This window comes from Tiliqua scincoides, chromosome 2 (genome assembly GCF_035046505.1).
Source record: "Tiliqua scincoides isolate rTilSci1 chromosome 2, rTilSci1.hap2, whole genome shotgun sequence".
Lineage (NCBI taxonomy): Eukaryota > Metazoa > Chordata > Lepidosauria > Squamata > Scincidae > Tiliqua > Tiliqua scincoides.
The window spans coordinates 149,251,971-149,323,876 of NC_089822.1; the positions used below are offsets into that span (position 1 = coordinate 149,251,971).

Sequence of the window (71,906 nt, forward strand, 5' to 3'; positions counted from 1 at the left end):
TTACACTTTGTGACATCTAGGCTGCTAGCTTCCAGTCGACTTTTGGCTTCTGCAGAGCCACTGCAGACCTCCAAGCACAGGAGGCTGGGAAGCTGCTTTAAAAGGGTGGCAGCTGCCATCTTGGCTGGCCTTATGGGGTACCCCTTCATGTGATGCTCCGGGGTGGTACCTGGGGTGGCCCACCCCCTGTCTCCTTCTAGCTATGCCACTGCTCCCTAGTGTTTTCAGTAGAGGTCAGATATTAAAGAATTGTCTGTATTAGTGTGTGGCAATCACCTAGGGCAAGCATAGGAAGTTGCCTTATACCGACTCAGACCTTTGGTGAAGCTCTGTATTGCCTACACAGTCTGGCAGTGGCTCTCCAGGACTTAAACTGTAAGCAGAAGGTCTCAGGTTCAATCGCTGATATCTCCACACAAGGAGATGTCAGGGATTGAACCTGAGACCTTCTGCTTGTAAAGTGGGTGCTCCACCACTGAGCTATAACCCCCCCCCCCGTGAGTTAATAATAATAGTAAGTGAATATAATAATAACAACAATGTATATAATATAACAACAATAAGAACAATGTTGTTCTTTTGGGTTGTTGTACAATGGCACTATTTAGGTTACAAGTGGCCTTACAATGCTTATCTCATAAATCCTCACTGCAAGCCCAAGGAAGAAAGAAATTGCTTTCTTTCCCATTCTGGGCCCCCAGGTGGGCTGGTTCCCTAGTTGCTAGAGGAAAGGGTCATGGCTCAGTGGTAGTAAACCCTGGCTGCAGAACACCCATTTTGCATGCAGAAGGTTCCAGCTTCAATTCCCTTCATTTCCAGATAGGGCTAAGAAAGACTCTCTGTCTTTCCTAGACAGCATCGGTTGCCAATGCAGGCAACACTGAGCTAGATGGGGGAAGTATAAGGGAGCTTCCAATGTTCCTGTTTTTGTGCATGAAAGCCTGTGTATAAAACTACTGTACTCTGTAAGGCTTGAGGGCCTTTATAAGGTTGAATGACAATTTCAGGCTTATAAAGCCTGAAAGCCCTACACAGGGCCACTGCACCAGCAATTGAGCTGGTCCAGCTCTTAGTTAGCCCCATTTGGTAGGCTGGGGCTTGACATGAGGTAAGAGAACTAATGTTCTTTTATCTTGAAGAGACCTCCAGCTGCCTCCCTGCCCCTGTAGGAAAACAGTGGCGGCCATTTTGGTGCCCCAGTCCTGCTATGCTGGCAGCCCTTTTAAGATTGGGCTGCCTGTCTTTTTCTTCAAGTGCGAGTCCTTCAAGTGCGAGTTCATTAGTGATTTTTTTTTAATGTAAAAAAAAATCCCTACACATAGAAAACTAGTATGTTTGGTAGAAGGCCAGGCTAGAAACCTTCTCCCTGACATGTTCATTTTCAATCAAACTACAGCTGACAGCTCTGGGGGCATCCCAGAAGCATCACCATTGACCTGAAATGGTCATGTGATGTGCCTGAGTGGGGTGCTGGGCAACACTAATGAACAATTATATTAATATTACAAATATATTCAACAAATATTAACTCAGCCATACTAACTGAACTATCCTTCAGGATGCATGCCTGTTACTCTGGACTAGTAGAAAATATGTGCATATTTTCATGTTAGCAGGAATGAAATCTGCCTCTTTATTTAACCCAGAAAAAAATTACTTGTTTGATGGTTTGCTAAAGCCTTATATTTCTCAGAGAGGCTAATGAAAAGCTGGAGAATTTGTTAGTGTGATGAGGTTTGCTGAGGGCAGAGCCCAGTTTCTTCATGAGAGCAGCTAAGAACAGACTTCAGGGAGTTTGAGCGGCTGAGTGCTAAGCAGGGCTGCCAGATGCTATTTACTTTATGGAAGCATCCCTCAGTTCACAATACTGTAGTTCCATAGAACAAAATGGATGTTTCTGACTCAGAGCCATGCTGCTCCATACAGGAGTGTGTAGAAATGTACCCCCCTCCCACCAAAAATGCACGGGAGTTGCAGCCCATTTCCCCCCAATGATGTGAGCTTCTTCCCCTGTTGGGAATCCAAACAACTAATTACTAACTGGCAAATTTGAACACAGATTTAATCATTCCCCTCCCTCTATAGATGAGGTTGCTTGTTTATTTTTTTTAAAGCAATGCATGTATGTTTATTAAATAAAGCATACATGCATCCACTTATGTATTTTTTTAAAGCACAATCAATTTTTAAATAACTGAAAAACTGCTCTAGGGAAGAGTAAATGGTCTTGTGATGGCATTGATTTTGGCCAGTCAGAGCTGTGCAAACCTGTCTCCTGCTGTGAACATGCAGAATCCTTTTCTCTTGACAGGGAGAGAAGATAGTCCGCTTGAACAAAATGGACTGAGTGCAATTCCACAGGAAACTTGCTGTATTGGGTGTGTTTGTATGCACCCTTTTTAGGGTTGTCAATCTGACTAAAGCTAATCCTGAAGATTTTTTTTTCTCCCAGTATACTTTAATTTGGAAACTCTTGGAGTCTCTATTAAAATCATAAGGATTGCTTTTAGTAGTTACCTGGAAACACCTGCTTTTAGTGGTCTTGCTGATTCCTGAAGACTTCAGGCTAATCTTGGGAAGCTGGCAACCCTGACCCTATCAGTTAAGGCTGAAGTGCCCATAGTGTCCTTTTTAGGGCACGAATTTGTACACATGCTGTTCAATAGTGCTTGCTTACTCCATCAGTGCTTTGCTACTCCCCACTGAGTTGGCAGTGCAGAGAATACAGAAGTGAGATACTTTTCTGTTGGTTGAAATAGATGAGTTTCCCTGAATAGTGCTAGCTCATGTAGAATTTGGCTAATTTCAGTTCAGTCCTTGTTATATAATTGCTATGTAAAAATGTCCACAAATGGTGGTCTGGGATGGAATGATCTATGCTTTATCTTTGAACCAACCAACTACAGGTCTGTCATTTCATGAAATTAGTGTGGCAGGGGTATGGCAAGCACAGGCAATGGTGCGGGGGGGGGGGGGAGAGTTGGTTGGAAAAATGCAAAAGAAAGAGGAAGGAGGGCCAGTTAAAGGATGCAAAGAGCAAAGGAAGCTCTTGTGGTCAGGCTGGCTGTTACATACAAACAAAAAGAGAGTGGGGCTGAAAGGATTGTTACAGGGCAAGATGAAAAATGAAGTCTATAGATGGTAATGGAGTCAAGGAGGTGTTATGAAGACTCCCATTATAGTGATTGGTGCAAAAAGGCCTCAAGTTGCACCAAGGTCTACTGGGGAGAGGGCAAAGTAGCATGTCCCTTTTGAAAAAATAAAAGCCCACAGCTATTTCAATCTCCCTCTGGAACTGATTGATAGGAACAAGAACATGCAGGTCTCTAGTGAGGCAAAGAGGAGTAAAGAAAGGCATGGTAGACCTTATACTTACAGAACTAGGAATTAGTTCTAGGTAGCACATTCAGAAAATCAGCAAAAGCCACTTTGGAAAGTCTTGCCTCATGACAGGAGGACATGTTGATTCCCCAGAAGGCAAAGTTCATCATTGGGTGGTAGAGAGTTACTTTCCTTCAGCCCCATGGTCCTTCTCTTGAATGGCTGCACTCTGTGTTCTCCAAAGCTGACAAAAATGACAAGGAGCCTGTGCATTTAAGAGTTGGGCAGAAGACTGCACCTCAGCAGGTGCAGCTGATCACAGACAAGTGCTGCTGGGGTTAAAAAAAACAACCCTCAACACCTAACAAAGGTCAATCTTCTACAACACTATTATAAAAGATATAAAGTATCTATTTCATCCTGCCACTTTTTAACCTGTCTTCTTTCTTGTTGGTATTTGTTCAGGGTGAACTCCATCCATTGCTGCTCCATGTGTGTCCTTGTAGATGTGATCCTCAAATTCCTCTGGAGTAGCTTCAGTGACTGGTGCAGTAGGACCACTCTGGACTGCAAGCCAGTCCATGTAACTGGGACTTTCTTCTCTACAGTGCCCTACGCCCAGCCACCTTTCCTCCTTCAGTACATTGATCTTGCTGAACAATTTTCGGAGAGTGTTTATTCTTACTAATGCAGGCAAATTGCTCTGTGTTGACAGAGAGGGACATGCAGGAATCCCTTTGGTTCTTCTTTTAGTCTACTGTTTACCTCACCAGGGAAAAGAAAATTGAAGCTGCCACTTTGATCTTTTGCCAGACGATTCCTTGCACCTGCATTGCCAAAAGCTGAGAATCTGTATAATTTAGTCAGGAGCTTTTGCCTCATCATGAATACCTGTAATAGAGGAAGTGTGACTCTACGAAAGTGAGGAGTTTCTCCATGTTAAGGGGAAGCTTAGAGGTGCGTTTTTCCATCCTTACAGTGCAGGGCAAGACAGAATTAGCCATACCCACAAAGGTTTCCCTGCCAATTTCCTGCATTGCTGGTCAACATGATCCCTCTGGAAAACAAAAAAGTCAGTTGAAGTATACCCACAGTAGCCATTTGCATGGAAATATCATTCACCCGCATAATTTGTCTGGGTAATTCCGACAGCAGAATGTCAAAAAATCCTTCCTTTTTCTAATGACACAAATAGGGAAATGGAACCAAAGAACCCAGATGCCTCTCTGTGGTAGGAAGCCACAAGAAAGAGATTGAGGAGGGGACTTCAGGGAGCAAGAAGGGAAATGCCATCTGTCCAGGGAAGTGATAACTGAAGGAGAGGGTAAGAAGGGAATTGCTTCTGGTTCTACCAGAGGACTGTGTGTAGGATGGGTATTGGTTTGGGTTTTATTTTCTTACAGCTGGAGATGCTCCTCCTCAGCCACCCATTCTCCCAACCACTACAAGGCAAACTACTCTTTTCAGAGTAAAGAGAACCAGGGTGGTGTAGTGGTTTGGGAGGTGGACTTAGACCTGGAAGATCCAGGTTCAAATCCGCCCTCAGCCATGAAGCTTCCTGGGTGACCTTGGGTCAGTCACTGTCTCTCAGCCTCACCTACCTCACAGGGTTGTTGTGAGGACAAAAGGAGGGGAGCAGCTGTGTATACCACCCAGTGAAAGCATATAAAATGTGCTGTTCCCTCCAGGGATGAGTCCAGCAGCAGAAAAGGACTAGGTGCTGCCCTTGTGGAGAATATGAGCCCATCCTCAGAGGATATCTCAGTTGTGACCCTATATCATCATCATTTCAGCTGATGAGATCAGTTTCAAGATTGTGAGCAGCTGGGGATCTTAACTGCTGCAGTTTGAGTGCAGCAAGAAATGGTGCCAAGTGGACTGCATTGCTTTATCGATTGCTCTCCCTCACTCATTCACATAGCCACACAAGCCCTCTTACAACTAATAGTTTTGAACCAGGAATGCATGTACATTTATGTTCATGTGGAGGGGAAGCTGTGGTGCAACATACAACACATATCCAATGGCCATTACACCAACTTAATCTAGATGTATTCTTTTGGGGGGGGGGGGTCCTTCCCCTCAACTCATCTGATCTGTTCTATTGCAGCAGTGCAGCTAGGCAAACCTGCCTGTGAATGTTTGGGGGGCTTCTGAAGAGTCAAACCTGTCCTGCAGTTCCTTCTGTTTCACAGTGATCAGTGAATGTTGACTTGAACTAATGTCTTCAGGGTAAACTAATAATAATGTGTTGTGCTTCAGGGCATTAGGATGTAAAAACAAATGGTGCAAAACTGCAGAAGGCTTGGATTATCTCCATGTATTGGGTGGAATGGGACTGGATCAGGCATGTGGATGGCTTTCTTAGATGAGACTTTCTGCCAGACTTGCAAAAGAAGCATCATGCCCGCCCAACTTTGTAATATGATGATGACATACCACCAAACCATCTGCAGCTAATTGGGTCAGGGAGGCATATAAAGTCATCCAGACTCCAGATTTCCTCTTGATTATTACTGGCTGAAGTATTTTTGCTATTTTTGAATTGGGGGAAGCTTGGCTATTCATCTTGGCTGAATTCACCTTTTTCCCCAGACCCAAGCTGGCTTCTCTGCCATGGAATGACATTTCCTCCCAGTGTTTGTATGATTTCATCTCTACAGGCCCTCCCTCTCATAAATTCTTATGCCTTCTTAGTTTGTATGACAGAGATAGAAGCAGTTATGTGTTAACCAAAAGGGAGAGAGTGGGCCTTGAAGAAACCCACAGACAGCAACGTCAGGAAGAGCGGCTGTGTCCTCAGAACAGGCTCAGCTGGCAGAGCCTAGAGCAAACGCAGGCATTGCTGCTAGGTTTTGTGCTTCCGCCTGCAAGGACTGGAATGGTTATGCAACCAAGTGACCTCTGCCTGACTAAGGGTGGGTGGGTAGTGGGTGGCATGTTCATTCCAGCCAGGCTGCACAAATCAGCATCTGGGAAGAAGAGAGTTCCAGAAGCACAACTCACTGGGTGCTCGGGAATCCATCTTGTTCCTAAATCTTAGTTCTCTCTTTGCTCATATCAATGGTAGAGAGGCATTGCCAGGGGAAAGCTGTCACTAGGCATTATGGAGAAACAAATACATCTCTGCATCTGGGTGTCTGATTTATAACTCAGCTCATTTCCTTGTCTGTGTAGTTTTCCAGCCTCTACACTGGAACTACAGAAATGGAAACCACCTTTTATACCAAAAGCTCAAAATATAGTATACAGGGGTCAGCAGATGAATCTGCTGAAAGCTTGTGCTAATTAATCAGGAGGGACTCATGTTAATTAGTGATGGTACATTTAAATCTGTGGGGCTGAGAATTAAGAGCACATTTATTTTTGAAGCTATTTTAGTTGAACTGACATGCTATGACGGGGAAAAAATAAAAATAGCTTTTTTATGTAACAATGGGTAATAGACTACAATCCTATGCATATTTACCTGTGAGTAAACTTCATTGAACTCAGTGGGATTTACTTCTGAGAAGACATGCATAGGATTGCCCTGTAAGTTTATTAGATTGCATGTTGTTTTGCTCATTCTTCATTCAGTATGTTAAAATGGCACAAATTTTGGAAACAAGTATACATGTAAATAAAGTAATTGATTAATGAATCTGTTAAAAGACATATGCTTAATTAGTGTAAAACCTCTTGAATTAATTTTATTTTTCACATTTTTCTACCACCCTTCCTCCAAGAAGTTCAGGGCAGTGTACTTATCTCCTCCCCTTTTTTTGTCCTCACAACAACCCTGTGAAGTAAGTGAGGCTGAGAGATAGTGACTGGCCGAAGGTCATCCAGGATGCTTCATGGTTGAGTGGGGATTTGAACCGGATTCTTCAAAATCTAAGTCCAACTTCTGAACAACTACACCATCAGTTTCTTGCTGTAGTTCAAATCATTCCCTAAGCTATTAAGTTCCCAGTGCGTGTCCCCCTCCTGTGCGTGTCACCCAGGGCGGGCCGCACCCCCTAGTGATGCCACTGACTCCATGAGACTTGTGCTCATTATAATCAAACAAACAAATAAGCCTGACTGCGTTGTATTGAGAATGAGAGAAATTCCAGGAAAAGAGACACTTTCGGTGGGCACTAGATGTATCATCCTGTGATGTTTTCCAGAACAGAAAAGAAATAGGTCTGAATCTGTCAGGAAACTGATTGTGGAGTATTCTGGGGCATATTCATATGCAGACGTGTGTGGGACAAGGTACTGTACACAAAAGGAAATGCTTTCAGTCCCACGATTTGCTTCTCCTCCTTGCCAAGGTGTCTGTGCCCTTTTTTTCAGCGCATAAAATGTTATGCAACACCGGGCTTGACATTTGGAAAGACAGAGAAACCCAGCATAGAAGTAGCCTACCTCCTCCAACTTTCACCTTTATCCTGTGGGTTTTATTATGTGTACTGAAACCAGTCCCAGATTGACCCTATATGGAGATATCCAAGGGCCAATTAGCAGAAGTGCAAAATCAGCAAAAATAAGATAAGTTGGTGATTGGATGTCGAAGACTGTGAGACAAAGTTTGTTCATGATTTAATCACAATGTGTTGCTCACTGGGTACACTGCAGACAGACAACTAACAGAGTTTGATTAACCTGCTGTTTGCCCAGGACTAACTTTTGTTTGTGAATTGCAAATCTCTGCAGTAACAGAGCCCACTGGACCTGGTCTGTGCAAACCTTTTTAAAGGCAACTGTTATTGTTACTATTATTAAGAATATTTATATACCACTCTTCAACAGAAGTAGTTCACAAAGCAGCTTACATAGCAAAATAAATCAATAAATGCTTCCCCAAAGGGCTCACAGTCTAAAAAGCCATGCAGTTACTCCTAAAACACCAGCTGTTTCAGAACACACCTCACTGCAGATCTTCTTGCCTCAACATCTAAGTGTCTTCCTCCCTTGTCTGTCCAAGGGCCTCTAGAGACTTAAAAAAAAAAATGCAGGAATGGCACAGGAATTGAAGTCACTCAACCATTCAGAGGATTTAGATCACATTCCCCCCCCCCCCCCAGTGCTGCAACTACAATATAGGGCAATTTTACCATCAATGGAAACCCAAGCTACTGGGAAAATGTGGTTTTCTTTCTCCCCATTCCCTGCAAGTACACCCATTATAACTGTGCCTATCTGGATTGTGATTGTCCCAGCTGCAAGTTCATTTTCCTTGCATTTTTGTTTTTTTTAACTGTCTTGGGATATGAGCGCTCCCCTGATGTAACATTGAAGCAATGTTCATGTACTCCTTTCAATGAAAAGTAAATTGGCAAGATTAGTATGATGACCTCTTCTCCTCTACCCCTCCCCTCATAGGATTGACCCTATCTACAGACCTTTCCCATTCTGCCCCCTCCTTTAAATGGAGGCTGTGTATTCATCCTTATTCATCCTTTCCAGAGCTGCAGTGCATGTCTTTGAACACACTGCTATCTTGCACAACCTCTCTACTCTCCAGCAATGACAACTATCTTTTACAGGAGAACAGGATATGGCACTAGAAATGGCAGATCAGGACTAGTGTGACTTTTAAAGAAGGTTTTTGTTGTTGTCTGAACAACCCTAAGACCCAAGCCACAGAACCATTTACACCCTCACCTCATTCTCCCCAAGCCTCAACCACCAGCTTTCTATGAGCTGAATCATATGTATACACACCTTCAAAATTCCTAAATATCTGTATCTATCTCCCTTTCATGATCTCAGTGGACCAGGTAAACTTAAGTAGGTGCAATGGAGGACCACTGCTTGGGGGAAGGCAATAAAAGCAGGAAGAAGGGCTACACTCATAAGCTGCACTACATGCAACGTTCCTATGCCTGATTGATGCTCCAATCCGTTGAAAATCTTAAACTATGTTATCACTGATATGGCTCCAAGTGATAGAGTATATCACTGAGAGCCCAATCCTATGCATGTCTACTCAGAAGTAAGCCACGTTATAGTCTATGAGGCTTACTGTGTGGTAAGTGGGGATAGCATTAGGCTCCTGGCCCTATGCAGTGAGAAAATTCCTCAAGGTCGCCAAACAATACCACATGCGTTTTTTTTAGATTGTGAGCCCTTTTGGGACAGGGAGCCATTATATTTGATTTTCCTTGGTAAACCACTTTGTGAACTTTTTTGTTGAAAAGCAGTATATAAATTCTGTTAATAATAATGATATGTACCTAAAAAACAGTGCATGAATAAACTATATGTACATACATGGTGAGTATGTGTAATCACCATGTAATCCATACATGTGTAATCACCACAGATGATGCTCTACATATCAGATACTTGCTAATTCCTACACAGAAATAGGATTTGTTTGTCTGTAACTTTTGAAATGACCCTCAGATGTCACTATGTTCAATTAAGGGTTTAGGGCCCAATCCCATCCAACTTACCAGCACCAGTGCAACCGCAATGCAGCCTCGAGGTTCCCATACATTGAGGTGGCCTCTGTGACTGCCTCCCCACAACAGGATGCAGTGCATTCTCCATTGGCATGGGCTGCCCTGGCACTGGAAAATTGGATAGGATTGGGCCCCTAGGCTGCAAATCCTATACACTTTTATCTGGGAGTAAGTGCCATTGAATTTGCTGAGACTTCTAAGTAGACATGCATAGGATTGGGCTGTTACTCCCCAGTAAACACATGTAGGACTGCAGCCATGCTAGCCACACACTGTAGGCATGCACGATATGCTGCACAGAGGAACACAGCAAGGCATCTTCGCTCACAGGGCACTGGAAGGAATACAAGGATGACTGAGGCAGGCAGTGGGCGTGGGAGGAGGAAACGGCGTGCCCGGAAAAAGAGGAGCACGTTGCCTTGGGGCTACCCGGAGACTGCAATATCGCCGGAGGGGACTCTCTCCTCTGCCCTCTCCCTCTGATTGCGATCGAAAGTGAAAGTCCGATGGTCCCCCGCCTGCCTGGCTGCGAGGAGCTAGGTGCGCAAGCCCTCCCAGGCAGCGCACAAGGGCGGTCCCGCGAGCCCGTAATCTCCAAATATAGGCATGCGAGAGGCCTTTGTTTCCCGTCCGCCGTGTGTCACCTGGGCTGCGGCACAGCACCACCTGGCTCCACCACGCACACAAGCACCCACGCCGGGCTGGCTGCTCCCTCCCCGTCATCAGGCTGGGGCTGGGCTGAATGACTGGCGCAGGAGGAGGACGGGCTCCCTGCCGCCCGGGGTCACGAGCACACTGAAAGAGGTGCTTCTCTCTGTTCCCTTTGCAGAGAGGGAGACGGGGCCGGCGTCTCACTGAGTGAGCGAAAGAAGGACCTGGGCGCTGCAGGGCTTCATTGCAGCCAGGACTGGGAACCGGTTTCACTCCTGAAAGAACTGTTCATAATCAAGGAGATCGTGCCTTTGGGCATGTGCAGAGTGCTCAGTCCTGGAAGAACTGTTCATACAGGCAATACAGGAGATAGTGCCTTTGGGCATGTGCAATGTGCAGAATGCTTACTCCTGGAAGAACTCTTCCTAATAGTGCCTTTGGGCATGTGCTGTCGCCCACAGGCCAGTTTAATTCTGCTCAATGCTGCATATATGCAACATGGATCAATCATGTACTTCTGTGGGCTGGGCAGAAATGGGTTAACACGTAAGGGGAGGGAGATCAAAGGTTTCTAGTGCAGCGGCAAAAAGCGAAGCCCCAACAGCTCTCACCTTGGAAAGGACACTGCCCTTTCCACCTCCCACTTCTGAGATGTGCTTTGGAAGCGGGGAAAGCGACACACCCTGCATCAGGCAGGCAGGGCGGGCAACCGGGAGCAGCTGTGTGTGTGTGACCCAGAATGAAGGCCCTGGTCGTTCTCAGAAAGGCACCTCATCCTGCAGGCCATGAGTCAGGTGCCAAACCCTGGAAGGCTGCCCTGCCGCCACCGCCAGCATGTCTGAGCAGCCGTGGGAGCCTCTCTCTTCTCTGCAGCCAGTGAGCAGCAGCAGCAGCCCCGCGACGTGTCCGCCTCCCTCTCGCTCCCCTCCTCCACGCGCACCGCCACACCCCTTCCCGGTGCTGCAGCTGAGTGACGCGAGAGAGCAGGCACATGCCAGCCAGTGAGAGGGGCAGGGCTCCGGAAGCTGACGCGGAGGGCGCCAGGCTCAGGCTTTGCAGGGCTTCGGCCTGCACTTGGCCACACAGCCCCCTTCTCCCCCCTCCGTGCGGGGAGCCTTCGCAGGGCGGCAGCTTCCACGCACCAGCAAGCATCCTTGCCCCGCGAGCGGCAGGCTCCCAGGCACTGAAGAGCATGCCCGATGCAGATTCCGGGGCCCCGCCCCGTGCTCGCAGCCATTGTCTGGGCCCCGCTTAGTCAGGACCGCTGCCTCCTCTGGAGGTGCTCGGTCCGGAGTATTTGAGGGACCGCCTCCTTCCCTACAATCCGGCCCGTGCTCTTAGATCTTCTGGGGGGGCCCTTTTGACTGTGCCGCCACTAAGAGATGTGAGAGGGGTGGCGGCCAGGAATAGGGCCTTCTCGGTGATGGCCCCCGAACTGTGGAATACCCTCCCCTTAGAACTGAGAACTGCTCCCTGGTTGCTAACGTTTCCGCGTGGACTGAAGACCTTTTTATTTCAAAAAGCTTTTAATTGTTGACAGGCTGGCTGGCGTTTCTTGCTTTTTATATGAATCCACGGGTTTGTTTTTGTTTTTTAGCTTTTTAATCATTGTAAATTGTTTTTAACTGTTTTATGTTGTATTTTTAATTGTTTGTTAGCCGCCTTGTGTGCCTGTTGGGTAAAAAGGCGGGGTACACATTAATAAAATAATAATAATAATAATAATTGGCAGGTCCGCGCACTCGTGCACGGGAGCGGGGCCAACGCGAAAGGCCCCTTTGGGGCTGGGCGTCTCTGCACCAGCCTGAGCGAGAACAGGGTCGCTGCTGCTGCTGCTCCCTCGCAGGGGAGACTCAGCAGCATGCTGCTGTCTTGTGAGAGCTGCCTTGAGGGAAGCACACCCTCCCCTTCAGCACAAAGGAATTGGCCAGGAATGCAAATGCCTGCAGGAGCCCCATGCTGTCCTGAGGCCTACTGCAGGCCCCTGCTTCCAGGCCCTCCCCTCCAGACCTTGTCAGTTCATTGAAAGAGCTTGGGCGAGGGGGGCAGAGACCCTCTTGTTTTGTAGCACTCTGGTTCTCCCTCCAGCATAGGAACAAGTCCCTGCCAAATCTCATAGACCTTGTGAATTGATCCACCACCATGTGTGGCATTTGGGCTTAGGAATGAGAGAAAACGGAATATTCAAATAAATAAATAACAATGACCTTTGAAGAATGGTGAGATATTGGTGAAGAAATGGGAAAAAATGTACCCCCAAGCTAGTAAAGAACTGGGACCAATTGACCCTGAGAAGGTCTAGACTGACTCCTCCTTTCTGACATTAGTCAGACAAAGAGATACCTTTTAAAAAAAAATAAGCTACCTGCCATCTGACTGAGCACCTGAATTTCCAGCTTAGTTGTAAAGCTGTAGCTGTACAGCCCCAAATTGTGCATCCTCTGAGATGTAATTTAGCTCCTCTTTTTCTCTGAAGTATTGCTAAATTCCTGGCCATTTGAGGCTTTTTCTTTTTTCTTTTTTTTGAATTGGCAAATAACATTGATGGGATGGGTACAGCTGAAATCTAGGGAACACAAACCCAATTAAGAAGAATTGGGGTGTCAGGGTCAGGCCTCTCAGAAGTTGTAGCACTCCCACCCCCCATTTCTTATTACCTCTAAACATTCCTTTTCTCAAATGTTTTATCAGAAGGAAGAAATCCTGATTTGAATACTAGTAAGGAAGTAGGAAGGACACAGTGCGGTGGATTAGTAATAAAGTTGAATCCCCACCCCCATCTTTTCACTGTGTGCTCATGCATGGAACTGTGATGTTAATTTAATCTGCTTCAATGATTCTCAGTACCAAGCTGGAGGTGGCCACTTCACAAAATCAAATAATCCAGAATAAAATATGACTATTTTGTGAATGTTCCTAAGGTGTGGAGCAGTAGATGCCAAATGCATTGTTATCCCCTCCTTTCAGTGTTATGATGTTTCTGATTACCATTGATTCAGCTGCTGTTACTCATATGCTAGCCTTCTCTTATTGGTAGTTTGGCTATTGGCTGAGCTGGCAGACAGCTTCCCAATTTAGGAAGACAAGGGTAACTTCCTTGGAAAGAAAGAGCTTAGTCACTTGCATGTAGGCGAGGTCTGCTTATTTTTCTAGGTGTGTGCACAGAACAGGGATGGGCTGGGACCAGCTGTTTTACCTGTGTTGAGTGGCAGAGCGCTAGGTTGCTTCTGCAACACTGCAGTTTTGTGTGGGTCAAAAGAGGCATTTATATTATAAGAATGGTTTCCCTTTTCCCTGCAACCTGTCTTGGCAGATTTTAATCAGCAGCTAAGCCCTTTGATTGGAAAAATGAATAACAGCTATGTTCTTATGTAGCTATGGGTTCATGATGAATCCATACCCCCTTTGCACAGAGCATAACCAGTGGAGGTGTATGTTCACTTCAGAGGATCAGAAATGAAAAGAGCTTTTTCTGTTGTTAGAGGAAACTCAGCAGGATAGTCAGTCATAGATGGTCAGGTTTGCAGTAGAACTTAAAAAGGACATTACAGCCAAGGGCACAGCTATGGTTTTCAAATCCTTGGCAGATTGTCAGCTACTCTTCCTCACATTTCATATTATTCTCTTGGGGGGATGGGACCCTGCCCTGGAGCCTTATGGACCACAAGAAGAAGCCCTCTTTTGTTCATGAAAGAGCTACAGTAATTCCATTTGTATCTTCAGGGTCCCAGTTGGATCTGTTTTGCCACTATTTCTTAAGCATATTGCACATCACATTCAGAAAAAAGGAAAATAGGTTTGGGGCATTTTAAGGCCCATGTTTCAATAGCAAATTAGTGGTTACCTCTGCAGCTTGGATTCTTTTGATTCCTGGAACCATAGATGCAAATCCTAGAGAGTAAAAAACATCACATCCTTCTGAGACCTGTAGATGTACCATATCTCAATCATTTACAGTGATCCAAACCATGTATCTCATGATTTTCAAAGAACTGGTCTCCTGCTTTGCATACAGTCTAAAGAAACATTGTACCTGATCCCCTTAGGCTGAACACTCCCTCTCTGCAACCTGCAGTACCAGTCTTCTCTCAAGGACTGGACATAATGCACAAGTATGATTTGTCTGGCTTTTGTTAATGTTTGTTTTCCACCACCTACCTATGCAAAACTATCCATTTCATATCCTTTGCTTTTCATCACATTGTAGCCTCTGTCTTCAATTTCTTGCAAACTGCTTCTCATACTTAAGACTGGAGCCAACATTGCATCTTTCGCCTTTGCTTTCTCCTGGAACAGCAAAACCACAAGAGTGATTGTGTCTCCTAGAGAAAACAAGTGAGTCCAGAATGTTGGTGAGAGTAGACCTATAGGAATGCAAAAGTCCCATTGCCCTTGTTTGAGTAAGTCAACCACTGAGGTGTGGCAGCTTTAGCTAGGGATGGGGTGACACAGATAAAATATAATGGTACAGCTAGCATTTGCAGTTTGGTGGCAAAAAAGGGGTGCTGTAGTTGGGCTGAAACAGTGGCAATTTTAACAAGAAAACCAGGACATGATGCTGCAAGGACAAGGTGGAATCACTACCAGAATCACTACAAAGGATTTTGAAGTGGTGAAAACATAGTGGGCACTTCTGTAAGCATGTCCTGGAAGTATTGTTGCAGTCTGTGGATGGTTCTATCTCTATGAAGAGCATACTGACAGCACAATCCTATGCATGTCTACTCAGAAGTGAGACCCACTGTGTTCAATGGGCTTACTCCCAAGAAAGAGTCTATAGGATTGCAGCCTTAAAAGGCTTTTGCCCTACAGGTGAAGGCCATAGCTATGTAGTTCGTGTGTTGGTGGATCACTATGCCAAAGGGTCACTCATTGCCTCTTTGCTAGGGACAAAGCAGTCACACTGTGCTTTGTGGCAGGATGTCCCATAGGTGTGTGGGCTCAGGGTGCTTTGGAAAGGCCAGGGCTGGTGTTACTGCAACACCCCCCTTTGCTGTGTGGCCAAGTCAAAGCCACAATAGTCAGGTTGTGGGGCTTACCTTACTCCGGCTAAGTAAGAGGTAAGCTCGGGTAAGAGTAGACAGGATTGCAGCCTTGGACTGCAGTCCTCTCCACACTATCCTGGGAGTAAGCCCCATTGACTCTAATGGAACCTACTTCTGAGTAGACAGGCGTAGGACTGGGCTGTTGGTGGAGACGCCTGGGTGCCCCAAAGTAATGTATGTGGGGGGGAGGGGTGAGCAATACACATCTTTCTGCTGGTGGTGGAGGGAGGGTGAAGCGATGGAGGGGGATTCTCTCCTGGTTTTGCTGGGCAAAGGCAGCACTTCCACCTTCCACCCCTCCCCCCTCTGGGCCTCGTTGCTCATACAGATTCCGGGGCCAAGACCGGGAGGCGGTGCTCAGCCGCCCTCGTCCACCCCACGTGGCCCGGCCCGCGCCTGCCAATGGAAGCACTTGTTTCTGAAAGATCTCCATATATGGCGATGTTCTCGGCCGGGGGGCGGGGGCCAGCGCCCCCTGGGTATAAAAGGGGCGGGGCTGGCGCTGGGACGGTCTCACTCAGCCGGCGGCAGCGGATCTAGCAGCAGCAGCTATTTCTAATCTTCCTCACACCGAAGACTCCCGTCTCCTTACAGGTAGGTACAGCGCAGCTGGCTCATTTTTCCTTTTACTGAGGGAGGGGGCAGAGTGGGCGGGTTATTTCTTTTTAAATTACCTTTGAAGCCCACCGCGTTCGGTTCCGTGCGTTGGCGTCCGTTAAGTGGAGCGCGCCGCCTACCTCTCTCCACCCCCACCCTTCCCGAGGCGTCCAGTACTTGCAACGGTTTTTTTTGAATGGGGTGACCGTTAGGGCGATAAGCCTCACGAGCGCCTCCTGATTGGCTGGTCTCGGTGGCCTGACGTCACAGGGCGGGAAAGGGTTATTTTTTCTCCCCCCAAGTGCATGTAAGCGAGGCTGCGGGGGGAGGGCGGGAAGGAGGGGAGCGGTTGACTCTTAAGCCCCACGTACTCGGCGGGGGCGGGAGGGGCTGGGGCCGGGGCCGTGGTGGCTGGAAGAAGGTTTGGCTGGATGGGGAGGAGGGTGTGGTCGCGTCTGCGGAGGGCTGCCAGTGGGGGGAGGGAGGAGTCCGGTGCATCCTATGGGTGGGGTGCGCTCCTTCCGAGTCCCCACAGTGGGGCTGGAGGGGTTGGCTCCTGCACTTGAGGCTGCAGTAGTGTGTGCCTTCGCTTCTAGTTCTGCTTTAAGTGTCTCAGGTTGGAACTGCACCTTAGGAGTGAAAACTGCCATTGTGCAGTTAATGGTGCAAGCCCAGAAGCAGGTTTTCCCATGTGGGAATATGGCTTTGTTGGAGGTGGCAAGACCAGCCCTGAGGGCTGCAGGCTAGCCCGGGTGCCCCTGTAAATGCTGCATCTTGTAATTTCATGAGTGTGTGAAGTGGGATTTGTGAGGGCCTGAGGCATAGTGGGAAGGAAGGGCTTCTTCAGAGCAGCATTTTATCAGTCTCCCTGCTGAATTTTTGGCAGTGGAAGATGGGTGCAGTTGTATCCCATGCTCTTTTAGCTTTGGGGGCCAGCTTAAAGACAAAGGGGTGTAAGTGATCTGCTGTACCTTGCTCTGCAGAGAAGTAGGGCAAGCTCTAGTCATGGTTAAAATAGTCAGGAGGGTGGGGCCCCAGTCTGGATGGCAAGCTGCCAGAGCAGCCTCTAGTGGCCGAAACCTTGTGGTGTCTGAAGGGGTTGTAATTATGGTGTTGCTGTACCTTATGACTTATTAAATTAAATTTTCTGATGGTGGTGAAGTACAGTACAAATGTTGTCTAACAAAGGCTATTTTGTCAAATGCAGATCTGCAAAATGGAAGAGGAAATTGCAGCGCTTGTCATTGACAATGGCTCTGGTATGTGCAAAGCTGGCTTTGCTGGAGATGATGCTCCTCGTGCTGTGTTCCCCTCAATTGTTGGGCGCCCACGCCATCAGGTTAGTACCCAAAGTGTTAGAACTTGTGTCACAAATGAGATTTCTGTTCTTTTTTCAAAGTTCTAAACTTGGTCTTAATTTTTTTCTTAGGGTGTCATGGTTGGCATGGGCCAAAAAGACAGCTATGTAGGAGATGAGGCTCAGAGCAAAAGAGGAATCTTGACCCTGAAGTATCCTATTGAACATGGCATTGTCACCAACTGGGATGATATGGAAAAAATCTGGCATCATACTTTCTACAACGAGCTTCGTGTTGCTCCTGAGGAACATCCTGTGCTGCTCACTGAAGCTCCTTTGAATCCCAAGGCCAACAGGGAGAAGATGACACAGGTATAGACATGGTGCAGTGGAGGCATCTGTCACTTTCACCCATTTCACTACCATTTTTCTTAAGTTACAACTTTTTTTCTCATTGTTTTCAGGGTTCTGTCCTCTCCTCTCCTGGCATTTCCTTCCTTGAAGTCTCAGGTTTCTGTTGTATTTCTGCCTGCTTTCTTTGGCATTCTTCCCTAACATCAAAAACTTTGCATGACAGCATGTGTGTGAAGTGACTTGATCCTGATACTTATACAACAATTATGTATTTTCTCCATAGATCATGTTTGAGACCTTCAACACTCCAGCCATGTATGTGGCTATCCAGGCTGTGCTATCCCTGTATGCCTCTGGTCGTACCACTGGTATTGTAATGGACTCTGGAGATGGTGTCACGCATACTGTGCCCATCTATGAGGGTTATGCCCTTCCTCATGCCATCCTCCGACTTGATTTGGCTGGCCGTGACCTCACAGACTACCTCATGAAGATCCTGACAGAAAGAGGCTACAGCTTCACCACTACAGCTGAAAGGGAAATTGTTCGTGACATCAAGGAGAAGTTGTGCTATGTTGCCTTGGACTTCGAGCAGGAGATGGCCACAGCTGCTTCCTCTTCCTCTCTGGAGAAGAGCTATGAATTGCCTGATGGTCAGGTGATCACTATTGGAAATGAGAGGTTTAGGTGTCCAGAGGCCCTCTTCCAGCCATCTTTTCTAGGTAAGCATTTAAGCCCAACATTGCATATATGCAATAGGGATCAAATGTATATACTTGTAGATTGGGCAGAAATGGGTTAGTAGTAATATTTGTCACATTCTTAATATGGACTGTATGATAGCCCACACACTGAATAGTTGTCTGTCACTTAAGCAGGGATCTTCAAGTGTATAATTGGGAATTTGTTTATCCTAGGTATGGAGTCATGTGGCATTCATGAGACCACTTTCAATTCTATCATGAAGTGTGATGTAGACATCAGAAAGGACCTATATGCCAACACAGTATTGTCTGGTGGTACCACAATGTATCCAGGAATTGCAGACAGAATGCAAAAGGAGATCACAGCTTTGGCTCCCAGCACAATGAAGATCAAGGTAAGAGCATTCCCTGTCCAAACTACTGATGGATCAAAGCCCCTTTTTTCCTTACAGAAGGTACAAGAGTAGAAATTTAATATCCTACTTTTTTTTTCAGATCATTGCTCCTCCTGAGCGCAAATACTCAGTCTGGATTGGGGGCTCCATCCTTGCATCTCTTTCTACCTTCCAGCAGATGTGGATCAGCAAGCAGGAATATGATGAGTCTGGCCCATCCATTGTCCATCGTAAATGCTTCTAAACAGACTGTTGGCAGATGCGCAGCATTTGCTGCATGAGTTTTCACCGGTATAAATTTGCGTGGGCAAATATATACACCTCATGCTAGCCTCATGAAACTGGAATAAGCCTTCTCTTCAAACATTGTCATTGGGAAGTCTGTCTCCAATAATCCTGTGAGGATGTCTACCTGTTGCTGATAGGATCCTGTACTCAAGTTAACTGTTCCCTTTGTACATAGTAGTATAACTGTACCCTGTACACATCTGGCCTAGGACGTAGTACAGGTGGCATTCATACAATACAAAGGTTTAACTTGTGTCTGAACTACCTGGGATAGTGGTCTTGGTGTAACCAGCAGTGTAATAATGGGGTTTGAGGCTAGATTTGTACAGGGTAACAAAGATCAGACTTCCACCATACAAAGCGCTAAGAATTCCAGATCACTTGTTGAGGCTGGCAAGAGTGTTGTGAAAAGGATGGCCATTTTGTCTTGCCACTGTTCCTAGCAGGGTTGGAAACATATCACATCCAAGCCTTATGAACCTGTTTTTCTTTTCTTGCCCACCTATATCCCAGCAAGACATCACAGGGCAAAGTTGCTCAACTTGAGTTGCTCCAATGTTCGTGTTGACACCTGTAAATTTAATCATCAGGTTTAATTTATGTAAGATTTTTGTACGTTGCCTTAATGTTGTCACATGACAGTAGAAAACCAAAATTTGTAAGTCATCCTAAAGTTGAGAATTGTACTGCCCAACATGTCATTGTGAAAGGAAAATAAAAAGCGCTGCAGTAAATGAAACTAGTCTATTGTGTACTACATAAATGATTAGAGTTGGCATGTTTCATCTTGTATTGTATAGTATAGTCATGATAAAGTGCATTTTGCCTACCAGGTCTTTGTTTCCTCACTTGGTAAGAGAGAGGTTAATGGGCTGCATAATACAAATATGTAATCATTAAGGTATAGTAAAAATATAACTGAAAAGATAGATGGCAACTGCCTTGGTTTACTTGTTCAGTTTATGTTGCCCATTCTAAGTCATTATATTTTGCAAGCTTTGTTGCTATCATGATGCCACTTTAGCTTCACATCACATGGTATTAATGTGATGGGTTGTAAGTAAAATAGTTAAGTGGCAGTAAACCTTTCCCCAAATGACGTGTTCTACCTATTTATGCAATGTGAATTACATGGTACTTAAATGTTAGCATAGCTCACTAAACTAGGCCAACCTGGTATTCCTTACTTCACCCAGTACACTTTATATTACTATGGACATTTGAGCAATGCCCTTAGTGAACACAGCTAGAAGCACTAGGCCTTCTTGGAGAAAATCAAAGATTACTCAAGAAATATAATATAGCTGTTTTTATGCAAAGATTGTAAGTAGTCTTCATAGGGTTAAATAGTTGCATGATTGTCCTGTGATGCTTAAGTGTTTTGCAAAAGTACTTGAGCAAGGGCTGAACTAGAGGGTGACTTTTTCAATTTGTGCTTTTCTACATAAAAAGCAAAAGGCCATGCTTAATATAAATAAGCTTGTATCGAGACACTCTTAAGCAGATTCCAATTTCTGTAGACATTGCTGTTGGAACACTGGCCACCTTATTCATTAGTGCCTGTAAGTTTCGACACTGCTAGCCATTAATGGGCATTGGATGAGGGCCTGATCTCAGCTATAATTTTTCTGCCCATGTGTGTACATATTTAATTGAATAAATTCTCCATGCATACTGTAAAAGAACATTGCATAAAGGGGTGTGGGAGGGGATAGGAAATGAGTTGCTACAGCATTCAAGAGTGTATCACATGGCAGTGTCAAAGTGTCTTTATGCCCTATAGAGGAGCTGGCCCTCTGGAGCTGTGGTGATATTCATGAAATATCAGACCTGAAAATAAATGTAGCCTAAATAAGACGAATATTACATTTATCTTGTCTTAGAAAATGGGGAAGGGGAAATGGGCAACTGTTTGCAGTAGATCTTTAAAAACTTTAAGTCTTGCATTCTAAAACTCGGGAGTGAACATCATGAAAACTGCCTGCAGAGTGCACATTGGTTTGTGCTAAGGACTGTTCCAATAGAAACATTCTGTTGATTGAGCTTTTCCCAGAAATAACAGTTCAATAATGAGAAGTTCTGTTCTAGGAACAGGTGGTGTGTGCGTGGGGGGGGGGAATACTTTTATTAGAACCAGTTAAAATATCACAAAGCAATGAGCAAGCTTTGAAGTTCTCCAGAACTTTACAGAGTATTAGGCAAAAGAAACTTCTCTCTTCCCTTTCCCCCTTTTGGGAATGTAAACTTGCAGTTATTGGCTCTGTCTCCAGCATGAATTGGAAAACATTGTCACTTGCATAGCAAAAGTAGAACCACAATGACGTGCTAGTTTTATATTAGCAAAACTGTGGAGTGACACTTTAAGTGATTTGGTACTTAACATGCACTGTTAACAAGGATTTAAGGGGAAGCCTTACTCCTAATATTGTTATACGTTAATTTGTGTGAAGGCGAAAAGAAAGTTATCCTACCAAGCCTGGAAGTTCCCATTGCAGTGGAGAGACAATCTGCTTTCCCAAGCATTTTTAGGTGATTTCCAATGTCAAAATAAGCAAGATCTGTTGGTTGGAGTAATTGAATTTGACAGCTGCTTGCTTGTGTGAGTATCCACAAAAGTCTTAGTGCTAAATCCCTCTTCAAGTGTTAGCATGCTACAGGATATGATGTGTTATTCCTAGCCTTCTTTGGAAAATTTTCACATGAATTACTGCAAGTAAAAAAATGTTCTGCTCAAGGGGAAGGACATTTTTGTCATGCATGTTCTGGCTGTATAGGGCTATGCTAGTGTCTCCCAAATAGACTTTTGGTTTGGAAGAGAAAACTTACTATTTGAGTTTCTAGTCAGAGAGAAACTCTTAACACCTTGAGTTAAAAATGTAGGCTGGTTTTTGGCAAAGCAAACCACAAAGGAAAGATGTGGATGTTCACGTTTTTAAAAAATTTATTTCCAAAAAAAAATATAAACACAGCACACGAAAAAAAGTTTTTTAACACGAAAAAAACAAAACACAACACACTTCACTACATACCCAAAAAGGTGCAGGAAATAATATATCATTATATATAACTAAAATTAATAATCTTTACATATCTCCTAATCAATTTCCTCTTCTAAATTTACCTCTTAATATCATTTTGCATTTGTCTATCATATATCAAATATTATATATATATATATATATATACACACACACACACACACACACACACACACACACACACACACACACACCCATACTACAATCATCTAATGCCCTGTCATATATTTCTAAAACTTCATTTTCAACCAAGCGTAAAAGGGTTGATTGATGGTGGTGTTGATGGTGCACTGAGGAAGTCCAAATTATCTTCAAGAAGGCAACCTGTAGATTCAACATCCCATTTTGGCACACGTTGCAAGATGCGCAACATGCAGATTTCATCACAGGGGAAAGGGTTTAGCTTGTCCCTTTGGGCTTAAGAGCATTGTTTTAGAGAAGTCTCTATTGGCCTTTTAGAGTCCTGACCCTTCACAGTTTTCTCTGTCATGTTTTTGTTCAGGCTGGAGGACAGACAATAAAGTACAAAGGGACAGTTTAGGTTTTTGCAGTTTCACATTGACCAAGTCCACTATGGTATTTCTTAGTATGGGTTCCTTTGTGGGGTGCTGGAGGATTTAGGAGTCTTCCACTATATTTGGATTTGGGGGTGAGCTCTTTCAGACCTTAGTACTGTAGCTGGTGGGGGCAAACAGTTAAGTACTCAAAATCAGGGCCATTCCAGGCAGTGTTAGCAATGTGCAGGTGCTCGCCAAGCAATATGGTGCCTCCTGTGCCTGGAATGACTCTGATGGCAAGTGAGAGAGGCCACATACACTGCATTGCAACACCTGCAGTACTTAACTGTTTTCCTCCTCCAGTGAAGCTACTGGACCTTACCTGGTTTCTCAATTGTCATAAAAATGTGCTTGAATGCTTTTGAGTTTTTCTCTCCCCCCCCCCCAAAGGAAGATGAGATTAGATTCATCTAATCAGAAATGTAAGGTAGCAGAAATATAAGTGGTGAGGAGCCATTGATCAGTGCTCATAGCTCAGCTGATACGCAAATATGGCTGGGAATGCCTCCAGTATAGTACCAAGAAAAGCTATTGCCAGTCAGTATAGACTGGAGTCCATAGGCAACAAGCCACATTCAGCTCAGCAAGACATTTTGACCAGCCAAGTGGCATTGTGTCTGATCCTTCCTCTTCTCCCCTTGCCCACTTCCACACACCTTCATTCTGCTGGGTGATGCAACTGCTGGGCTGGGTCACTTCATCTGAGAGCCCAAGGAGGGGAGGAAATAAACAGCTATGCAAATACAAATATAATTTTTTCTCCTACTGGTTGGCAACCTTCAGTCTCGAAAGACTATGGTATAAGCCTACAGCACCTGGTATTACCAAGCAGTCTCCCATCTAAGTACTAACCAGGCCTGACCCTGCTTAGCTTCCAAGATCAGGCATGTGCAGGGTAACAGTTGCTGCTTCTGCTGTGAACATTCTTAGAGTTCTATATTACTTTCTTTGACGTGCTCTGACCCAACAGAAAAGCAAGACTGATAGGACAAACCTATGCATATCTACTCAGAAGTAAGTCTCATACTTACTACTACTACTACTACTTACTAGTACTATTCCTCCTACTGTGAACATTCTTAGAGTTCTATATAAATACATTACTTTCTTTAATTGACTTGCTCTGACCCAACAGAAAAGCAAGACTGATAGGACAAACCTATGCATATCTACTCAGAAGTAAGTCTCATTGAGTTCAGTGTAGCTTACTTCCATGTAGTTGCACATTGGATTGCAGCCTGATGCAGCTGAAAGTTTGGAGGCACCTGGTGTAGACAGTACTGAGACAGATAATCCAACTCCATGTAATGCAGCTTCATTTGTTCATAATGAACCACAAACACCTGAATGGAGGATGTGAGATGGTTGTTGAGATTCATCCTCAATGTATGTCTATGTGCATCCCATGTATCTGATTTTCCCCCCCACATGTACGTATATATTACATGTTTTCCCACCGTTCTTCCAAGGAAAGCCCTCATTTTATCCTCTCAACAAGTCAATATTAGCTTCTTAATGCCTATGGAGAACTGAGATGGCAAGGCAGTGGCTTGTCTAAGGTTACCTCCTGAGCTCTTGGTTGAGGTAAGATTTGAACTGGGGATACCTTGATTTACACTCTTATCTGCTACCCTGCAGCATCACATAGGAACCTGGGGCACAAACTGGGGTGGGAGGGAACTGAGATGGGAGGCTGTGGGACTGGCAGAGCTCTGTTCCATCAGATTCTGAACTCCATGTTGTTCCAGAAGGCCCAACACAAAGCCTCTCAAGTCTGCACTGGCAAAATATCTGGCACAGACTTGAAAAGCCCCATTGTGGGGTTTGGGGCTTTCCCCAAGGGAAGGGGATGAAGATTCCCTTGACAATGCTGTTGGCTTCCTGGTACCCACTGGATACCGCAGTAGCTGCTTTGGCACTGCTGCTCCCAGCAGGTGTCAGGAAGCTCAGGATTGGGCTGCCTATCGCTCTGAACATTTTACTGAAATTTTAGTATTCTATCAGAGTTTGTTTACATTGACTTGATTATTCATTGAAATGTTCCAGAAGAATTAGTAGTATGAGATTAGATGCTGCTTCCAGATGTTTTGCTGTTATTCTGGTATCAACACTGGAGACTTTCCAGCTCTGAAACTGGCAGTTGCTCAGAGTGACTGTTAGGTGGTGAACTTAATTCCTCTTTTCACGTCAGTCTAAAGCTGAGGGCCTCAGGCCTTGTTCAATCAGAATGGAAAGGAAGTGATGATATGTGAGTGATGCCAAGTTCAACATTTGTATTTTGTCACCATTGCTTGCTCACAAGAATAACATGAAATAAGCCAGCCACACCCGGAGGGCTTGTGAAACAACTGATTCTATTCCGAAGAGTTTAATTTAAAATGGACCAATTTAACATGCTGTAATTGACCAAGAGGTCTTGTCTGTTAATTAATCCCACCCACTTCACTCTTCAAATGGAATAGTCTACATCCTGACAACACACTCAACATATTTTGTTCTAGCCCTTGCAGCTGATTAGCCAATGGAAGAGAAGGGGGGAAGGGATGAGCCGTGGTAGTTGGGAACAGAGGTCACAATAGGGGAAGCCAATATGCTAAACTGTGTGGTAAGCTGCTGAGTAATGTGATTAGTAGAGGGAGCATTGCTGCCAACGCTGTGTACTGCCCCCCCCCCACTGTTCTCTTGATTCAAGGCTCTTTCTCCACTTCTCTCCCTGCATTCCACACCCTTGGATTCTTTTGTCTGGGGATAAAGAGACCCTCATCCTAGAGGGATTTGGCAGCCAGATGTCACATACTAGGCATCAGAAGAGCCCAGCTAATAAATTCCACTCTCCCTGTGGCTATTGAAATCTTAGTTTGTCAATCTCCCTCTGCACTCCTGCAGTCAAGCAAACTATATTCCACTCCAGTCTTTCCTGAAGTGCTGCCTGTGTGAAGTTCTGATGGTATGCAGGTTCCTTCATGGCATACCTATGTTGCCTAAAGTTGTGGGTGCAGGCAAGTGCTCTCCCTTTGTATCTTTTCCAGCCCCCCTGGCTTTCTTGCTCCAAATGGAAACTGTGCTGTCAGAACACTGGGGGGATAGGGGGCGCTGTTGTTCTGCTCCACTATTCCAACTCAGTGCTCCCTCATCCTAAACCCCTCAGCTTTCCTGATGGGAAATTATTCTGGGTTGGTGTGGACTATATTCTGCCTCTGCAAATTGCAGCATGGAGAGATGAGAGTCATTCATCTTCCCAGGATGTGAGGTGATAGTGAAATTCCTTTTCTGCACTCTTGATGCACTTCATAGATGTGAATACACCATTGAAAAAAGGTCAAACCACTGCCTTTGTATATTTAAACATTAAAACAATGGGAAAAGGAGGATGCAAATCCTCCTCATTTGAATGTTCTTGCAAAACATCTTTGGTGAAAGAGTTCAAAACCAAATGTTCAAAATTCAGAATATCCAGTTCCAGTTCTGACATATAAGAATCTTGTAAAATTTTATTCCAGGTTGTTGTTGTTATTATTAATAGTATTTACATACCACTTTTAAATTAAAAGTTGACAAAGCGGTTTACAGAGAAGATCAAATAACTAATGGCTCCCTGTCCCTAAAGGGCTCACAATCACAAAGAGGATAACACCTCTTAAGTGGTTATAATTATTGTGGTTGGTGAAGGAACAGTAATGGACAAAACCAGCAGAAGTGGACAAAACCATAATCACAAAGGAATATGACATATACACACAGTCATATTCAGTGATGTGATCTCGGCACCTCCTATGTGAAGAGACACCTGCTATCCTTTTAAAATCTTTACAGTGTATCTGTTTCGACACTGTTGTCAGCTTGAGCTGTATCCTGCAATTGCCTTCCTGCCCATCTCTGAACTGTGTGCTCTTTCCCTTCTTCCTCTAAAGGCAAAGTGCTGCTAACACTCCTCAGCCCATAACTTTTTCAATCCTAATTTTTCTGTGCTACTTATCCATTGGTCTCAGTTCCTTTCCATTGCTCATCTTGATGCCTGTATGCCCTTGAACTTCTTCCCCACTGTACTTTATTTCACAATAGTCAACCCCACCCCAGCTGATGCAGAAATAATGTGTGAGGCTGAGACTCTGACTCACCTTTCCATTCATTTGTTTCCAGCCATACTTGTTCCTGGGGACTGATTCCAGGTTGTGGAGAATGCGTCAAAGAACTCCATGCTCTTCAATGGCGTAGGCCCTCACAATAGTGCTGCAAATCTAAAGGCTGCTTCACAGGTTACAAGATTAGTGGGAATCCTGAAGGTACATACACGTAGTGGGAAATCATGATTGGCTGTGGCTTCCTAGGGTGTGTATGTGTTTTATATCTTTCATTAGTGTGAAACAGGCACATAGCTTTATCAGCTAAGATTATCTACATGCATGTATCACATTAATTCTTTCCTCCTCTTTCCACTGTTGAAATGCATATTAAAAATGCAGTGGAAGAGACAGGATAATTGCACTTTCCATACACCTATGTGTGCAGTGCTTCAGGATTGCCAGCTCTAGTAAGTATTAAAAGAACTGTGCAACTAGTTTTACATGCTTTAATCATGTTTTTCTTGAGTAATAACTGCCTATGTCACAAGGCAAACTGCTTTTGAAACTGAGGAATCTTTCCAAGAGTGTGTGATAAGGTATTTTAGGAGAAAGGGTGTCTGCTGATAAAGGGGGAGGGGGAGTCTCATGGAGCAAGCTGAAGCCCTTAAGTGAACCTAAAGTTAGCTTTTTGGATCCCAGCCATTGGTTATGATTTATTAACAAAGAGAGGCTACAGCAAGTGTTAAAGAAAATGGCAACTTCCTCTTAGTCAACTCCAGTTTCTCTCTTTAGGCCTGATCACTGCTCACATTTGAGGTTTGACCCAGATTCTCGTACTATTAGTATTTTCTGGTTAAATGCCCACTCGCCTGCTGCTTGCTTGCTTATTTCATTTGATTTGTCTAAAATATTCATAGCCTGCTTTTTCACTTCAAGTTCTGCAAAGTGAGATATAATATAAAATTAAGTAATAAAAAGACCCTTACAAAAACACGAGCTAACAATAATCATATTGAAAACACACAATATGTTTTTTCCCCAGGAAAGACAATAATAAAATACATTGTATCACTCAGGAAAGACTTGGGAAAACAAAACCATGTTAACCTGTTCTTGCATGATAAGAGTGGGCACCAAGTGAGTTTTCTCAGAAGGATGTTTCAGAAGTAGGATCACCACCAAGAAGGCCCTATTCTCTGTTGTTATCTGCCTAACCTTGGGAGGAAGTTCCCAGACAATCTCAATGAATGGGCAGGCTCATATAGGAGAAACTTCCAATGCTTACTTAATATAGAAACTTCCGGCTCCATCCAGGGCCATAGCCAGTCTTCTTTGCTAGGTGGGGCAGCAACAGCGCTAGGTGTGGTTCCCATACACATAATGGAAATCAGTGATTTCCTCAGATCAAACATAAACTTACATAACAGGCTATGGTAAGATTGACAGGGCAAGTGGTGCAACTCTGGGCTGCCTGTTCTTCTGTGAAAAAGCGTGGGTGCCCAGCTGATTAGAACACACACAGAGTCCCTGTTCCTCTTCTGTTCCCCCCCCCCTGTTCCCTTAGTTAAGGGGTTGGAAAATGAGGGGTGCAATTTTCCAGCCCTGAAAAGAAAGGGGTGGAGCTGCTATGGCCTGCTGCATCAGTCTCCAACAAGGTTAGGGAAGGAAGGGCTATCTGGTTCCACTTGTATGGATGCTTGTGTGGACAGGAAGTGCCTACAGTTTTGTGGGACAGGTTGTGCATGTGTTTGGGCACTGTCCCCCTATGTGCTTTTCATTCTTCACTTTATGTACTCTAGGAGGAAAAAAAAACCCCAACAACCTTTCAGTCACAATCACTGTAAATATTGCAGAGTGTTTAAAAGATCATTGGGGAATTCAGGATTGACAAGTTTCAAGGTCACTTCTGTCACTCTCTTTAAGCACCCTGTTCTATTCACTATCATAATGGATAATTTTACACTCTAGAGCTGGGTAAGTCCAAGAAAATCCATTTTTTTCATCAAGAATAACCTCCACAATTCCACAGAGCCCCACACAGACCACTACCCTTTCTCAAGCCTTTATAGCACATCAGCCATTCACTTTGCTTTCCCCTTGTTTTCCCAGAGTTCCACTAGGTTTCTCTTAAAGAGCAAGAAACATACTACCATTAGAAACAAATCTTAAGGCAAACTCTAAATACAGTATATGTCACATGAACACAGGGCTTTCTGGGATCATTTAAGTAAGCAACAGGGCCAGCCTTGGCACAATCTGACCAATTTGGCCAAATTTGTCCCCATGTCTGGAAGGGCCCTGCACTGGGCGGTGAGCTTTGCTGCTACCGGCATCTCATTCTGTAGCTGATGTTCTGGCATGGAATCTTCTATGCCGAGGCATCACAAGGAGAGTGTGATGAGTGGAGCATTGCTGCTGCACAGCCCTCCTGCTCTCCTGCCCCAGGCCCAATGGCTTTAAATTTGTTTCCCTGGAAGCAATTGGCAATGATGCCACTATGGAGGGCCTTACCATTGCCTGGTCAGTAGGGTGGATTGGGGAGGGCCCTCAAAAATTTTTGCATTGGGCCCTGCTGCTCCTAAGGTTGTGATCAAAATTGTGATTAAAAAAAATGTGAACCAAGGAAATCTTGGCTGAGCAGGACAGGGGTGAGTAGAGGTACAGGTGGGTGGAGCTTGGAGTACTACTGCAGTTTGTGTGGAGCACCAGCTATCATATATTTGTTTTATAACTGCAATTGTTTCTGTACTTAAACTCATTCTTTCAGCGGAAGCTATCATGTCATAAGTTTAAAAAGTCAAATCACCACCCCCTAAAATCCTAGGTGGGGTAAAGGAATGCTCTAGGTGGGTAGTGCACCCATTTGCCCCACCCTGATTCCACATCATCTCCCCATCTGTGTGTCCTATATATGTCATGGGAGTTCTTCTAATACCAAAGGCGAGCCACCAATTTCAAATCTTTTCTACAACCAGTTCTCACGTCATATTTTTGCCTGTAAAGATTGAATTGTATCAGGAATAAGAAACATGACAGCTAGGCACTGTCATGAAAGGGGCAATGGACTTCTAGTGACCACCTGCTGATCCAGGGCAGTGATGCCTACTGCCAAGTGCTCACACCCTTCCCACCCTCCACTCTTCCAATTGGGTTAATGTGCAGCTTGGTAGGGCACGATTTGGTAGATCTAGTCCACTGTCACCAGCTCAAGAGATCTGGTTCCCAGAGGGTCCCTGTACAAAACCCCTCCCCAAGAATGCTATTTAGGGTTGTTTAAATGCTCTGCCAGTGGTACCTGCAGAGCAGGGAGGCTGACAAATCTAATGATCCCAGAACAGGGCAGAGGTTTTAAACAAAAAGGTTTACACATGAGAGGGGGAAAAATGTTAACAGGCTTGGTTTCTCACAGGTCAAAGTCCCCTGAATGGTGCTGGCTCTGTAGGGAAGCTTTTTCCCTGCAGGCCCTGCTGGACTAGGCTGAGTACCTGGATCCCAGCTTGGCCTAACCTGAGCTGAGGGGATGAGGGGGAAGACAGACCAACTTAAACAGAACCTTACGCTCCTGGCTGATCCTTGGTCCCTATCTATGCCCCTGGGGCTCTCTTCCCCAGCAGCCTTCTACTGCTCCCCAGAGAGTGGGCTCTCCCTGTCCTGCCCAGTCAGAAGCGCACAGAAGAGAGAGAGTGTCTCCTCAGGCCTGGTGACCTTCTCTCTCTGGCCCTGGCCCTCTAATTGGCTAGCTCCCCTTGGAACCCAAAGCATCTTAGAATTGGAAGGAAAATCCTCCACAATGAAATACAGCTGTGAACTATTTCATCAAGGCTCATTTTCCATTTTACAGTTGTGAAGCTTCTCCCCGCCACGAAAATGCATAAAAATCTGCCTATGGGTGGTGTCTGGAATATTCCTCTGAACTGGTGAATTGATCTCCCAGGACCACTTGGGAACAGTGCCCCCTTGTGGTAGTTTTATATCATTTTCCTGTGGGAAAATGGAACTCAAAAGGAGACAGAGGGTCTATGTGGGACCAGGTGTACAGCACCAAGGCCCTGTGGCATGGTTCTGACCCTCACACTGCCCCACTTTCATCTATGCCAAGATGGATCTGGCAGTTGCTAATATGAAGCGTGGGTTTTAGAACATGGTGTTGAACTAAACAATTTCAAGAAAGCTATTCCTTTGGGCATTTTGTATGATGCACAACAGTGACTGCCACGTGTGTCTTATGTGCAGCTATAATTTAGGACTACAGGAAGTGATGTCACTATCACAAGGACTACTTTCCTGTCTAGTGAGCATAACGAGCTCCGTTGTGAACAGTGTCAAGAGTTTATCCAGTGTGGAGCCCAACCCTAGGACCAAAGCTTATTTCTTAGCCTGGACTCAACTCTGGAATTTGTGTTTAACCCATTTTTGCCTGACCCACAGGTGTACACATTTGGTCCCTTTTGCGTATATGCAATGTTGGGCAGAAGTGACTTAAACCAAAGCTCACTTCTATAATATGTGATACTGTCATCATAGGGGGTCACTCTTATTCCATCAACTGAATAACCTCAAACACCTCTAGAATTAGGGGATTAGATAGCATGTGTGGGCCCAAAGCCAGCCAGATACTAACATCTCTTTTTGGAAATAAATTCCTCTCTAAAAGTGCCCTATGCTCTGTTCTTAATGGTATATTTCAGTGTCTCAGAGGCATTGCTATTATTTCATTGTATCAGGCTCTGAGTAGTAAAATAGAAGGTGCACAGTTCATTGTCAGCTATTTAAATTTCACACAGTGCTCTTTGTAATTAGCCTTCCTTGTCTGCTCCAGAAGGTCTTTCATTGCAAACATAATGGTAGGCCCGACTCTGTTTTGAGCTATTAATGTTTGCAGCATACATTATTACAGTACAAGCCCATGCATGTTTACTCAAAGTAAGATCCACTTTGCTAAATGGATCTTACTCTCAGTTGTGTGTGCATAGGATTTCAGCCTCAGTCAGTGGTATTTGGCATCTATTCTGTATGGGTTAAAAAACAAAGCTTAGGAGTGACTCCATCTGTTGCTGCTTTTCTGACTATGTTCTGCCTCTTCCCCCTTCAAAAGGACATTTTAAAAATGTATTTACACTTCTTTATGAAATCATTTTATACCCTACATGTTCCAAATAGGTAGGGTTACCAGATACAAAGTGGGTCAGAGTGTCTATACCTTTACCCCTTGTATAGAAGAGGGAATTTTGGCAGGTGCAGCTCAACATGGAAGGGTTTAAAAAGTTGCACCTGTCAAAATTCCCTCTTCTATACAAGGGTTAAAGGTATAGGCACTCTGTCCTACTTTGTATCTGGTAACCCTACAAATAGGGTGCTCATAGTAGCTTACAACAAATAGTATAAAACATTGGAAACAATCATCACAGCAGCCACAAACCAACCCAAATACACCAGTGAGTACTGTCAAATGCATTGCACATTCTGTATTATATGAATAATTTTTTTTACCAGCTTCTTGAGGCTCATATTGGCTGTTGAAATTGGGGTGTTTTTTGTTTTGCTTCCAAAGCTGCAATCCAGTGCACACTTACAGTCCTATGCATGTCTACTCAGAAGTAAGTTCCATTACTGTCAATGGGGCTTACTCCCAGGAAAGTGTGGATAGGATTGGCTGTTACTTGGGAATAAGCTCCATTAGACTTAGTGGGACTTATACATGCTTTATGCCTCCATGTGAATGAAAACACTTCCTCTGTCTGTTTCCAAGGATAGTCAAATTCAAATATGTAAATATTATTTCATAGCTATCACCTCCTTACTCCATGATATCAGCTGCCATGCCATCATGATATCAGATGTCATGTTAAAAGAGCACCCCTTTACCAGAATAGATTTGCTTGGAACATCCCCACCACCACCACACAACCAATGCACAGAAACGTCCAGACTCTGTCATGTTTCTTATATTTGAAAATGTGATTAGCAAACCCTGTTCCATATTTCAGCAACTGGGATAGGCAAACATTTGACTAATGGAAAGATCTGATATCATCACAATTTCAAAAGTCAGAGACAGTGCAAAGAGAGATAACCCTGATCCAGCCTGCCTTCTCCAGATTAAAATATTTGCCTAAAAGGAAATAACAGGTAGTTGACCAGATGTTAAGGAGGATGGGCCTCCTGTTTCTTTAATGGCTGTGCAGGGAGAGAGAGAGAGAGAGAGAGAGAATTTTGGGAGATGCAGCAGAGGTAAAAAATGCGAAGAATGACTGCATAGAGTAAATTCATCACAGATATCAAACCATGAAGCATTTTGAGCAAATTCACTCTTCACTGAGGTATGTTATATATGAGGTTTATTGTCCAATTAAAGAGTGTGTGGCAGCTTGTATTGCTGCTCTGTACCTACTGGAACACACTATGTGTGGAGCTACCCTTGAAACTTCAACTAGTCTAGCATTTTGCAGCCCTCTTATTTACAGGGTCAAGCCAAATGGGAGCATATAATGCTGTTGTCCTTTGTCTCCCAATCTATTCCAAGGCACAATTCAAAGTACTGGGTTTGACCTTTAAAGTCCTCTATGACCTAGGTCCAGAGTACCTTGAGGAATGTAATCTTCCATGAAGCACACTTGGGTTACGCAGACCTTGCTTTGAATATCTTCTTTATCTGATCTAATTAGGTAGGGGTGAGAAGCAGGGCCTTCTTAGCAGTGGTGTCTGTGCCAGGGGAATGCATTGATATTAATTCTGTTTTTATTCTGACAGGCTTTTGAGGTTTGGTAATTGAGTTTCTTAATTGTTGTGTTGGCTGAAGCTCACAGGTATGTTTATGTGCTCTTAAAATTGCATTTGTGTTGATTTATTTTTTAGGGTGATGAACCTCTGGTGTCTTTTACTGATGGTTGCTGGTTTGATGTACTGTAAGCCATCCTCCCTGAGGAAACTCGTCTTTACCTTTCTCTGTTAATTTTTCACCTTTGCTTAAAAACATTTATTCTGGCAGGCTTTTAAGCTGCATGATGGCAGATGTTTTATGTCTGCTCTTTTAACTGATGTTTTACAGTCTGCTCTTAAACTGTCTTTTAGGTAATTTTAATGGTGTGTTCTGTTTCTAATGACTTATGGTGGTTGGCAACCTTCAGTCTCGAAAGACTATGGTATAAGCCTACAGCACCTGGTATTCCCAGGCGGTCTCCCATCCAAGTACTAACCAGGCCTGACCCTGCTTAGCTTCTAAGATCAGACAAGATCAGGCATGCGCAAGGTAACAGTACTGTTTTAATTTTTTGTAAGCCGCCTTGTGCAATTATTTTCATAACAGGTGGTGCATAAGCTGCGAAGGTTTGTTAGTCATGGCTGAGGAAATGAATCACAACTAACTAAACTTAAGATACAACCTGATAAATATAAAAGACTCTTGAGACTTCTTTGGTGGCTTGCAGCTGGGTATGGGGGCAGAAGAAAGGAATGACTAAAGCAGCTCTTTGCGATGCAGAAGGCATCTGCTTCTTTGCTCTGATCTGATGTTCCCCTGGGCTAGTTTTGCTTGGGTGCTTTGAGTGGGGCAGGAGACAAAGTTTCTGCCTATCCTTTTGCAGAAGTGAAATACAGGTGGCTAGGTGGGCTCTGCTCATGAGGGCTGGTTCCAGCTTTATCGAGGAGGCCCTTGAGCAATTTGACTAAAGAGAGCCACTTTACTGTCTGGGTTGGGGAGAAAGTGAGGAACTGGGCAGTGGGAGGCAGAAAGCAGTGGGACACATGAGGTGCATTATTGCCCTAAAGTTCATTTGGGAACCCTGGAACGTGCTCTCTGTGGGTGCAAGGCTTGGGCAAGTCTGAGATAGTATACACTACTTCCAAATTGACAGAACCCTGGGAAGAGAGAGTCCAGATAGTGGCACTGGCTCTTTACTGGTGGGCCTATTAAAGGGTTGGGGCTCTGGCAGTTGCCAGGTTTTACCAGTCTCTCACAACAGTCATGCCACCCCTAGAATATAGAAGCCTGCCACCTTACAGTCAAAACCCAGACAAAACGCCATAAAATGTTGCTGCATTCCTCCCTTCCTTTCAGCTGCCTGTTCCCTGGAACCAGAGCAAGCGATGCTAGGCACGTCTTTTGTTTTAGCTTTTAATTGATGGGCTCCCTCCTCCCTAGCCTAAGGAGATTCACTGAGATAAAACTTCCAGAGCTCCTGATCTAGAGAGATGACTGAATGATGGATTGATAGAGAGAAAGGGACAGCGAGGTAGTCATGGATGCATGATACATTGTGTTGTGGGGCAAAGACCTGGAGAGAATGATGTTACCTGTACATGGCAAGTCCAGGAGGGGCTTGTGCAAGCTCGTCCCAAACAGATAACAATCCCTGCCTAGGTGACATGCAGACAGTGATTGATAGGTTGCATGTTGCATCCTTGGGCTCAGCTTCTTCTGGGCATGAACATCAGTTTGGCAGCTGCACACTTCTGCTGAATGAAGCAAGAAATGCTGCTAGACGTGTTGTATTTTATTTTTGAGTACAATTGGAAGAGCAATAAGTAGCTCTGGATGGCAGATTTTGATCCAGGGTATTCAAAAACAATGTCTAGCCAGTGACCTTGCTCTCCCACACCTGGAGGAAACCATTCCTGTAAAGAGCTGGATTCATTCCTTCAGTCTAGTAGAGCCATTGATTCAGGAGAACTATCAGTGCCTGGTTCTTTATTTGCAACCATGTAACATGGAGAATTAGAATATTTGCCCCACCCATAAGCAGGCAATGAAAGGGGAAGGAAAAATTAGCCAGAAAAATCATATCCTTCATTAGCCAATCTGCTACAACCAATACTGGAGGCTTCAGGGGCACTGCCCAGCCAGCTAGGCCCTGTAATGGGCATGGAGTGTCAACTGGTGCCCAATTTGACCAACCTCTTGACAATTCCTTATGTTAAGGGTGCTGTCTTGCACATATACCCTCAAAGGACCAGTTAGGGGGGTAGATTTAAAAGTTGGTAACAGGGATGTACTGGAGTCACTGTGCCTGAATTGCAAGTCGAGTTGTGAGTCTCCAGCCCTTGACTTGACTCATTTGTGAGTCATAATGGATGACAGTTGCAACTGGTCCTGAGCCTTTTTTAGAGTCATTTGGACTCAACTCTGAGTCTTTACAAGAAACTAGCCAAGACTTGAGTCGGGCACAACTCAGCAGAAAAAATGGAGGTGCTGGTGGGGGTGTGAAAGTGTTCTCATTGAATGCTGCCCTGATATTCCCATCCCATCTGCAGTCATCAGTGTGGTGAAGTCCTTCAACCACCATTTTCATTTATGTAAACAAAAATTTGCTGTTATTCCGGTGAGTTTAGCAGTGCAGAAAAACGATTGGTTCCTTACAAGCCCCAGCAACGACCCCTCCTGTTCACATCATGACTCCCAATTCCACTTTCAGAAGGAGCGCGGAGCAGCATGCCACGAACCAACAGGGAGGTGTCCAAGTTTGGCAAGGTGGGAGGGGACAGATGGCATGAAGGAACAGAAGTAGCAGGCAGGAGAGAGCATTGCCCGCAGCAGCCAAGAGGCTTATGACCCACTGCTCTGCAGGTCTACCCAGAAGTCCCATTGCAGTCAATGGGGCTTTCTTCTCCCTCTTTTATTGCAAAGAAATGCCTCCCCCCTGCTTTGCCAGCCTCCTTTGCCCCCTCCCTGGGCTGATGTAGCCACTATCTCAAAAAACCCCATCCATTGGGCTCCTCCTTTCCCCTCCCTTGTCCAGAAAATCAACAAGCGATTCATCATCCAATGGGTCATCCGTTCCTTCCTAAATGTACAAGACAGCCTGCTCCCTCCCCCCATGTCCTGGCTGCTCCCACCTTCTTCTGGTTCCTCACCCCAGCCTCGTTCAACCTTCCTCCTCCCCTCCACCCCCAGCCCTTGCCTCCTGGAACCAACATATCCTCCTCCTACCATGTCTGCTGCTTGCACTGGTCTGAATGCCAGTTTCCAGATTGTCCCATGAGGTCTTTCACGCAATGTGGAAGTGGCGGAAAAAATAGTAAGCAAGCACACACAGTCACAAAAATGAGTTGTGAGCACAAAAAACACAAGTCTTTGTGAATCAAGTATCTATGAATCATGATTCTTTTCCAAGTCACTGCCATGAGTCACAAGTCAGGGTCCAAGTCAATTACTCATGTGACTTGAGTTCCCATGTGGAAAATGTGTGGTTTCACAACTCAGGTCGAGTCTTTATGAGTCAAGTTCCCATCCCTGGTTGGTAACACTTAGTCTTGGCCCAAAATTTGAATAAGGCTGACAGTCTTATTTCAGTTTGTTGACCCATGAAGAACCAGTCCCAGTATTTTACTACGGTAGCCACATAAGCCAATATTTCTAGCCAGGAAAATGCAAATCATTGTCTTCAATTTATCCTCTTTATCCTCTTCAACTTATATATTGGTTTGTTGTTTTTTTCACTGATCTGAGAACCAGAGCGTCTTTCTGGCACAATTTTTCATTGTTATTGTGTTTCTTCTCAAATCTTTGCACTGATCATGAAGGATTATTTGAAACACTGTTGACTTATTGACACTGGAGTAAAAGGCCTAGACCTGCTTAGTTGAGCTGGATCAAGAATCTTCTCATAACCAAGTGTTATACTGGGTTGAAAATGCTACCAAAGTGGAGGAGGAGGAGCCAACAGTGGATGAACAGACATGTCTCCAGGGGCTCCTGAGAGACTGTTTTCTCCCCAAAAACTGCAGTTCTGAAGAGGATCTGAAGATCTTTATCAGGAGAGATAAGATCTTTCCATGGTGCAGGTACCAGAGACTTTGAAAGCCCGACCGGCGGGGGGGGGGGGGCTTTCATCTCAGAAACTTAATCATCAGGGACAGTATTGGGGGAGGTGCAGTGTCTACAATCAAGCTGCTGGCTCCATGCTAAGATACCATATGGAAGAAAAAGCATGAAGCATAAAGTTTAAGTTGGAAATATAAGATAAGTATGTGTTAATATTGTCCCCGGCTTTGATTGACTGATTTGGCTAAAAGTCCTGGATACATTGAAGGCGTTAATGAGAATTTTTTTAAGGATGTTGAAAGTGCTCTTTATCTTTGTAGTGGAATAAATCGGTCGTGGATTATAATTATAAATATAATTTTGTGTGTGGACTAAAATCCAGAATTACTTGTGGACATAATTTTTATTAGACTTGAAAGAGTTTTGTCTCCTTGAGACAGTTTCTTTCGTTTTGTTTTTCTCCATTAATCACACTGTTATCTGTAAGAAAAATTCAAAAATGCCTGACTGAAAAAACGTGGTGGAAGTAAGGAGAATAATACGCTGTGGACATCTTGTGGATCAGAGAGAAATTGCGAGATGGAACATGTTCCAGATATTTGGACTCAAATGATCCTCAAAAATTTGGAAAAATTGCTCACAATGAGAAGACAGCAGTTAAGTTGGTCCTTGCAGATTCAAGCCAGTTTAAAGACTCTCTCTCAACGGATAGATGTGTGCAAGGAGCAATTGGAAGATGTGAAGAAAACAGAAGATAAGCAGAAGGAGAATGCGGAAAAGATGATGGTGAGGAATGAAATCATCAGAAGAGTGAATACAGAAATTAGAAGAGTGGAAAATCAACAAGATCTAGAGGGGACGCTGATGGAGATTGAAATAGAGAAGATGGACAGAGTAACATGGGTGCACAAAATACAAAATTTGTTGAAAGAAGAAGAAAACATATCCCAGTTAATTTGGAAGAATGAACAAACCTTATACAAGAAAGTGTGGGCTTATTGGATTCTGTTATGGAGATAAATTATTAAAGATCTTACAGGAGAACAAATGGAAGGAAGGAAAGAAAGAAAAAGAAACGTGAGGGTTAACCTGAGGGTTAAAGTAAATTGGAGGATTTTATTTAGTTAATAACTGGTTTAAATTTACTTAAAAAATAAATATATATGAAATTGATATATATGAATTAGAATGGATTAGAAAAAATAGTAGGAAATGTTAGCGTGTGGACGAATTGTTTTATAGGTGGTTATTATGTTAAAGAAAAAAATGTAATTAGATTGGAGAATGGTAAAGAACATATAAGAGATTGTTGGTTTTATTATAATTTGGAAATTAGATTATTATTATTTGATATTAATGAGTAATTGAACTAGTTGAGATGATAAAAAGTGAATATTTAGAAAAGATATAGGGAATTAGGAAAAATCTATTATATTTGACATAAAATATATAAATGAGTAGAAGAGTTAGAAGTAGATGGAAGAATTGTTTTATATGTTATATTTTGGTAATTAGATTATTTTGTTTTAATATCAATGAGTAATTGAAGTAAGTTTATGTTTGATAGAAAGTGAAAATTTAGAAAATATAGTACAGGGCATTAGGGAAAATTTAGTATATATTATATAAATAAATGGATAAACTAATAAGAGGCAGAAGTAGATGAGTAGTAGGAGATATAGTATGATTAATGAGTAATGGTATATGGTATTTAGCACTCCTAAATGTATGTTTGTATGTCTGTGTGTGTTAATTCAAAATAAATAAAAAGAAAATGCTACCAAAGTGATGCATTTTAATTGAGCCATTTCGGTCCAAGCTGTCCAGTCACAATCTATAGTAGTGTTTTTTAAGTCCAGGAATGGGAAGCTTTACACAGGTAATGGAAACTGACTCCACTATTTTTGCTTCAAGACTAAGGTTTGTGTAGTTATGTAGTAATCAATCTAAGGAGTCCACACTACTGTATATTCAACAGGTGGCATCCAACTCTAAAGCAAGTCAAGCTTGTAATATTAAAGCTAGACACTAGAGGGCAGCGTGGCACTGCTGCAGCAAGTCTGAGAGTTGCACTTTGTACATTTGTGTGTGTGTGCACGATTGCCTATGAGCCATTGATCCCTAGATTCTGTTGCTAGTTTTAACTCATCCAGTGACGAGGGGCAGAAGGCCTGCACAAAGGGTGAACATCATTTGAAACCCCTTTTGACCTCTGGACCATCTCCACACTCATTAGTTGCTGTGGGAAGTCATTGTGTACATAGACGGTATAGATTGAGAACTCCAGTTGAAGGGGACCTGACGAAAGTCACAAGGAGCAAGTTGAAAACAAAAAAGCTCTGTCACACCACAAGCCTCCTTGATGTGGAATTTGGTGAAGGTGTATAGCATAGTTGACTTTCTTTAGAAAAACGGGAAAAAAATTATTGCAGACAGAAGTATCCACTATCCACCAGACTGCTTAGAGGCCCTGGGGGCTGGGGATAAGAATAGGCCCTCAGTTTGGCTGTACTTGTCGTAAGAGGCGACTAAACAGCCACCGGGTAGGTGGGACTCGTCAGCCTGGGAAGGCAGCTCATCTGAGAGAAGGAAAACTCTGATCCCAAACCTCCACTGCCTTGTGGCTAAATCCAGTTATGGAAAAGGCTTCAGGAGTCAACCTCAAGGCAAAATCAGGAGCCGGAGTCCCTGAGGCAGTTCATGGCTGAACACAACCACGTTCTGGCAACTCCTGTGACACTGCTGGAACCAACCGTATTGGCTTCTGCCTTTCCATTGGACCATTTCAGTGACGTGGAGAGGGGGGATTTGCTGCATGGGTAACAGCCTATCCTCCATACCTACTTTACCCAGGCTTCACGCACTGGAGAGGACACTCTGTTCTAGAACCACCATTCAGAGTGTGACACCATAGTCTTCCGAGACTGAAGGATGCCAACAAGCTTAGAGGCCACAGCATCTTGCTCAGGCATTCCCTGTCCTTATTGCTAGCATTTTATTATTGCACAAAGTGCTGTGCCAGTCTTGGGACCTTTCCATACAATCATCTTTTAACACACTAATTATACACTTGTTTCCCATTTGCTGCATGCAGTCCAAGTGTCCTTCTTTTGGATTGTGGTTCTGTTCCAAACACATTCCATTTTCCCAGCACTAGATGTGCCATGACCTGCACCTAGGAAAGTATTTTGTTCACCAGCTATAGCTGTTGTGACTGTGGTGTGAAATGCAGTTGTGCAAGTCCCATGAACACCTGTTGGACATTGTGAGGAGTGTGATCAGTGACAAGTAATACAGCACTCCCTCCCCCATGATTGCCATTTAATAACCTTTATTATTAACATTTTATATACCACTGTTAAGGAAAAAAAGTTCACAAAGCAATTTACATAGTAAACTAAATAGTGCCCTGTCTCAGAGGGCTCAAAATCCCAAAAAGACCCTGTGCGTGTGCATGTGCTTGTGTGAATGAATTTTCCGAAAAATTTCTTGGTGGCTGTAGCTCCCCCTCCCCCCCAATAGCTACCTGGGAGGTAGTGCTAGTTCAACAAAAAAAGTTCAAAGAGCAAGGATAGTCTCCTTCTGGTATGCTGCCTGTCATTTTTAAATTATTGTTATTGCTGTTTTTAACAAAACATGATGCACAAAGCAATTTACATAGTAAAATAAATCAATAAATTTTAGGGATCATGGTAGATGCATTCCACAGACCCATTTTAAACAACACAGTGCAAACAGCTCTCCTCTGCTACAAGGCTATGCCTGACCCTCTCGTTTCCATTGCAGACCATTACTAATGATATTCTAAGAGTATGACGTGCTGTGCAATCCTAAGCACATTTACTCACAAGTAACTTCCATTGCATTAAAAGAATGTTGTCTCTAGTAACCCTGCATAGAATTGTAGCCTAAAATATGGATCATGGTCTGAGCCTTCAAAAGTCTTATTGCTTACAATTGCAAGAGGTAGCTCATTAAGGCCCAAATCCTAACCAACTTTCCAGCACTGGCATAGCTATGCCAATGGGACGTGTGCTGCATCCTGCAGGTGGGTGGCACTCATGGAGGCCTCCTCAAAGTAAGGGAATGTTTGTTCCCTTATCTCAGAACTGCACTGCCCTTATGTCAGTGCTGGAAAGTAGGTTAGGATTGCACCCTTAGTCTCTACGGGTAAGACACTGGCTTGTGTCTTACCCAAGACACTGGCTTGTGAAAGGTCACAAAGATAACCTATGCTACTAGGTTTAAACCTATGATACTAGGAGACTATGCTACTAGGTTTGACTAGTATTTAAAGTCAAATCCTGTGTCCAAATTCAACACTCTTGTAACATTGATCCAACTTGAATCTAAGGCCTCTAATGTTGCTGGGTGATGAACCAGTCTGAAAGCCAGTAAATTCAAGGTGATACCTTAAAAATGGACTGTTAGTTCAAACCACTAACTGCTAGATTTGGAGATAATGTGAGGAGGAAGGAAGAATCATTCCACCATTTCCTTCAGATTGCTGAAGACTGTGTCCCTGACCGCACCCAGGGTGCACTCTAAAGATATTTTCTTCCAGATTAGCTAGTCCTTGGTACATCATGCTGTAGAAAATATCTTTATGACTACAACATCATGTTGTAGTCATAATTAAGAAGGTAAGAGATTTTCCCATCCTTTCCATGCATGCCTGTGCTGGTTAACCTAGGTTGGTTTACCTGGAGTAAAATGACATTCTCTTCCATATGTGGTTTCAGACAGAATACTAAGGAAGTTATTTCTTTATTATATGTATATCCCTTCCTTCCTCCAAGCAGCTCAGGGTAGCTTGCATGCTTGCTACCCCCCCCCATTTTTCCTTACAACAACCCTGTGAGGTAGATTAGGTTGAGAGATAAGTGTCTAGCCTGTCATTCAGTGAGCATCATACCACAAAAGGAATTCGCCCCTGCGGTCCTCAATCTTGGTTTGATACTGTACCCATAGCACCAGAAGGACCACTGGGCTTTGCAGGTAGGAAGTCAGGGATAGTTCTGAAGAGTAAGAGGAGAAACCTGAGGGTAGAGGGATAACATGACTAAAGGCTGTAGGACTGGAGCACTGAAGATTAGAAGGGGGCAGGTGGCTCAAACTTGAGCAACATTCTTTCACCTGAAGCACAGAGGCTTCCACAATTAACCCCAAATTCCATGAGTAAGAATTTCAACAAAAAGTCATGTATACACTCATTCAATTTTTGCCATGAGAACACAGTATGAAACCCTGGTCCCTTTAAAGCAAAAAAAAAAAAAAAAAGCCTTGAGTGAGTCCAAGATCTTCTTGGCACAGAGGTGGCCTGGGTGAAAGAAGCGAGATGACAAGCCTTATTAATAATGGGTAAACATATACTGGCTGTGGAGTGAAGTGATTAACACACAAAGCTGGAGCAGAAAGAGGTGCGGCAGCTGCTACTGACTGGGCTGAGATGGAGAGTGCACTACTGTAGGAAGCAAAGTTGCCTAAGGGGCTTCAAAATTACCAATAACAATCTGGGTCATGCCTAAGCCTTGACCTTCCCCACAAACACACTGGCAATAGCATGTGGCAGTGAGATGTGCAAAGGTAAATCAGGCTCTTGCCAAACACAGGCATATAACAGAAGGGACATGACTGAAGGAACCATGAATTCTAGAGCTCAGAGAAACAGAGAAGTCTTAACATTACAGTATACCAATAATCATGTGAGTGAATAATGAAGGGGCAGTACAAGGTATTTCCAAAAATTGACTGAAAATGTGTTGATCATGGAGACTGAGATAGATGCAAGTAGATAACTCCAGAGTATGAAACCATCTTTCTGCAGATACAATGGGATCAGATTGGAAACCAGAGTCCAACTTTTGAAAATTCATTACCCAAAGAACTGTAGCTGCCTACAACCCTCATTCATAAGGCAGATAATCTTAAGGTATATGATATAAAGCTTGCAGTCTTAGATATGCAGCCACAAACAGTCAGACAGTATATCCAAACCGGAACCACCATCCATTGGGAAGAAAGATCAGTGAGGTGAATTGTAGAGCCAGTTTGTGAAAAGGCCTCCAGTTGCCCCATCACATCTGCTGTTGGGCATGCCACTGGCCAAGACCATGATGATGCCTGGACAACCTGCTCTCGTTATGCTGTGCGCCTGCCAGTGACATAGTAACTTTTGAAACACGAATCTGCAACCTGCCATACATCCTGCACATGTTCCACTGGCTACTTATATCTGGATTTGGGTGAAAATTGGAGGAAAAATGGCTCAAGCTGGTGTCCTATGCAATGAGGGAATGATCAGCAGTAGAAATACAGACCCAGGCCTGCTGTTAGTGCTTGGGAGTAGCAGGGACTCCCGGGATAGGCTGTCTATAAACATGCCTCGCAATTTTCTTTGGTCTCAGATTAGGCTCTGCTTATTCCTGAACACAAACTGGGCTACAGAAGCAATGAGGCATGATGTGGAACACCTCGATTGGATTTCATGTCTGCTCATGACAGCAGTCATGCAACAAGATGGACAGAGAAGAAACTGTTTCAGCAAACTGTCATCACACTACCCAGCATCCAGGGTGGACTTCAGGAAGGGACCCCGGGTGGGCAGAGAAACATGGAGCTTTCCCATGTGATCAGGAAAGGACTAGGCAACAGCCTGCAGTGAACCCCAAACTTAGTAAGGCTCAAAAGAAGCCCTTGAAGGCCCTTCCACAAATGCACAAGGCACTAATGGAAGAGTTCACAGGCCAAGGTTCCAACTCCTCCCCTTGCTGCGTGGGCTGCTTTGAAATGCACTGGAAACTGCCACGACCAGGCAGGCGAGGAGACTGGCCAGCCGAGGAGACTGGCCAGCGTGCCTACTCTGCGTAAATGAATGGGGGGGGGGGGAAATAATCTGTGCTGTTTCCTCCTTTTTCAGACAGTTTTTAACATGTGCTCCATCTGCCACAGGGGGAACACAAAGCTAATTAACTCAGGATGCTAGCATTTTGAACGTGGTGGGCTCCAGATTGCTCTGAGTCCTGTATCTGAAGGAATAGCCAAGTGCCTTCTCTTTCACTCTCTGCCACTGGATAGGAGATAGAGATGTTTCATTGTATTTTCCATAGGCTTGGCTATTAAGACTACCACCTGATGGGTGTTTTAGTACCATCTTCATGCTCCATTTTAAATTTACATTAGGGTTGCCACCTGATTAGTTTCATACTAGTGATTCCTTTTTCACCTTCTCCCCTTCCCTCCATTTTTTAAAAAGCTCAGCCCCAGTGCTAGACAATAAGTTTGCATAAATTTTATTGGATTAACATACATAAATGAGTACTAGTCTTTTTCCTCCAGTTCTTGAAGACGTGGCAACCACAACATACATAAATGTAATAAATTAGCAGCTGGCTGCCATGGAGATGTAGTTATAGATGTAGGAGTCTGGTGTTGGCAAATTGTGTTCCAAGGAGCTTAAAGCCAGGATCGGGGGGGGGGGGATCTTTGCTTTAAAACATGTATAGAAAGCCCAATTACTTTGGATGGAATATAAGATGTTAAAACTATACAACTCTGCTTTCTTTTGGTCTCAAATGTTGGGGTTTACCCTGGTTTTAGAAGAGGGACTGTGATGAAATCAGGGGTAGGCTTTATACAGGTGGCAACAACTGTAGAGGACTGCAGGGTCAGGTAGTGAAAACAGACATGATTAGTGTAAAACTGAAGAAACAAAGTCTTCACCACTGGAAACACTGAAGAATCTATTGCATTGACTTACCATTACATTTTTCAATCCTAAGAGAAATATTCCATTTATACCCATAAGGACTACTGAGGCAGTTGAAGCTCCAAAAAAGCTACCAGGTTCTTCAAAATACAATATCAGGAACAAGGCATGACTTTTGACCTTGAAGATTTCTAGATCCTCTCACCACTAGTTGTGGTTCAAGTTGGTATCTATTTGGCCTAGAAATTAATAACTATAGATATTCAATGACACGGACATAAATTAATCATACATTAACTACCTGTAACATAAACTGACAACCAGGTTCATTAAAAGGACAGAGCCCCCCCCCCCCCATTCTTTCCATGCTTGTGTATGGATGCAGCAGGATTCTAAATGATGTACTGACAGTGGGTACAGAATCTGGAGGATGGTAGATGTGCTTGATGTATTAATCAGGAATAAGAGGCTATGATATCGTATATGTACCCAAGGAGTTCTCTGACTCAGTGTCTCAATAACAGGCACACAAAATGTTCCCAAGTTGGCAGAAACAATTGTTTTTTTTCTTGAAGGTGTCCTTGTGTAGCTGATTCTCAAAAAGCTGTTTTTGTCTATAGAAGACAAAGACTGCGGGTATCTGAGAGACTCTAGCTGCACATGGAAGCATGCTTACTAGGAAGTAAGTCTCATGAACTTCTAGGCAAATATCTTTATTTTTCAGATTTTTATGCTGCCCTTCCTCCAGTGAGCTCAGGCAGGTGTACATGGTTCCATCCCTCCTTTTTGTCCTCACAACAGCCCTGTGAGGTAGATTAGGTTGAGAGAGGGCCCAAGGTCACCCAGGCAGTTTCATGGTTGTGGGGATTTGATCCTGGGTCTTCCAGGTCTAAGTTCAACCCTGCAGCACAACCACCACTTTAGGATCAGGCTGTATCTTAAAAAAAAACCAAAAAAACACCTGTGGCATGATTTAAATTCTAAGGCTTTTGTGGCGGATTCTTCAGGGGCAACACTGTGCAATATTGTGGCATAATTTTTCATGGGCAACAACCTACTCCATCAGATGTGGTAGACCTGGGAAAACTCATACCACAAAAACCTGCTCCAAGATACTACAGAAATGCCTTCCCCTTACACAACTGAGATTTTCTTCGCTGTCCGGCTGAAGCAGGCCTTTGGAACTGCAGCAGAAGGCATCTATCTCTAGACCAGATCAGACGGAAAGCTCTTCAACCTCTCCAGACTGAGAGCAAAATCCAAAGTCCAGCTGAAATGTCTGCGTGACTTTCTCTTTGCCAAGGATGCAGATGTCACCGCCCACTCTGCCAAAGATCTCCAGCAGCTCATGAACTGTTTTAGCAAGGCCTGCCAAGACTTTGGACTGACAATCAGCCTGAAGAAAACACAAGTCATGGTTCAGGATGTGGACTCACCTCCCTGCATTGCAATCTCTGCGCATGAGCTGGAGGTTGTCCATCACTTTGTGTACCTTGGCTCAACGATCTCAGACACTCTTTCTCTGGATACTGAGCTAAACAAACGCATCGGTAAAGCAGCTACCACATTTTCCAGACTCAAAAAGAGAGTCTGGTCCAACAAGAAGCTGACGGAACAAACCAAGATTCAGTTCTACAGAGCTTGTGTCTTGAGTACACTTCTTTACTGCAGTGAGTCATGGACTCTTCGCTCACAACAGGAGAAGAAGCTGAACACTTTCCACATGCGCTGCCTCCGATGCATCCTCGGCATCACCTGGCAGGACAAAGTTCCAAACAACACAGTCCTGGAACAAGCTGGAATCCCCAGCGCTGCTGAAACAGCACTGCTGAAACAGAGACGCCTGCATTGGCTTGGTCACGTTGTGAGAATGGGCGATGGTCGGATCCCAAAGGATCTCCTCTATGGAGAACTTGTGCAGGGAAAGCGCCCTACGGGTAGACCACAGCTGCGCTACAAGGATATCTGCAAGGGGGATCTGAAAGCCTTAGGAATGAACCTCAACAGATGGGAAACCTTGGCCTCTGAGCATTCTGCTCGGAGGCAGGCTGTGCAGCATGGCCTTTCCCAGTTTGAAGAGACACTTTGCCAACAGACTGAGGCAAAGAGCCAAAGAAGGAAGGCCCATAGCCAGGGAGACAGACCAGGGACACACTATACTTGCTCCCAGTGTGGAAGGGATTGTCACTCCCGAATTGGCCTTTTCAGCCACACTAGATGCTGTGCCAGAACCACCATTCAGAGCGCGATACCATAGTCTTTCGAGACTGAAGGTTCCCAACAAGCTATAGCTGCAGGTGACTGTGTATGAACATGCACAGGCAATTGTGATCAAATCCAGCATAGTGCATTGATTTGGGGACGTGTGGTGGAAGAGATCCTAGAGTCAAAGCTTGGACAAACTTTAGACAAAGGCAAGGACAGCAGCAATACAACCTCCTTGTCACTTTAGTGGCTTTTTGGACAGAACAGCCATCCAAAAGTTGCTACGCCAGAATTGTCTTCCTGAAATATAAGACTGAGATCAAAAGTGTAAATAATGCAGGGGAGGGGAAGAGGGGGAGAGTGTTCTAGTGGACATTTGCCAATGTATGCCCTGTCCTTACCCAGGTGGTAGCCAAAGCTGCCAGTGCCAGCTTTTCTCTCCCCCCCCCCATTGGCATCCGTCACAGTACAACTCTAGCCAAATTGGCTGCATTTGATTGTTCACTTGTTAACTTGCTTAGTCGGTGACTTCTTAGATTGTGGCATTGGAAGGAATCCCTGCCAGGCTGCTATACCGCATATTGGGGAGGGAGCGTGTGGGATGATCACGGGATGCATGCAAAGGAGGCTTAACTGTTCCAAAGCTGGCAAAAAACTGATGCCTGCAATCGCTTCTCAAAGCTGAGAAGTAGCTGCATTTCGGTGGAAGAGGAATCATTCTCTCCATGAAGTGGGAAGAAACAAGGCTTTGGGAGGCTGAAGGAAGGGGAGAACTGGTAAATAGGAAGGCATTCCCAGGCCTGATCAACCTACCTGCTCCCCAGGGCACTGTGCCCAAGGAGAGATTCAATCTTGGAATTTCAAGGCAAACACCAGCATTAGTGGAGGGAAAGAGCTTCTGCTGAGCTTCTGATTCTGCTGAGAGGGGACCAGGGCAAAAAATAGTGGGGGGGGGGGAGGGGGGGGACACTGACACAGAGTAACAACCTAATCCTAACTAAGCCTGAGCAGTGATGTAGACAGGTCAGCACAGCCCCAGCTGTATACTGTGGGGGAGTTTGGCAGCTGAAGATCTCCTTGAAGTAAGGGAACATTTATCCCTATGTCCCAGGGTAAACCCCAGCAGTCACTATGGATCAATTTGGGCCTGCAAAAGTTTATATCACTGGTGCAAGTCCACACTGATCTGTGAAGGCAGATCAGGCCTGGGAAGGGGTTAAGATTTGGTGGGCGCCACCGCCACCAAACCTGCCCCCTCCTGGATCTGATCTACCTTCTACTCCACCCCATCTCCTCCCCTTCTGCCCCCTCCATTCTGTTTCACCTCCTGCATGGGCTTACTTGCTCCAGCAGGTTTTCAGAGCTGAAAGGCTCTGAAGTATTAGGGAAGCAGGAGGGGTCAGCAGCCTTGCCTAGTGGTAGGTGGTATTTCTGGGAGAGGGTTGCACAGCTGGACAGGCCTGGGGTTGTAGAGGCCTGAGCAATATTGTGATACCTGCTCAGTGGAGGGTGAAGTCTGGGGGAAAACACTCTGTTTAACCCGATTCAGATTACAACTCAAAAAGGAGTTTTGAGAAAATGAAGTGTGCCCCGCCTCAGACAAATCAAGGCATACATATACCTCACTCTTGGAATCCCAACAGGCCTGCCATTAAAACCTGTAAAGTGGTGAAATCCTGTCCCAGTAACAGCAAACCACCACTTGCCATACATGCCAAGTGAATCTGGGACTGCCTTTCTGCATTTCCTATTAAAATGAATAAAAGATGGAGTTCCTCTACCTTGAATGCCCTGTAATGAAGAAGTTTCCATTGAGGTGCAATAGTAAGGGTTCTGTGTAGGAGCTTAGAGCCCAAGCCTATCCAATTTTCCAGCACTGGTGCAGCCACAGTGCAGCTCCAAGGTAAGGGAACAAATGTTCCCATACCTTAAGGAGGCCTCTGACTGCCTCCCCACCACAGGAATGCAGTGCATGCCCCATTGGCACAGCTGCACCAGCACTGGGAAAAAGGATATGTATGGCAAGATTGGGTCCTTAGTCTGCATGGACTCCAGGCCTCTCTCCACCACAACTCTGCTGCTGAGTTCTAGAGAGAGATCTTTCCCTCTCTTGTGCCAATGCTCCAGATGCCAGCCCAACCACAGTGCCACCTAGTGGCCCTTCTGGTAAATGCCAAATTGCTAGATGTTTTCTCTGCCCCAGTAGCAGAAGTATACTGGATGTGTGGGGTATTTCCTCAGTCGAGATTCAGTTTTGTCTACCCTCTTTGAGCCATTGACTCACTTGGCACTATCCCACTTGGGTCCACCACTACTCTTTGATTAGAAAGCCCAAGAAGTGGTCATTTATTTCCCAAGTAGTTCAGTACCACCTTATCCATAGCTGGGCCAAGACCCCCTGAGGCAGCATGCCAAATGCTGCCCTCCTTATCCAATGGTATGCCAGCCTCTGCTCCTCCCACTCTCCAGTGTTCTTGATCAGCACTCTCCTCCCTTCCCCATTTCCTCTCCCTCTCTTCCTTTTCCTATACAGGGAGTAGGGCACTGGAGGCAAGAAAGTAGACATAGTTGGGTGCCCTCCATCAATCTGCTGCCTAAGGCAACTGCTTCATTTGGCCTCATGGATGGCTCTGATCATATCTTGTAGCTTCTTTCTTCCTCAAAATGTGCTGCTACACTACAATCCCATCTCCTGCCTGGCCTATGCTCAGGAAAAAAAAAACTTCACTAATGTCAATTGACTTATTCCAAACCTACATGTGCATTGCATGGCAGCGTCAACGCACAAGCATATCTACTCAGAAGTAAGTCCTACTGTGTTCAGTAGGGTTTACTCCCAGGAAAGGGGGTTAGGATTGCAATCTGTGTGTCTTACTAGGGATTCACCTCTGAACTTGAGCCACTTGAGCCAGTGTTCTTTGGATCACTAAGGCCAAAGACCATTCTAACTTTCCTAGGAGTAAACCCCATTGACTATCATGGGACTTACTTCTGAGTAGACATGTCTAGGATTGGGCTTTCAGCCATACTCTGGACTCTCAGTGCCTCTCCCCCTGCCCTGACTTAGCTTGGAAGGTCTCTAGAGGTGGTGGGTCAAGAGCTTGCCTCCTTCACTCCAGCCAGGACAAGGGTGTGTGTGTGTGTGTGTGTGTGTGTGTGTGTGTGTTGGAGGGGTGTGTGTATGGAACTCCAGTGCTGCACCACCTTTTCCAGCTCTGTAACTTAGTGATAGCAGAGAAATCTCACAGCCTGGACCCCAGGAGCTGTGAGATACAGGAAGCTGGACCAGATGGGCCCAAGGCCTGATCCAGTGGGGCTGTTCTTATGTTCAGGAGACTCCACTAGGAATGCTGCGGGGGGGGGGGGTCCCACTCCAGGTCGCGGAGAGGCGTTTGTGACAAGGTGCAGCCAGCTAGCAAGGGGTGGCTGTTGGGGTGGAGCTGCTGCTCCTCTTCGTGACCTGCTCCGCCTCACCCCAGGGCCTGTTGAAAGAGCAGAGAAACGTGGTCTGTGCTACTTGCCTGGGGCTGGGCTGTTGCTGCCCCTTCTCAGCTGAAAGGGGTGGGGGGCGCGCACAGCTCCAACGGAAGGGATGCCACTGAGCGATGCCATCCTGCTTGCTCAGGCCATTTCTGCCCAGTCCACAAATGTGTACGCATTTGATACCTGTTGCGTATATGCAACGTTGGGCAGAAATGGGTTGGTGATGCCATCCTGGAGAACGGGGGGGGGGGTTGCATGGCAATAATGCAAAGTGGAGGCTGGGTGGGGGGTACGGGACATGAGAATGGTGCTGCCCCCAGCAGCCCTCGTTGCCTGCGAGCCACGCACCGCAGCTCTTTCCCATGCATGCAGCTCCTGCACGCGACGATGCCAGGGTTCGAAGCCGGCTGGCACTCTGCGCCCCTTTAGCATTCCGGCCCTCGTAGGAGCGGGCGAGGAAAGAGTTAACAGCGCCACAGTGGCGAGAACAAAAGGGAACGCGGGCAGCCAACGGGAGCGCGAAGCTTCCTTTTGACACCCTCTGGTTGGCTGCGAGCTATCCAATGGCCGGGGCGCGCTGGCCGCCTGTCAGGCCCCACGTGGGGGGAATGAGATTAGAGGCTGGTATTTATTGGCTGGCTGGGGGCCCCCTCATTGTTCAAGCCTGTCTCGCTGCCAACCCGGGGCCCTGCGCGCGTCGCCCTTCATCAATCAGGCTGCGTGTGAAAATAGCACATTTCTGACACTCCCTAACTCACTGCTTAACAATGTTAATGGGCCTAAATGTTTGGAGAAGGTGCCTGCTTAGCCGTAGCTGGGGATATTTAAAGGCGCAAGGACCTTGCGGGGGGGGGGGGAGGATGACGCCCCCTCTGGATGCAGCCAGATCCGCGGTGCTCCTGCTTGCTTGGACCGGCTCCCCTTGCACAGCTTGAGTGTTCCATTGCGCGCGCTGGCTGCCAAGGCTGCGCACAGTGGCGTAGCTAAGAGGGGGTGCAAAGCACTCAGTGTTGCAGGGAGCCTCACCGCAGCATGCAAGTGGGCCCCCTCCCCTTCGGAGCCATTCCAGGCGTGCTTCTCCGTTTTGCTCCCACCGCCCGAAATCGCTAGGAAGGGGCCCCTTGCAAGCTGCGGTGAGGCTGCCTGCAACACTGAGTGCTTTGCACCCCACTGTAGCTACGCCACTGGCTGCGCATGATGAGACGGAGGGGTTCCTCCAGGTCCAAGCGCACCTGTTTGAGGCAGAGTCACCAGCCGCGGTTGCACCTTGCCACCCTGTCCCAGCCATCAGGGCACCATCTGGGGCCAGCGAGGTAGTTGCCTGTCCCAGCAGCTGGCGAGTGAGTGGGACACGCGTAGATCAGGCACACCCACCTTGTGCGATGCTACACAATCTGTCCTGTTTGCCTACTACGTGGACAGACGGTGTGTAAACCAGCTGAAGAAGAGCAGAGAAAGGGAAAGGATTTCGCAGCATCGCCAGCATTACAATTTGACTAAAGCAGCACACGAAGCACGGGAAAGCACACCCTGCCTAAGGCTGCAGTCCTATACGTACTTTCCTGGGAGTAAGCACCACTGAACTTAATGGGACTTACTTCTGTGGAGACATACCTAGGATTGTGCTGTAAAACTGATAGGAGATCTAAATCAAGCCAGTGGGATTGTTGCCACATTCTTGGATAGCAGGGTTCCTGTGCCTTTAAACAGCTGCAGGACATGCAGAAATCCAACAATGAGGAGCTTCCCTCGCTGCTACATCTCCAAGTCAGGAAAAGCGGTGCCTGTAAAATCACTCTCTGAAGGTGCCCAGGGTGGCAACTCTCCAAACACGCCCAGCAAACAACCTGCAGAGTTTCCTTTCAAGAGATAATATTAGGGAGGAAGTCCTTAACCAGTATTATCTGTGTACTTTTGGGATCCTTAAAGACTCAGTGCATGTTTTCTTTTTCTCTTCAGCCAAGTGGTCTTTGAATTTTGGAATCCCTATCTCAGTGTTCTTCAGCTTGTGGGTTGTGGCCCCAATGGGCTTGCAAAGCTTCATTTGGGGAGTCGTGGCAGCCTTTCAAAGCCTGTGCAAGAGAGGGCTTGGGTCCAGCCCTATAATCATCAAAACTGAGCTGACTTCTTGATACAATCCTGCACAGCCTTTTCTCACTGTCTTGTCCTGCAGCTCTAAAGGTTCACCCTGCTCAGTTGTAGTAAAGGCACAAGAGGAAGGGGCAAATGGGGCAGACAAAGATGGGGGCAAGGGGTGGGAAGATCAGGCCCTGGGAGGGGGGCCTGGTCATTTGTTTCCAGTCATGGCACAAAAAAGGTTAAAGACCACTGCCCAGCTAACTTCAAAAGCCAAGGTTCTAAGTTCTGTGTTGGACTTCCAGTTTCTGTGGTAGTGTGTTGTGTATCCAGATATATAAAATGACATTCCATTGAGGTTAACCTGAAGGCTGTCCTCTGATAAACAATGGGGGAGGGGCTTCCTAAGATAAGAATCTTCTCCTAGATCAGGGCCCAGTCCTATCCAACTTTCCAACACTGGTGCAGCTGCAATGCATCCAAAGGGAACAAATATTCCCATACCTTGAGGAGGCCTCTGAGACTGCCTCCTGAACACAGGAAGCTGTGCATACCCCATTGGCACAGTAGCACTAGAAAATTGGATAGGATTGGGCCCTCAGCCTGTTGGTTTTGGGGGAAAAAAATCTGAGAGTAACATAATCCCTCAATCAGCATGGAATCAGCTGAATGTACTTGTACTCTCTTTTTAAACCTAGCAGGGCTGCACCATGTTTTCAAGGCAAAAGAGGAAGATTTGTTGGGCTGATGTGCAGGACAGGAGCATTCATGAGAAAAAAAGTTGTTCACTTTTTTCCATTTCCTGTTCACTAGTTTTCCCCAATCTGTAGTTCTGTATGAATATAGGCACAATCCCAACCAACTTTTCACCACTGGCATAGCTGTGCTAGTGGGGCATGTGCTGCAATGCAGTTGGGGGGGCAGTCATGGAGGCCTCTTCAAGGTAAGGCAATGTTTGTTCCTTAACTTTGGAGTTGCGTTGCCCTTACCTTGGTGCTGGAAAGTTGGTTAGGATTGCACCATATATGTGCTTAAATAGTTGTTTTTTTAATAGATTGTGGCTGAGGATGGGTCACAAAATGGATTGTTTGATTAAAAAGTGGAGTACAAAGTTGAAAAGAAATGGTCTGACTGAATCCCTGGCACCTCTTACTTTGACACTGAGTGCTGGGAATAAAAGAGGATTTTTTATGTTTGAATTATGCAGAATATGAAAGGATCTGGGGGGTGGAATAAAGAGGTGAACTGAACGGGGGGAGCGTGTGGTTGCAGCTGGGGCTTATGGGAAATAGAAGAAAGGGCATGAAGAAGCATTTGTGTTTCTGCATTGGGCTTGAGGGGAAATAGGAGACTTGGGAGGTTTTTATGGTGGAAAGGAGATGCAGCTGGAGGAGGACTGGAATGTGATGCAGCAAGCTGTGGTTTTGGAAAGAGATGGAGGTCAAGAAAGACTGAAGGGGGGGGAGAGAAAACCCAGCTCTATACAAGATGGAAACCCTCTTTACCCTACACACCAATCTGTAACCCTTTCTGGGAATAAAAATCTCCTGATAATATCCATATGGAGTTCCTACTGTTTTTTTGGCCAGCAAAAAACACAAAGAGAAACTACCCTGCTGGCTTCCTTCCAATCAGCAGCAGCCAGGCAGATGACATCAGTTATACTCCCACCCCCTACAGACTCAGACCTGTCCTGAGTATCACTGTGTTCAAAACTGTGCCGCCCTCAGCAACAAAGGGCAGAAAAATGAATGTCCTCGTAGAGGACTGAAGCCAGAAGAAAGAACTACTGAGAGCAGGAGGAGCCTCTGTGATTCACTACTCGATTGTTTTCAAATGCTCTAACTGTACTCATTTCCTTCTGAGCATGTGCAAACTTCTATAAAACACAGAAATGGCCATTCACGTCCTAGATGCCAGCCCTTGTCTGGCTTCTGGGTGACACTTCTGTGCACATGTGCAATATGAAGGGGGCTTTTTCCATGTAAGCAAAATGAGGGAAAGAGATGGTTATCCTCAAATATTCTCTCAGTGCTAGGGTTGCCAGCTGTGCTTAAAACTATTCCTGGAGATTTCATTCTCCCAGCAGGATGTAATGTCAGTGACACAGAGACCCTGTTAACATTTCCAGGATTACTTTCCAGTCACCTGGAGATCAATACGGAATCCTGAAGATTCCGGGCCAGTCTTGGAAGGCTGGCAACTCTATTGAGTATTCAAATATTCTGAGAAGATTTGATATCTGTATTCACAACTTACTGATCATTTACTTCAAAATTTGAAAATCTGACCATTGATCCTTTTTTATTTTCCTTTTCAGATTTGATGTCTATTCCTCCCCATCCTCCCCATGTTTCTATGGGTGTGATTCAGTTGTATTTTTTTCCTTTGGTCTGGTCTTGGGAACAAACTCATTCTCCCAATTACTAGCTTAACCCAACCATTGTTTTGCTTGAATCACTTCAACACAGGTACAGAAGTACAGGTCATGTCTCATTATCCACTGGGGCTCCATTCCAGAAACCTCAGTGGATTTAAAAAAAATCAGTGGATACCAAATCAGTGGAAAAATAGCTTTAAAGACTGACTTACAGGTTCTTGCTCCTCCAATGGTGTCCCTGAATGCATTGGTATATTGACGCTATACTGTATTCAGCCAGTATAGTGTCTACACCGATGCATTCTGGAGCGATAATGGAGGAGCAAGAACCCAGAATTGGGTGTTTAAAGCTATCTCTAACCCCTGAGAAGCTTGCAACCAGTGCAGTTTAACAGCATGAAGGTAGGAAATGGAATTTTGGCCCTTTTTTCCTCATTACAAGGCATTTAAAGTGGACCCCAGTAACAGTGGTGAGTCAAATCAGTGAACAACAAGGCACAACTTTTATGAGAGTTCTGCATCTATCTGACATTTTTCAGGGAACTTTCTTAAGGTTAACTTTGCATTTCTTGTCACATTGGTGCAAAATGGGCATGAAACAAAATAATTATAAGCTCAAACCTCTGATACTTTTTTTTATGGACAGCTTCTAAAATCCTGCACCTAGCTTTTTGAAATTTAGCAAGGATCATCCCAAGGGAAATTTCCACATTACCTGTGAGTTTTCTGCAAAGACATGTGGCAGGATCTGCTTTTAAATCTTTTGAAATTCTTAAACTCTGCAACTAGAATAGGTGCAACCAGCACCTATTTGGAAAAAATTTAACTGGCTTTGTTTCCCCATGGAGGCCTTCCATTCCTGTAAATTTCAATTCTGAGAAAGAATTAAAAAGTTGCATGAATTGAATTTTGCCCTATGAAATCAATAGGAAAATTTAAAAAATTAGTCAAAATTGAAATGATTCACAGTCCAATCCTGAACTGCCTGGCAAGCGGGGCTGCAGTGGCACCAAAAATGGCTGCAGCTGCATCCAGCGCCATCCAGCGCACTCTAGGCAGCCGCTGCCTCCTCCTTGGGAGAAGAGGACTTTTGTCTCCTTTCTCCAGGTAAACCGAGTAGCACTACAAAGGGCTACTCAATTCTACAATGAACTGAAGGTCATTGTAGAATGAAGAGCCTCTGTTTTGGGTGGCCAGCCCAACTCGGAAGCTCTGGATCCAGTGGAAAAAACCTCCACTGGTCCCACCTTCCTCCTGCCCCGCTCTCTCCCCCCAGTATGCCTTCTCCCCACCCTCTCCTCGCCCATGCTCCTCGCCCATGCTCCTCGCCCATGCTCCTCCTCCCCATGCTCCGGAACACCTCCTCCCCACCTCCCCTCACACCCCCACCTACCTCTCCACATCCTGGCAGTCTGTACAACCGCTGAGCGGCAGAGCTGCAGTGCTCCACTGGCACTAACCCAGCGCTGGCCAGTACTGGGCGAACACCAGCGGAGCACCAGCACTAGGGCCCGCAAATGTGCCTTATGGCACATTTGCGACAGTGTGCGCCAGCAGTGAGCCAGCATGCACTGAACAGGTTTCGCCCTCAGCCATCTGAATTGAGCATAAAATAAAGCAATTTGTTGAAATGAGCCAGCAAAATGAATTAGGCCACCAAATGAAGCAACAAAGCAAAATCCAAAATGATTGGAGTTTTTAAAAACAAAACAAAACTTTCCTCTGTTGGTAGCTAATACACAATGGTACATCACAGTGATTTTTGAAACTTTGGGTAGTTGCTATAGCTCAGTTTGAGTTGCCAACTCTGGCTAAAGCTATTCTTGGAGGTTTTTTTTTCCAGGCACAATGTTATGGCCTTAGCTAAGGAGGCTGTGTTAAAATCTTCAAGATTGCTTTCAGAGGTCACTTGAAGAAAAATGGTGATTCTTGAGAGTCCAGTCCAATCCTGTAGAATTGTCAACCCATAACTCAGTAGTAGAGCACAGCACCTCCTTTGTGCTCTAGTACAGTAGGTCCAAAATTCAATCTGTGGCATCATCAGGTAGACCTGGGAAAGACCCCTATGTGAAGCTCTGGAGAGCTGTGGCTGGTCTGTGTAAACAGTACTGTAGTAGATAGGTCAGTGCAGTGGTCTGAATTAATAGAAGGCAAATTCCTATGTTGATGTATGTTCAAACTTCCTGCCTTCATGGAACCATTTCCACACGATCATCTGCCAAGTAGTCTCTGTGTGTCTGTCAGAATTGCCAAGCATTCTGTAGTATGTTCTAGGGCAGCATTTTTCAAAGTGGGTCGGGACCCACTAGGGTCACAAGTCCATTTCAGGTGGGTCATGTAGCACCTAGCTCAGCCACCATTGAAAATCAGAGCTGCAGGACAGGGCAAACTTCTGGTGGGAGAAAGCATGGTGCTTTCGCCTGGATAAGTGGGAAGATGGGATGCTGGAAATGGGGGAGGGCTATGTGTTTGGAGATGGATCCAAATCTGCATTCTGCTTTGACTTTTGAGCTGGAATGTTTGCATTCCGAGCTATGCAAAATAACAGCCTGAGGCTACAAGCCTATCCACACTTTCCTGGGAGTAAGCCCCATAGACTACAATGGAATTTACTTCTGAGTAGACATGCTTAGGATTAGTTAGTTGGCATCCTTCACTCTTGGAAGACTATGGTATCACTCTCTGAATAGTGGTTCTGGAACAGAGTGTCCTCTCCAGTGCGCGAAGCCTGGGTAAAGTAGATATGGAGGATAGACTGTTACCCATGCAGCAAATCCCCCCTCCACGTGCCAATATGGTTGGTTCCAGTGGCGTCGCAGGAGTTGCCAGAACGTGACTGTGTTCAGCCATGAACTGCCTCAGGGACTCCGGCTCTGGATTTTGCCTCGAGGTTGACTCCTGAAGCCTTTTCCATAACTGGATGTAGCCACAAGGCAGTGGAGGTTTGGGATCAGAGTTTTCCTTCTCTCAGATGAGCTGCCTTCCCAGGCTAGCGAGTCCCATCTACCCGGTGGCTGTTTAGTTGACAAGTACAGCCAAAGGGAGGGCCTATTCTTATCCCCAGCCCCCAGGGGTTTGCATAGGATTGGGCTCTAAGTTTCTTTATGTCACTTCTGGCCATAACATCACTTCCAGGTTAATGGACATCACTACTGGTGGGCCCCATCTGTCTAAAAAGTGGGTCCCGGTGCTAAGACGTTTAGAACCACTGTTCTAGGGTGTGCACTTAGGTCATCCACATAAATAGTGTTGAACCTCACCAGCATCCATGGTGACTTGAGTCTCTGCTCTAGATCACACCCAACATTGCCCTATGGCTTGTGTTACAGAGGAATATCAGCATTTGTGGGCAAGCTGTTTTTCAGCCATTCTCCTCCTTGATAAACTGTCAAAGAACCCAGAAGATAGTTTGAAAACCATCAGCATATTGTATTTGATTGCTGGCACGCCATAGCAGTTAACATCAGATAGTATTTGATAGTTGTCATGTAGTAGTTTGTTTTTTAAAAAATATTAAAGCATCTGATAGATAAGATGTAATGGTAATTAATATTGGACAGTTGACAGCTTATGAGAATTCATATTTGAAGCCTGCCAAAACCAAAACAATCATAAGATGCCAGCAAGCGTATGAATTTCAAATTTTAAGCTTAAAATTTAACATTATAATGTGAATTTGAATTTTGCATTAATCATGGGCTCGAAAATGTGAACGGTGTAGCTGATAAATGTGCCAGGTCCTACATGAGCAATTTCTGCCCCATCTGTAGTTTACTGGCAAGTAAGTGCTGCACCAACAAGGGCAAATCCAAAAGTTAAGAACCCTTTTAAACTTAACAGTGGTTCATGTGGAGCCATGTGTGGCTAAAAGCGCAATCCTAACATTTCGTTAGGCCAGTGCAGGCCCCCTGTGCTAGCCCAGGAGTGTTGCAAATGTGTCGTAACACACATCCGTACCTCCTCTGGAGCCAGCCAGGCCAGTGCAGAGATCCATGCCAGCCCATAGATGTCAGATCCACGCTCGGACAGGATAAGGGCACAATCCTAACCAGGTATACTCAGAAGTAAGTCCTATTTTGTTCAATGAGTCTTACTCTCAGGAACGTGTGGTTAGGATTGCAGCCTAAGTTTGCACAGGCTCAGGCATGCGGGTGCAGGAGGTGGGAAAAGGTGGCAGGAGGGCATTCTGGGAGTGGGAAGGGGGCATCTCTGAGTGGGAGAGTGTAGACAGGGAGCTAGATTGGGTCGGGGAGGGGGGTGGACCAGCCGTGACAACATAGGCCATATCCTAACCCCCGCTCCCGGCCCAATCACCCTTACATGGGCTGCTTGGATTTGTGCCAGCAATATTGCTGGTGCAGATCCAAGAAGTCCTGTAGAGGTGGCTGAGGCTTTACTCACAGTAAGGAAAAAAAAAATCTAGCCACCTTCTAACCCCTAATGGATACAGCACAAGCCACTCAGCCTGCCTGTTCCAGCATTATGTTAGGATTTGGCTGGGGCCTGTGATTTTCACTGAGACCCTTCAGATGGACTGTTCATGAAGAATAAGTGAATGGCACTGCCTACCTCTTCCTACCCCTCCAGTCTCACCTTCTATTATGATTCAGCCTTTGATTTTGAGCTCTGCTATGGATAGGTAAGGTTATGCAGGAAAGAAAGCAAAAATAGCGTACTTTCTTGCCTGTTTTAAATAGGATTCACTGGTGCTTCTGTAGCTTGAGTTATTTGATTATTTCTTAGAAAGGTAGGGCTAGAATGTATTTTGTGAAAATCTAGTCTTACATTGTGAACAGAGGCAGAATCCTCCCTATGGCACCACACCTACCAGGGGTTATAGTAAGATTATAACAAATTGGTGTAATGCAAAAGTTAGAGACAAAGGGCCCATCCAATTATCCAGTGCTGGTGCAGTTGTGCCAGTGGTGTGTGTGCATCCAGTAGTGGAGGAGCAGTCACTGGGGCCTTCTTAAGGTATGAGAATGTTCTCTTCCCACGGGGCTGCATTGTGGCTACACCCAAGCTGGAAAGTTAGATAGGATTGGGCCCAAACTTCTTCATTCCTCAGGTGTCTGAAGTGTAGGCCAATTAACAAAATTTTATATGAGCACCTTTTATTATTTATTATAATAAAATAAAAAGAGAAAATAAAAATAAAACAAATAATAAAATGGAAAAGAACAAACAACATTAAAAATACATAAAAAGTACTGATAAGAAAGCCTCTACTAATGTCGTACGGGTGGAGTCAAATATTCTAATTACTTACAGCTTTATATCCAAATAATCTAAATTTCCACCCATAAATACCTTATCTCTAGCAGCCCATCAAAATTTTATAAGAGTTAAAAACTGATTAATCTTAGTGATGAAAGTAAACTTAAATATTTTGTCAGCAAAAATCCACAAAGTCATCTGAATTGTTCGTTTTTAGCACCAGGATAATACCACTTAGTATGTGTCAGTTTATGTGAAATGATTTAAGTCTGAATGCTAACAATGGAGAAAAATACACAGAAGCTCCCTGTGGAGACCTGTGGCATTTGCATCTGGTATTGCACTGAAGTGAGAACCTCTGCACTTACAGATTTAAAAAAGAATATCAATTAACATTAATACTGCAGTCTTCTTCTGTATATCAGTACAACCTGTGCTGACATGATCCTGTACTAATGGATGGAACCCTGAAGGTGCTCAAACTAATAGATCAACTAAGTCATAGGCATGGATCTTTTGTTCCTCAAATTTATGGATCTTCCACTCTGGCAACCTCTTTTCCTCCCAGTAGCTTATGGAAACTGTGCGGAATTTCATTGGAGGATATCCGGGGCTGGCCACTGAAGTAGGTGGAGGAGGAGATAATTCATGGCAGGGGGATGACCAGAATGACTGACCTGCACATAATTTGTATCTGACTGTACAGTATGTGCATATGCATGTAGACATGTCGTTCACAATCAGTTCAGTGCTGGACCTGGGGGGCCTTGAAGTTTTCGCCAAAAACTGAAAGTGCCTTTCTGAGGCCTTTAAGATGTCACATGGGGAAATATTTTTTTAAAAAATTGGGGCGAGGATTTTATGGGCTGGTATGGGTTGTTGAAAATTTTTTGTGCCCTGGGTGCCAGATGCCTGAGTTACGCCACTGCTTCAACATTCATAAGAAGGCACTTTGAAGAATGTTACTTTCTTTCTTTCTTTTTTATACTTTTTCTCAGGATACCGTTTCTCTCCCCCCCCCAATCGCAGTTGTTAGCCCTGGAGCAGGTAAATTTATAGCCACAAATGAGACAGACAAGGCCTTTTGTATCCCATGCTCCATTTATTATTATTATTATTATTATTATTATTATTATTATTATTATTATTATTATTATTATTAATTTCCACAGATGTTTTCAATGTACAAAGCACTTTGCAATTCTTATCCTGTTTACCCTCACAACTCTGCAACAGTGTGCTAAGAATAGCTTTCCCAAAGCCACCTAGTGAGCTTCAGGCCTGAGTGGATATTTCAGTCAACATTTATTTACACCCAACACCGACATGCAAGTCACTGCAGCTTGTTGGTGCAACATGTAGAGCTGTAGCCTCCCATCTTCTGCAGCCACTTCTACAGGAAGTGCAGGGAAAGAAAGCAGGAAGCAAAGGTCTGCATCAGAATGGAGGGTCATGTCATCTGATAGCTTTAAAGTTGGTTTGTCACTTGTTTTCATTACGTCTGCCTGAAACATGGAAAATTCTGCTCCAAAATCCATCGTGTCTTTAGGAACTTGGGAAAGAGAAACAGGAATAAAAAGGGATTTGAAGAAGGATGTTCCTAACACTTTTGACTTCACAGCACAGTTTTGAAATATTTCAACATGACCCCAAGAACTGGGAAACCAGAGAGCACAGAGTACCCAAAGTCTTCTGGAACTCTTGCAATTGTTAATCAGCCACATGATTTTGGGCCCTCCAGGGACAATGGCATTAAGCCCAAGTTTATTAAAGACAGTTTTGTGAGCAGCCTCCTAAGCCCCTCTCCTCAAACTGTCATATTTCCTCTACCATGAGTAGCATAAATACTAGGGCTCTACATTCGGCTTTGAATAAATGCCAGACAGAGCCATAAAAGCACTATTTAGCTTCCAGATCTGAAATCTGAAGAGCGTCAACCACAAATGGAGTTCAGGTAGCAGGAGGGACGGTTTTGGATGCAACACTTATTAATATGAAAAAGAGTATATGCTGCAGAAGCTCGCTAGCAGGAAACACCCATTAGGGGGTCAATGGAAGACAGGAGAAGTAGCAGGGGAGAGGGAGGGAAGATTCAGGCAAGTTTCAAGAGAGGGATCCCCAAGCCAGCATACTCTGATGGTTGACTGAGCTTGGGGGGCTGACAAATCTCAGGATTGGACAAGACAGGTCAAATTCTTTATTATTCTGGTGTGGTCTTGAAGAGAGTGGATAAATTAAGTTAGACAGGGTATTTGGTTATATACTAACTTGAGTGACTGCTGGGAATTTTTCTTCTTCTTAAGAGCTATAACATTACAAAAGGTTTGCTCTCTTGTACTGTACTGAGTTCCAGTTGCTGCCAGTTCTCTTCACGAATCAAGGCTGAGTGGAGCAAGCCTTACCCAGTTCTGTGTGAGTGGATGCTTCCAGCCCAGCTGAGAAATTATTTTGACTTTGTTACTCTCAGGACACAATTTTGTAGGGATGTCTGTCTTTTGGGGGAAGTTCTCTCTTGTTTTTACCCTTACATACCCACAAAACAGGAGCCAAGCGACACGCTCTGCTAATAACATGCTTGGCTCTGACATAGCTAGAGATAGCCTGAGCTAAATAGCAGCTGCAGCTGCAGTGTGTAGCCGTGTAGCTCCTGTGGAAGCTACCATCTCCGTGTAGCTTCCATCTCCATAGCTAGAGATAGCCTGAGCTGAATAGCAGCTGCAGTGTGTGTGTGTGTGTGTGTGTGTGTGCGTGTGTGTGTGCGTGCACATGCAGGTCTGATCCAGATCGGGACCATGGGAGGAGGGTTTTTAACCCTTTGCTCCACCACTGCAATCCCTGTTAGGATGACCACCCTCATAGCTGCAATTTGGCCCAGGAGGAAATCTACTCAATTTGCAACAGACTCTTTTCATGCTGCACTGAGGTTTATTTTAAGATCATCAGAACATATTCTGAACCACAGCTGAGCCCCAGAAACCGTTTTCAATCTCAGGACTCTGCCTCGGAACATGAGAATGAGAGAACTTTCCCCTAAGGGCCAACTCAGACATGCACTGACATCATGATTCTCACTGCTTGATCACTCAACACATGATGATTTGCAGTTGGCTTTAAGAACCGAAAGCCATTGTGCTGTGATGTGAGGCAAGTGGTATGCAGGTTCTGTGTGCGGACTTTGATCTGTGAAGAGTAGGCTCATGTGTGCTGTGCTTATCAAGCAATGAGTGTGCACATGTGAACCAGCCCTAAGCATGTGCAGAGGGCATTCCACTTACTCCTAGATGCAGCCAGTATCCAGACATCTGGAGTTAGGGATCAAGGTTTCTAGGTCAAAGGTGACCTAACTCCTGGAGGTGAGTTAGCTTGCAAGACAGGCTTGCTTGCCAGTGGTGTGCAAGCCCTTCAGTGTAATCTTTCCCACTTGTACAAAGATCTCTGTGAACAGACTCATCCCAACTGGGGTATATTTTGGGGTGGGGAACTGGATTTTGAGGCATGCATTGACTTTCTACACCAGTTAATCTTACTCTGACCCTCATGCATACATATGGTATAATATCTGTGATAGACTACTGCTGTCATTCCAGCCTGGGCAATTATGTTGTGGCTGATTAGCTTTTGGAGCCTCCCTTTGTGCTTGTGTTGCTTTTCAGCCTGAAAGTTTCACTAAATACATCCATTTGCTGCTCTTGTATTTTTGCCAAGGCCTTGGTCTAATCAAAGAGCAAGCATTTTGTCGGGCCAATGTGGCAGCAACAGTCTCACATCCCTGACAAACTGTTTTTCCTCCAGACCCTGAAGGTAGTTCCTGCTACTTGTCCTGTTCCTAATTTAATGCTTACTTGGCATTTGACAGTCATAGTTTGACTCTTTGCACCCTAGAGCTTTGAGGGTGTATGACTCTAAGATGCTCTCTGCCCTTGGCTCTGCTCGGTCTTCTGAAATTTGGCCCTTGTTCCCAATATCTCTGAGGGGTTGCTTCACACATACATGCAAGTCACGGGCAGCCCAATCCTGAGCTTCCATGGTGCGCAGCTGCGGCAGCACCAAAAACGGTTATCGTCGCATCCTGCACACCAATGGCAAGCATGGGCAGCACCTCAGGAGAAGGGGACTTTCGTCCCCTGGGTAAAAGGAGTAGCCCCGCAATGGTGAAGTAAGAGTGTTCATGTCAGGCACTGAGCCCCACACGAACGCGCAGGATCCGGTGGAGCAGAACTCCACTGGTCCCACCTCCCTCCCTCCCTCCCTCCCCACTCCTTCCCCCTGGCATGCCTCCCACCCCTCCATCATGCCTCCTCCCCGCCCTCTCCCCACCTCCTGCCTCCCTGTCACGCCTCCTTCCCGCCCTCTCTCCATGGGAGAGCGGCAGAGGCTGGGTGCCCACCCAGGATTGGGCTCTCAGTCTCTCAGCACTTGATGAACTTCAGTTGAATGTGGGCCAAATCCTACCCAATTTTTCAGCACTGGTGTAGCCGTGCCAGTGAGGTGTGCGCTGAATCCTGTGGTGGGAGGTAGTTATGGAGGCCTCCACAAGGTAAGGGAATATTTGTTCCCTTGCACAGGGCTGCATTGCAGCTGCACTGGCGCTGGAAAGTTGGATAGGATTGGGACCTGTGTGAATTACCTCCGCTGGAAAAAAAAAATGCATTGTGGTGATATGGTGTTTGATCATTGATGGTTCTTTCACACAGGAAAATTGTCACTGATGGTAAAGTTCTCAAGTGATGACACAGATTCCTCCTCTTACCCTAGATTGGGAATTATTTGGCAGTGGAGAGATCAGGGACATATCAATACCTGAAAGTATTTTGCTCCTACTTATGGAATCTTCATCAAGCTCAGGATCATGCTTGCTTAGGATGAAGCAAGATCAGATGTTATCTGGGATTCAAATGAAAGGGGTCAAAACCTGGTCCTCTTCTGGCAGAAAGGCAAGGTACTTTTTTCCACTTCTTGGTTCCTTGTGCTTTTTTTTTTTTTTTAATGTGTAGGGTCTGGTGAGACTCTGCCTCCCCTTCAGCATGGTAACAGGCATTTTGCTATACACGTGTCCTGTACCTGGTGGGTGTCTGCTGGCATTCAGTGCGGATGGCTTTTTGTGCGCCTGGTTAAATATATATTTGCTGTTTGTATAACCAGCTGTTTCATAAAGAGCAACAGTATTAGCCTCTCTACAAGCAATTGAAGTTGTTTCAGTAATCCGCCTCCAATCCTAACAAACTTTGGTCATTCAACAAGTATTCAGTTTGTCCTCTTCCCCACACTCCCCTCCCCATGTAAATGTAGAATCCTCTGCCTGGAACCAATCATATAAAACTGGCTGCACCAGCCTCTCCTTGCCTCCTCTGGAACAATAGTTGGCTCTGAAGCCTTCAGGGGCATGCCTATGCAATGTGTTTGAAAGAAACTGACAAAGTCCCTTTGTAGCTTTCCAGCTGCAGGTCAGACAGATGTGAGCACAGTCACATAATAAAGCTGATAAAAACAGCTGGGTGATAGCGGCAGTGGTGCACATCCCATGGAGAAAGCAAGATGGGTGGCCTATTCTCAACTTTGATAAATTTGGCATCCTGGAGACTTTGGCAGAAATAGCCACATTTTGCTAAACTCTGTCCTTTCATTTGCCAGACTGACCATGCGCTCCAACAGAAAAGAGTAGCATACTTCTGAGATTGTCCCTTGTGATGTGCAGTGACACTCCATAACTCCATAGAAAGCTAGGACATGTTCAAAATGGCGACCAGGTAAGAGTGATGCCAACATGGCACATTACATTGCTTCATCTGTTAAGGCAAGACCTGCGAACCAAGAGCACATGCTTCTTCGGCAGTAGTGAGAAATTTTGAAGTACGGAAGTGGTCATTACATTCACCTTCATAGCCAAGTCCCACTAAGACTATACATTCCAAAACAAATCCTTTAAATTCTTCCTAACAGCACAGGCCTCTGCATACCTACTCAGAAGTAAGTCTCACTGAATTCAGTAGGACTGACTCTCAGATGAATGTGTATTGGCTTGTAGCCTCTGTGTGTGTGCGCATTTTAAATCTAAGGCTGCAAGCCTATAATTTTCCTGGTAGTAAGTGTACTATTAAACATTGAGGTTATTCATTTTTACTATAACTATCCCTTCCACTTTGCACAGTAAGCAGAGAGGAGATCCAGACCTATCTGTCCTGGGGCCCCTCTTTCCCCCATTCACCTTCTTGGGGGCATGATATAACCTTCCCTCCTTCCAGCCAGCTCCCTTTCCTTATCTAACCACCCATCTACATCCACTCATATCCAACTATCTATCATCCATCTGCATATCTGAGGGCAGTGCAGACTGATGCTTGTGCCCTAGAGCCTAGACAAATTTCTCAGTTTACCTCCTGTGAGGCCCCATATCTTGGGTCTTTGAAAAGATTTCACATGCAGTACCTGAGCACTCCTGCTGATGGTGTCATCATTCTTGCTTGGGAAGGAGTCCCAATGCTTTGCTCCATCCAGACGTCCTTTGACTGCACCCCTGACCTTAGGCAGGGACAAGCTACAGCTACTCTGGTCACCCTAGAGCAGTGATTTTCAACCTTTTTTGTCTCACGGCACACTGAGAAGGTACTAAAATTGTCAAGGCACACCATCAGTGTTTTGACAATTGACAAGGCACACCGGAGAGCTCACATCCCCATTGGCCCTATTAACAAATGACGCTCCCCCAAACTCTCGCGGCACACCTGCAGACCATTCACAGCACACCAGTGTGCCACGGCACAGTGGTTGAAAATGGTTGCCCTAGAGGAAGGGGGTTATCTAATGAAGCAACTTCAGAGATCAGCAATCAGATAATGAGCATTTCAGTTTTCTTTTAAGATTCTCTCAATCCTGGTGGTCTGGAAAATTTGGAAGTGGAATGATGGATTATTCCTCAGAGATTCTGACATCTGAAAGCAAATAAAAGGAACAGATGCCAACATTTAAATTAATTTTGTAAAGACCTTGTGATGAAAGCCACATATAGAAAACTCTTTCCTTTGCTTTCACATTATTCTTAGCAACTCGGATAGGATGGGGAGGGAGGTCCCTTAAGGCTGCAATCCTACAACACTTTTCTGGGAGTAAGCCCCATTGAGCACTGAGAAGAAATGGGACTTTCTGCTGAGTAGACACAACTAGGAAACGTGCATTTAGAGTCATAGACAGACAATGCTTTGGGGGTAAAGACATAACCACTCTTATCTTTATCTTTTGCTCATTCAGGTCTCTGTATGCCTTTATTATTTGTTTGCCCTGTTTAGTATTTTTTCAGTGCTGCCACATCCTTTTGGAAATCAGCTGATTGGAAATGTACAAGGTACTGATGTGTAATAGATGTGTACAGGAGTATTACAGCATGTGCTTGTTCTGTCCCTGTCTTTTGGGCTTTCTTTAGTGTATTGTTCCTTTAAAATTCTAGAGGCGATGAAATTTACTTTCTGTTCACTTCCACCTATTCCCCTGAAAAAGTAAAGAAGCCATAACAGATAGTATGCTTAGTCTAGAGTCTCTAAATCTCTCTCTTCCTGCCCAACCAAAAACATAGCTGGTCATTCAATGTAATACTGGTTGTTTGGTGGTTTTAAAGGACTACCTTCAATTCATAGTCATTTAAAGCTCACTGTCATGAATTAAACTATTAATAGCCACAGATTTTTATTTTTTTTTAAAGCCAGGTCTAGTTCTACACCTACAAAACACAACACTTCATTTGCCACTTGATTATCCAGTTATGTTTTGCATGGTCTTGCTGAAACAGTCTGAATCCTCTCCTTGCCCTGCAATTTCTGGTTGCATCTCCTCTTTTTCTAAATCACTGAAGACAATGTAAATGAATAATCCATTTCCCAAGGCAAATCTTTGGAGCACCTTGTCCTTTACTTCTCTTCACAATCCTGCATTTCTTCCTTAGCATGTGTGGTGCTTTCATAGGTTGCTTACCACTGAAAGATGCTTTGCCAGAAAATAGCATCTGTATTCCTTAAGAGATTTCATCTGTTGTACTGTTTGAAATGTCTGCCAGACAAGGCATGAGTGTGTGTGCACCCACCCACACAGAGGAGAGAGGTAGAGAGAGAGAGAGAGAGAGAGCGACATTAGACTAGGCCCTTCACATGTGCTGCTTTACTGAAGGTGCTGGTCATACCAAGGACATACCTTCCAACATTTTGCCATTGAAAATATTCTTCACTGTTCACACACCAAGCCCGCCTTCATCACCTGCTGCTGTACATTTGCTTTATAACAACCAGACCCGCACCAGCTTTTGAAACAGGATGTGCTGTTAACTGATCATAAAAGTTCCCTTAAAAAAAACAACAGGTGCAATAAAATGTTGACTGTCACAAAGGATGTGATTGTATTTATAAAATAGCTGTAACTCAAACATGTGTAGCAACATTTACTATTTGGATAGGACGTTATTAGGAGAATGCTAAGGAAGTAATGTACAGTGCTGGGATTTTCTGCCTCTACACACATGCATTTATTTACATGTGCATTTGAGACTGGATGCATCAACTCCCCTCCTTGCATGTTTAAAGCTTAGACTGGGAGGAGGCTGAAATCTGAAGTATACGCCAACCATGTTTTCAGAAGGTATTATCAGTATCTTCTCAAAAACCGAAAACAGGAACAGGGCTTTCCTGGTACAGTAATGAGAAAATAGGGGCTCTCATCTGTAGGAACAGCTGGAAATGATCACCAATAAAAATGGATTTAAAAAAGAACTAAACCATCAGCTCATTGAAGATGGCAGTGCCAACAATGTCAGAGGGAGGTCGCGCTCAGATAAGTTAATTTCACAGTACTACATACCTAAAGCCATTTAACTGTCTTGGCTTCTTTCCCATAGATTGACAGAAAGGAAGGGTTAATTTGAGACACATTCTCAGGTCCTCACCAAGAGATAATGGCTATACCTTTAAAACATCAATGTAGCATAATGTATATACATATAGGATTTTATAGTATTTGTTTTGAAGATATATACCCCACTCATTGATCAAATGATTCCCAGGATGGTTTTTAACAGACCGAAATAGTACAAAACAAGGAAACACCACCCACCACCCCAAACTTCATCCTTGCTGTCAGATTGGGAAGACTTAGGTTCTGATCCCTGCTCACCCATAGGGAATCTGTTGCCTACCACATTTATTTTACATGTACACATGGTGCTGAGGGCATTCTAGGCTGGCATGACCAAGACCAGTCTCATGGTGTTTAGCCTGGTGGCATGGAAGCATCAGGTTCCAGCAGCCTTTGCAGAAAATTCCAAACACTGGTTCTTCAAGGCAACCCCCCTCCCACAACTTCCTGGCCTAAGGGAAGCCATGCCTTTGGGGAAACATTCTGTGAGGCAGCTGCAGCTTGCTTAGTCAGCAGATTTAAATGTGTAAAGAAGGCCATGTCTTGGGAGCCTCCTATCTTCGAAGTTGTTAGTGATCACAAAAGAAGCGCCCTCAACCTTGGCTGCTGTCAGCTAAAGAGGACTCCCAAGAGAAGGCAGGCTGACGGGGGGTGGGGGGGTACTGTCTAATGCGCACACTACTTCTTGCTCCCTGCTTTCCTTTTACTGAACCAGCAGCAGAATGGGGGAAAACCTTGGTAGTTTATATCAACTGCCACCATCCCAGGCCATAGAGACCAGGTAGCAGGGGGCTGTTTGGAAAAGAACTCTCCCAGAAGAGCACTGAACCCCAGGGATTCTTCTTAAAAATCAAACCCACAGTAGCACCTACAAGGTGAAGAGATATGACAATCTGCAGAATTACCTGTGAACATGGACCAGGCAGCCCAAGGGAAAAAATATAACAGTCTAAATGAAAAAGGAACACTATGGGGAAAGGATGGTAGTAGAAGAATAAGCAGGCTGACGGAAAATGCCTGAGCTTGTCTGGAAAGTATGAAGAAAATTTGTCATCAAATGGCTGCAATAGTAATTAATGCCCAGCGGATGGAGCTGTGATGTTGCTCAAACTCTCAGTTCACAGCTCCCCCCCCCCCCCCCCCCCGTGTCGCAGTGGGAAAATTTTCAGTCTGGTTGGAATCATTTAACAGACAAAGCAACAAAAAGTTCCTGATCACAATCTAGCTAGATGGTACTTACATTGCTCAAGGATTTCCTATTCATTGTACTTGCAGGTGAGCAAGTAGGTGCTCTTCTCTGAGCTCCCAGTGAATGGCTAAATCAGGCAGCTAGCAGAGAATAGCTTGCACATCTTGTGGGATGGGAAATTTATAATTTTGCTTGATGATGTTATCTAGTTATGTGATTGGAGGAGTGGAACCACCTGGTCACTCCTGGTCACTGCCTTGACCTATGATTGACAACTTTGGCTGCCCCATTGCCAAGCACATGCCAATCTCAGTATTCCAGACATTGAGGAATTTTCCCAATCTACAAATGCATGTGAGGCTGAATAGTGGGGTTTCAAATGAAGAACAAAGGCTGCTTGCAAAGTATGCCCCAGAAAGTTTTTCGCATGCTGAACCTATTTTTGCACAGGAGCTTCTGGGAAGTATAAAGGTATCCAGACATACAGAAAAATAGGCACAAATTGGAAGGGGAACAAGCAGGGGATTCATCAGAGCTTTCCTCACCAATGTCATAGTAAATTCAGACACAAGTCATACGGTAACTAAGGCACAGGCCTTCTGAGCAATCCAGGGGTCCTTGTTCACACTTTCCTTAAGGTGCTAAAGAATCGAAAACTGCAGGGGGGAGGGGATATGGGACATGAGACTATAAAAAGCTGGGTCACAGTCCCTTTGTGCTGCCCCATTTGTCCTCCTGCTGTTTGCCTGTTGCCCATGTTTGACTCCTCCTGTTGGTACTTGCTACTTCTGTGTCAAACATTCCCATTCCCTCCACTCCCTAAGAACTGCTGTGGCACGAGGAGTACGTTTCAAGCCATTCTCTTTCCAGCCTTTCCTGTCTCTTCCCTGTACCCTTCCCTTGGGTGCCACTGTAAACCACAACTCAAGCACCCACTGAACTGCCTTTCAAAGAAGACCTCCCTTGAGAAAGCAACCTCAGCTTCCTTATATTGCTTCCCTCCCTGGAACTAGCGACGGCTACATACAGCCTTGTCTTCTTAGACTTGCCTATCAAATGCCTTTTTGTCATATTTCCCCATCTTTGAACCAGGAGTTCACTTGTCCTGGCAACAGAGCTCCACAATTTCTGAAACTCCCTGGTGGTGGTTAGGTCTACCAGCCACTCCAAGCGAACCATTGTTTGGCTTTCACCTTGAGTTCCTTGGGGAGACCAAGTCTACTGGCTGCTCAGTGTTGCATTTGGCACCCTG

General features: G+C 44.9%; 1 protein-coding gene and 1 pseudogene across 2 annotated transcripts; one reads left to right on the top strand and one right to left on the bottom strand.

Moving 5' to 3' along the window:
• The first annotated feature begins 15,966 nt into the window (after positions 1–15,966).
• ACTG1 (actin gamma 1) lies at positions 15,967–19,825 on the top strand. 2 transcript variants are annotated; one of them, XM_066617647.1, is made up of 6 exons: positions 15,967–16,045; positions 17,256–17,387; positions 17,478–17,717; positions 17,983–18,421; positions 18,617–18,798; positions 18,899–19,825. In XM_066617647.1, the coding sequence occupies exons 2-6, from the start codon at positions 17,265–17,267 to the stop codon at positions 19,040–19,042; spliced, it is 1,128 nt and encodes a 375-aa protein (XP_066473744.1). In that variant the 5' UTR covers positions 15,967–16,045; positions 17,256–17,264; the 3' UTR covers positions 19,043–19,825. The 2 variants fall into 2 exon arrangements, with proteins under 2 accessions (XP_066473744.1, XP_066473745.1); XM_066617648.1 differs by lacking the exons at positions 15,967–16,045; positions 17,256–17,387 and adding an exon at positions 17,810–17,855 and having other exon boundaries at positions 17,686–17,717.
• A 14,067-nt stretch (positions 19,826–33,892) lies between these two features.
• LOC136642723 (5S ribosomal RNA) lies at positions 33,893–34,011 on the bottom strand (annotated as a pseudogene).
• Between the last annotated feature and the right edge of the window lie 37,895 nt (positions 34,012–71,906).

Excerpts from the sequence above, each read along its gene's own strand:
- ACTG1 (XM_066617647.1), top strand. The coding sequence starts at position 17,265 with ATGGAAGAGGAAATTGCAGCGCTTGTCATTGACAATGGCTCTGGTATG. Across the intron at positions 18,422-18,616 it reads CTTCCAGCCATCTTTTCTAG|GTATGGAGTCATGTGGCATT; the intron begins GTAAGCATTTAA and ends TGTTTATCCTAG. Across the intron at positions 18,799-18,898 it reads CCAGCACAATGAAGATCAAG|ATCATTGCTCCTCCTGAGCG; the intron begins GTAAGAGCATTC and ends TTTTTTTTTCAG.